General features: G+C 33.8%; 2 protein-coding genes and 2 long non-coding RNA genes across 6 annotated transcripts; all 4 read left to right on the top strand.

Moving 5' to 3' along the window:
- The first annotated feature begins 1,594 nt into the window (after positions 1–1,594).
- Positions 1,595–35,991, top strand: LOC138127672 (ankyrin repeat domain-containing protein 50-like). Of its 3 annotated transcripts, none has more exons than XM_069043726.1 (3): positions 1,595–1,738; positions 1,793–5,604; positions 5,664–9,803. In XM_069043726.1, exons 1-3 carry the CDS (start codon positions 1,724–1,726, stop codon positions 6,445–6,447), a joined length of 4,611 nt encoding a protein of 1,536 aa, XP_068899827.1. In that variant the 5' UTR covers positions 1,595–1,723; the 3' UTR covers positions 6,448–9,803. The 3 variants fall into 3 exon arrangements, with proteins under 3 accessions (XP_068899827.1, XP_068899829.1, XP_068899828.1); XM_069043728.1 differs by lacking the exons at positions 1,793–5,604; positions 5,664–9,803 and adding exons at positions 29,796–33,598; positions 33,656–35,991 and having other exon boundaries at positions 1,607–1,738; XM_069043727.1 differs by lacking the exons at positions 1,595–1,738; positions 1,793–5,604; positions 5,664–9,803 and adding exons at positions 29,604–29,739; positions 29,796–33,598; positions 33,656–35,991.
- A 7,885-nt stretch (positions 35,992–43,876) lies between these two features.
- LOC138128075 (uncharacterized) lies at positions 43,877–44,368 on the top strand. Its single transcript, XR_011158523.1, has 3 exons — positions 43,877–44,059; positions 44,121–44,187; positions 44,240–44,368. It is a non-coding gene; the product is annotated as an uncharacterized lncRNA (long non-coding RNA).
- Positions 44,369–44,496: 128 nt separating this feature from the next.
- LOC138129407 (cytochrome P450 4C1-like) lies at positions 44,497–45,260 on the top strand. Its single transcript, XM_069045699.1, has 3 exons — positions 44,497–44,809; positions 44,860–45,039; positions 45,094–45,260. The coding sequence occupies exons 1-3, from the start codon at positions 44,497–44,499 to the stop codon at positions 45,258–45,260; spliced, it is 660 nt and encodes a 219-aa protein (XP_068901800.1).
- A 2,594-nt stretch (positions 45,261–47,854) lies between these two features.
- LOC138128737 (uncharacterized) lies at positions 47,855–48,581 on the top strand. The gene is made up of 2 exons (XR_011158888.1): positions 47,855–47,929; positions 47,979–48,581. It is a non-coding gene; the product is annotated as an uncharacterized lncRNA (long non-coding RNA).
- Positions 48,582–58,830: the final 10,249 nt, after the last annotated feature.

Here is a 58,830-nt window from a genome sequence, read left to right as displayed (position 1 = left end):
GGCTCGACACGTAACGTAATTTTAACAAGGGATTGAAATAATACTTACTAAAATACTTTCTTTTTCTCTGAGAACGTCGTGTCTCTCTCACGCTCAAATTTTATATTCAACCGCTTTTTAAACTTTTGATATTAAAATTGACACTTACTACAAAACGATCAGACATTCAAGTTGCCCGCTTGCGCTGGTTACTTGGTTACGAATTTTTGTAAAATTTTCCTTGAGTTTTGATATTTTTTTTCACCGTAAAAACAGTGAAAAAAAAAATTAAAACATCCAAGGAAACTTTTTGACAACTATTTTTGATCTATCAAAAAATGACATACTTTGCGACTTGATAATGATGCATAAATGTCGCGTTTTTTTGACGGTTGTAGAAAAAAATATATTTTTCAAGAATCGGAAGATCAATATCAAATGAAATACAGTGCAAATATTTGTTTTTATTTATTTTTAATTTTTAATGTATACATGTTTTTTTTTTTTTGGTTTATTGATAGAATAAGAGAACCACGATGATTATTTTGAACGTAGGCAGACAACTGTCTCAGAAAATTTCTGTTCCCTATAATTTACAAATTAAGAAAATGAGACTTTGAGAGGAAATATAAAATTTCTGATTGGAATTTGTTTTTAATCTCGTACATAAATAACAAAAATCAACAACAAATTAATAAAATCCCCAATATCTTCAATTTTGTTCAATATTTTTTTTGACAGAATTCTTTATGCATGCTGCTGCATATACCTATAAGATTTAATAGTTATTTATGTGATGCGGTTAGTAAATTATTCTTTACGGGCGTGCTGGGACTTGTGGGACGAGTGACGAAAGGAACGAGTCTCCATAAGCTAGTAAGCCCAAAAATAAAATATAAAATCGGGCACTTGTAATTTTCTTCTTTGGTCCTGCATTTTCATTTGGTTGAACAAAACCATTGGAAATAAGCAATTTAAAGAGTAAAATATGAGAAGTGTATCTACGTAACTTAGAACACAAACAATGTTGCCAAATCGCGTATCCTAGTTGTGATTTAAGTCTGCAGTACATATCTTGCTTGTTTCTAGATACAATCCGTCTTTCGACAATTTTAGAATGCATTTATTTCCAATGACGTAAAGGTTAATCTGACAACTTGGAACAAACAGAATTATTTTTGGAATGATAGATGATCATTGTCCATATCGTTGATTGATGTCATTATAATTGTAAAGGGATTATGAACAGCGTTCTCCTGGGAAAAACTGCACGATCATGTAATCTTGTAATTTTCTTTTACTTGTTTAAAAGAGTCTGTCATGAAGAAAATTACATTTTGTTACATTCATGTAAGATGTTGACCGATTTAGAATTTTTTATGTATTTATTGGTTATTAACTACCATATTTAGATTCTGGCAAAGTGTATTCTGCAAAATTCATATCATTTTTCATTCAAATTATATCGAGCTTTCAATAGTTTATTTGTGGAAACTCTCATTACTATCATTACTATCATTTCTTTAAACTTATCTTGATGAATGATTTTTAACTTATTTACCATCAATTATTATCAGATTAGATAATAATGTATATACATATAAATTATAACAGTAGTACTCTCCAGTTACTTCTTTCAAAGTTACTGCCAATATGAAATAGAATTTTGTTTTCATTAAAATGTAAATTGAATCAGTGATTTGATTAAATAGTGACAAAAAGTCTACCCTCACCAGTAGCACAAATGGCTCAAAAAAAGGTATGAATTATTTTTTTAATTTAATATTCATATTGTCATTGTGTTTTCCTCTAGATTACACAGGGTGTCGTTAATTTAGGCTACGAATACGAAAAATTAGTTTCTGCTTATTTCTGTCTTAAACTGCTTCAAGATGTTTCAATTAAAAACTTTGTTCTGAATATTAATCCTAGCGCATATCGAAAATTTGACGATGTGACCGTTAGCATAACCTATAACGACGGTCACAAAGAGCAATTCGCATTGCAACTTAAGCACCGAGAAACGGGTCGAGATATATTGGAAGCAAGATTCGAATTAAACAGAGAAAAGAAGAATTTTTACATTGCCAGTTACTGTGCTGAATTCGAAAAACTACCACCAGATATTCAAGAAAATTACAAATTCATTTTGTTTACCAACGCAACATTTCAAAATTTCGACGCCGTCACAAATTATAAAACTCAATCATGTAGAACGCCATCCAAAAGCAATTTTTTCAACACAGACAAAATTTACCAATTTCAAGAGTACACTAATTGTCACGCAGCGTTTTATAGAAAGTTTTACCTATTGTCTGGACAGAAAAACGTTTCGGAACTACAGGAATCCATTGTTCAAATTTTTCGTGAATATTTTCATTCCGATTCAGATATTGCAACATGTTACATAGATTTTTTCGCAAATCTACGCATGGGAAACTACATAAATACAGAGATTACTAAAGATGAAGTAATTCTGAAATTAACAAGTTTACTTTTATCAAATCATGTAATCAGAACTCCTCTGCGAGAAGAACGAGATGAAAAAATTCAACAAATTGAAGAGGCAATTCAACAGTTTGACGTAACACTGCTCCAAGACATCGATAAAGATTTTGTTAGAGATAATTGGTGTTATCCAAATAGAAAAAGGAATTTGGTAGAAGACTGGGCAAGGGAGAATAAAATGCTACGAAGTAAGGGTGAAGGCGTACTAAATGAACAACAGAAAGAACTCTTATATTATTTTAAGGAAAATTTGTTGTTTGTACCCATTACGCAAAATTGTGCAGAGCTGATCTACCAAATAATCAACTTGTGTAAATCTGCAGAAAATGTCAAAATAAAATTCGTTTTAATAGGTGAAAGAATTGACAACAAAAATTTAGAAAAGTGGAAGATTTTCGGCAATTTGTCAGATCTAAAATCAAATCAAGAGCTTTACAAAAAAATGACAACTTCTTTTAAAATATCTCTTCAAGGACGGAAAGCTGAAACTCTCGAAACACTCAGAAGTAGATTTAACTTAAATTTCGATGACTTTATAACCCCAAATGAACTCTTTCGAATGTTACAAGATGATCTCTTAGTTGGACAAGCAATTGAGAAATTGTCGGGATATTACATACCACGCATATTGTTGAAAGAAGAATTTAGTTACAAATGTTTGCCAGAAGTGTGTGCACAAAAAACTGTAATTGTACAGTGCAATGGAAAATCTAAAACATTCAAGGAATTATTGAAAAGTGAATTTCGAAATTTGAAGTTTTTGGATTTCAATAAGTTCCAACAAAATCATCGAGACTACACGAAATCATTTCTTATCTTAACAGATGAAAAATTGAACCAACAATTAAATTCCATCTTTCATTTACAACTGACTGACAACAATAAACTTGCGTGGGTAGATAACAAAATTAAAGCAGAAGATTTGCTTATTCTCGACAAACAAGTGAGCGTCGTTTGCGGTACACCAGGTATTGGCAAATCAACAATGATGAAAAGTTTGGCGAATGAATGTCCCTTGACCCATTGGGTGATTGTCGTTCCTTTGAAACAACATAGCTGGTTTTTCAAAAAGCCATCATCTACCGCAAAAGTTTTGGGATATTTATTTGACAGCAACAATAAAATTGATCAAGTAATTCTACAATATTTTAAAAATAGTAAACACATTTTATTTCTCTTTGACGGACTAGATGAGTTGGATAGTAATAGCATTTCAAATGCGATCAATATAATGAAGCAATTTAAAAATGAAGGTTACAAAATCTGGATCTTCTGCACAAAATATTTGGAAAAAACTTTAAGACGTGAGTTGCAAATATATTCCATCTACAAAATTGAAGACTTGAAAAGAGAAGATTTAAAAAAATACGTTTGCCAACATTTGCAAGAGAAGGGGGTAAGCGCAGAAAAAGTTGCCACAATAATTCACAAAATGTTTGAAAATAATAATGAAGAAATAGAAAAAGACATACTGAAATATCCTCTCTTTCTGTTCATTGCATCAGAAATTGTCAGCGAATCCGAAAATTGTGATAATTGGGAAGATATTCTAACCGTGCCTCACATGTTCTCGCGTTTTATAGAACGCAGATTTCGCCGCAATTTAGAAAAAATTGGTTACAACCAGCAGGCAGGTTTAGAAGTGATCATTAAAGGATTCAAAAATTATTACTCCAGGGAGTACAAATTTGCTGCTTTAAAAACGTGTTTCGACCCAAACCTCTTAGAAAATATGAAATTAAAAAATGATAAACAATTTGTAAAGCAGATTAACGAACATGGAGATTTCTTAGGACTGATATTAAAAATCAACAGAGACGACACGTTTGTATTTTGCCATCACAGATTTGCAGAATATTTTGCCGCACTCTGGTTAAGCGAAAATTTTGAAGAATTTCCGCTTAACGTAAGAAGATTCATTTTCGACGAAAAGTACCTCTGCATAAGATATTTCTTCAACCTTATACTGGCAGAAGGTTGTCCTCTTCATCAGGCGGTCCTTAGACAGGATGTCTCTGAAGTTGAAAGGCTCATTCCTACCCATTGGAATAAAACAGATCGTGGAGGAAGAACACCGCTTCATTTAGCTTTTTCGTTCGGACAAAAATATCCAATTTTGAAAGATGGCGAACTTAGTAACAATCAGTGCGAGAATTCTACGACACATCAGAAGATTTTGCAATGTATTGTACAAGCAGAAGGAATCGACCCGTTACAGAAGGACGCCATACTTGGATGGAATTGTTTTGAATATGCTGATGCTTCATTGTCTCTACCCTCCTTAGAAGAATTGTCAAAATATAAAACACTGGAACTGGATTATTTAAGAAATTATAAAGATCTGAAGAGTTTATGTCACTACTGTGTGTCCCTTGGTTTCGTAAAACTCTTAACTAATGTAATTCACCTGAAAGGTTTGTCAAATTTAGACAATTTCGACAAACCTCTTATTAATTTAGCTTCGGAATGTGGTCAGAAAGAGGTTGTGAAATTGTTAATAAAAAACGAGGTTGATTTGTCAAGAACTTGTACTGATGGAAGGACAGCTTTACACGAGGCCGCTCTGTGGGGTCATTGTGATCTGGTCAAAATTTTAATAAACGCCAAGCTGGATTTGAATGAAAAAGATTCCAAAGAAAACACACCCCTTCAGTTGGCTGTAAAAATGGGGCATTTCAATATTGTCAAAACATTGGTTGAAGGAGGAGCTGATGTTAATACCACCGATGAAGGGGGAAGAACACCTCTCCACAAAGCATCTTACAGAGCTGACACTGATATTGTGGAATATTTGGTTGAACATGGTGCTGACGTTGACTGTCAGGACATCAATCAGGAATGTTCTTTGCAACACGCCGTTCAAATGGAACATTTTGATGTCGTCAAATGCTTGGTTGAACGAGGAGCCAATATACAGGCTATGGACAAAAGTAAAAGAACAGCATTGCATTGGGCAGCCTATGAGGGTTATCATGTTATGGTGAAGTACTTAGTTGGAAATGGAATCAATATTGTCGCTATGGATGACGATGGTAAAACAGCATTACAAATAGCAGTAGAAAGACAACACGAAAATATTGTAAATTACCTCAAAGATGCCGAACGTGGTATTTTAAGGTAGGCAATTTTAACTTGATTTATTTTGTAAAACAGTTATAATATTTTTTAATCGTCAGGAAACCATCGGAAAACGCCGAAAAGTCGAGATTACAAGAGCTGGCAAAAGTTACTGATTTGGAAAAAATTCAAGAAATATTTGAAAGTGAAGATGTGAACATCACTGACGAAAGCAATCACACCATCTTACACGTTGCGTCTTATCACGGGAATGAACATCTTGTTAAATATTTATTAGATCAAGGTGCCCACACTGACGCTCAGAATAATGACGGTCGAATTCCCTTGCATTTGGCATCGCAATGTGGCCACGTCAATGTGATGAAACTGCTTTTAAACAGGGGAAGCACTAAAATTGAGGATAATTGGGGCTTGACACCTTTACACCGAGCAGCATACAAGGGTCAAAAAGTAGCGGTCCAAGTTCTCTTGGAAGCAGGATTTGACCCAAATTCACTCAACAATCATCACTCTACGCCTCTACATAGCGCTGCTCGCGGAGGACACAACGATGTCATCGATCTCTTGATTGAGAAAAATGCAGACATCGAAGCCGTCAATGTTTACAAGAGAACCTGTTTGCATGAAGCAGCCAAAAAAGGATGCACAGACACTGTTCGTCATTTGGTTAAATTGTGCAATCATATTGTTGACGCTGTTGATTACGAAGGGCGAACAGCTTTGCATTTGTCTGCGGAAAAAAACTATTTTACTATAGTTCAAACACTAGTAGAAGCCAAGGCTGATATAAATTTAACTGATAATTACAGAAAGACTGCTTTGGATGTTGCAACCGAAAATAATCGTAAGGAAATCGTTGAGTATTTGCAGAAACAATCATAGTTTACATTTTATGTGTTTTTGCTTCTACTAGATTTGTTTTCAATAATATTACTACTCAAATTAATAATAATTATACAGGCTGTCCCAGAACTGCCGTACATCCCGTTAACCACGTGCTCCGCTCTTTCTGCTGAGAAAGATTTCACTAGAATTTTTTTGTTTAACCTTATAGTTTTTAAACTACAGCAATTTTAAATTAGCCAATCACAACAGGAAGATTACAGATAAATTTACCGTGAGCTGTTGTTTCCTAGGAAACGCATGGATTGAATTCATATTTGTCTACAATGATTGGTTAAATTAAAATCGTTGTAACTTAAAAACAAAATGGATTTAAACAATTTTTCTTGCAATATCCATTTCAAAATAAATATTTACATTTGCAGTTAACGGGATGTACGCCAGTTCTGGGACACTCTGTATTCAAGTTATTAGCACTATTATTATTCTTATCTATAATCAACATCATTTAAGTAGATAATAAATTAGTTAAGTATTATTTTTAACGAATATGACACATGATGTTAACCGTGCGATCGAAAATAAAAAAAATCGAGAAGGCCGTGTTTAATACGCTTCAGTTGGCAATCCGTAAATATTTACTTCAAATGTCATTACAATGGTCATTGTCATTATTAACTATCGACTATTAAAATTTGCTATTACAATATGTTCACTTTAAAGCAAAAAATGTTCATTGTGCAGTGTTACTTCAGAAATGGAGAAAGACTTGAAAACGACGAATGAGGAGTTTTTGAGGAATTTCAACAAAAGTTTCCGGACTCTCAGGGCACTTAGCAGCAACTTGCCCAGAAAGTCTACAAATGGGTAAATATGTTTTTGGAAACAGATAGTGTTCTGCGCAAAAAGAACAGCTGAAAATATTGAAACAAAGATTTGCAAAGACCCCAAATAAATCCATCCGGAGATCTTCTGGTACAAGTCAGCTTGTCCTAAAGAACGATTTGCACTTTTTTCCTAATCGTGTGTCTGTTGTGCATGAAATTAAACCCCTTGACAATTAGAGCCCCCACAACATAATCTCTCTGAATATTGATCGTTGGATCGATTTATAAACAAGCTGCCTGCTCACCGTTGAATAAAGGCGTGGGAGTTTTAAATCTAATTGTTTCATTGCACTAGATGAGGAATTTTTTTACAACCGACAGGTCACAAATAATTCATACCTTTATGAAAATCAAATTTTCAACATTCTCAAAATCACTAACCTAACTTTTAAGACTGACATCTGATAATTGAAATCTTAACGAATTGCCAACTGAAATTTTGGTCACAGCCAACTCTAATTTTTTTTTTTCGATCTCACGGTACTTGCTTTTAATCAGTCTGTTTATTTTTATTTTTTACAGGACGCTAAACTGACAATTCAATTTACCACTTATGAAACTGTAAGTTTAGCGTCCTATTTATAGTTTTTTAATATTTATCTCTTGTAATTTTAATAATATGCTACTAACAATATTTAATATTCACTAAATCGTTTAATTTACTTAAAAATTAAATAAATTTTTACTCCTTACCACTTACTATTTAAGTAATATTTTTCAGTTTCTAGTTTGTCAGGAACTCTGCATTTTATTTTTTATTTTCCACATAACTTATTTTTTTCTAATTTTGACATATAAAGTGACACTTTTCAAAATTAATTGACGTTTGGAAACGTCTCACTTTTCGTAACTGGTTACGAAAAGTAAAATCTTTCCTAACTGGTTAGGAAAAATGTATTGTATCACCAGTTGACACTGTCATATTTTTTGTTTTTAAGCAAAATAACCGTGCCTACATACCTACTTGATATTTTAACACAATAATAATTAATTATTAATGAAATTCATTACTTCGTTTAACGTTTGAAGAAACTTTTTTTTTCAAAATTAGAAAAAATCTTGTATGTAACACGTTTGGAAATGCAATTTTGTGTAACTCGTGTGATTTTGCTGGATCGCGCTGCGCTCGTCCCGCAAATATTCCACTCGTTACACAAAATAACGCATTTCCTAACTGGTTACATAAATAGCTATTATTTTTGTTTGTTTTTTTTTTTCATTTATACGTAATTGTGTAACATCTATTTAATTTTGTAAATTTCAGAATAACTGTGCACAGTTTTACGGTTTCACAAAAATAGGTATGTCTAAAAAATTTCTTCATCTATGATAGTGCTGCCAACCTTTTATATTATCATGCATTAAACATCCAAAAGCAACTTCGATGAAAATTTTTTTAGACCTACATTATATCTTATAAAATTATAAACTTATATTGTACTGAATAAAATACACTAAAAAAGTAAATTGTCAGTTATGGAAAAGATTATTGATAAGATAGTTTTGTGTAAAATGTACTGAATGTAATGCGTCAGAATAACGAAAACACGATGCACGGCGTTAAATTTTAATATCGCTGAAAATGTAACAGTGTGGCGGTTTATCACATAAATATTTATTTACAATTTGGTAAATACAGGAATTCAAAAGGTAACTATTCAGAGAGACCGGGTGGACCGTTTTGAATGCCGTTCAGTGCTCTACCGAATTGTTCGAGGAAGTGTTGTTGTTTATTGGAAAAAAAGGAAAGGATACATCTTTCATTCCCCCCCGAAGGGGGGCGGGCGGGCTGCTGAGGTTTTCCAGAGCCTTTTCAGCCACATTGACGGGAAGATTCGGGATTGTACGGTGTGGATGGGTGCGGAAGAAAAGTGGTAGGTACTGCAGAGGTTGATACTGACCCAGCATTCGCCTTATCTGTGATTTGAGACATATCATCACGATGTGATGGTGTGGGGAAACCTCTGAAAAAAAACCCACACCTGGTCAGGCGGCACCGGGGTTAAAACCCGGGACCTCCCGAATGTAAAGTGGGGCGCTAGGCGCTTGGCCACAATACTCGGTTTGTTTGTTTATTGCTGAGTACATCTCTTTTATCGGCTGCAGGGGATGATTCGGCTCGAGCGGGAGTCGTTCCAATGGCGCGGAGGTGTTGGTGATGGTAGGGACCACGTGCTTACAAGGTAAATTATTTCTCTAATTTTTTTTTTTTTTTTTTGTTATAGCCTTTCCCCTTTCACCACTACGGGCCTATCAGGTACCTTGCGGTCGGCTTTTTTCTTCTCTTTTTTCCTATGTGGTGCGGCGGGGCTCCGGGGTACTTTCCCCGGCTACCCACGCCCACCCTCTCTTCTCCTTCCTCCTTTTTCTGGACGCCACAACACGAATACAAACACAAACATCCATGGGAGGCCCATCCGGCCTGGGATTCGAACCCTGCTGACCTCGCGGTGGTGTCGGAAGAGTGTCGCTCTTCCTTCCACCACCCTACCGTCAGCCCCTGAAAGACATACACACACATCCATGGCCCGGCGGAGGTTCCTCCCTTGGAAAAAATCCTCCCCCTTCGGTGAGATTCGAACCCACTAGCGCCGGGACCGCGACCTCGGAGCACTGTCTCCGACAGCCCTGCGGCCACCGAGCTACCAATTATTTCTCTAATTCTTGTACATTATTTGTAGTCGCGATTTAATTAGTCAAACAGCGTTTAGTTCTTTATCGTTCTAAAGTAAAGATTATATTATTTTCTTTGAGTATTTGAGTACACAACGTAGGATCCATAAATATTTCTTTTCTCATTATTTTTGTTTTGTATTTTTCCGCAAAAATTTCATCCGAGGGAATGCGGCAACCAAGAATACACCAAATGAGGGAGAAAACATATCATCGAGGAAAAATCAAGGAAGTCGAAATGTTTCAATATCATCTGTTCATTAATTAGTGTTAATTAGAAGATTTCGTTTAAAACATTTTACACTCGTGATGCTATTTTTTACACAATGAGTAATCATAGATAATGCAAAGTTAAGGGTCCTCATCTCGAAATCGTAGCCCTATACTAAACCAATGTAAACGCAATTTACTCCTAAAAACTTCAAATTTGAAGTTGAAAAGTTGCTCGACGGTTCTATCAATTCCTTTTCACTTAATCAAATGAGGAGAAATAATGATTTTTCGATTAAGGCAATAAATTGGTCGTTACGATTAAACAAACAGAATTTCATATTTACTCGTAGCGGTCTCATTTTTAACTTGTTTGAGTTCTAAAGTAGCTCACTGTAATCATGAATGAATAATCTAGTGAGGAGAAACCTTAGTTTTTCTTGAAATCGGTTAAATTCTGACTTAGAGCTCGTGCCAACTCTCATGATCGATGACGCAGAAACCAAAATGCGTACCGAAGCGTGTGTAGTATTCGAACTAAAAACATCGGTACCATTTTGTCACGCTTTACAGATTTGTGAGCTAATTTATGTTGATATTTATTTGGCGAGAAGCCGACAAGTCCTTAGATAATGTCGGACATTCTAATCCAAATCCTTGAACAGTGTAAAATGCAAATTTGCCGCCACTCTGAAAGTTTGAACTAAACGACCAACGTTTTTACGTTTCACTTATCAAAATTGGGCTTCGCCTTCGCGCAGCTTTTGTCAAGGTCATCGATCATGACAGTTGGCACAAGCTCTACGAGGCAAAATAAAAAACGAAACTCATTCCACGAAAGTGTGATGATGGTAACCAACAATATCAGCAGCCCATGATTTACAGCACCCATTAGTTGAGCTGGGACTAGGACCAAGGGGCCGGCCGACTTCTCTCTGCCCCGAGCTAATTTCCATTTTACTACCTGATGGTATTACTTCGAATACAAGTTATACTTTTAGCCAAATACCTCTTTATTCTTTGTTATTTATTCTTTTCCACACCACCACAGAGGTAGAATAAAAGGCGCGTTTTTTTTAACGTGGTTTCCCCGATAGGTATAATCCACAATGCTGTAAAAAAATGTTGAACTTTATACACGACGATAAAATTTAATTGTCAGATGATTTCTAGTAACAAGAATCGGAGCAGTATGTGAACAAATATATACCACCAGAATTTTTATTGAACGCCGCAATGGGCGTCAGTGGAAGGTGTGAAATATGCCTTAGAGAGAATGGAGGTAATTTCGAACATTTTCTATAGTAAAGTTATGGTTACTTGATTTTTGTAAATTCTAATTTTTTTTTATTAAAAACAAATTTTTGATTTTTGATTTTAATGTTTGTGTATTCAGAAGATAAACATCTATCAGAATAAAAATAAAAAAAATGTACCGTGCAACTTAAAAAAACAAAGTTAGCTGCGGTATAAAATATAAAATACTAAAAATTACAGAGGTTTTAGGGCCAGTAACTGAACACGTGAACAGATTCAACCAATCGAAGTCTCGGTTTCATGGGTTAATTGTGAATTAAAATTTAATTCGAATTAAATATTTAATTCTTTTTCTATAAACTGGCCTTTAATTTAATTAATGCTGAATACGCGTAATTTAGTAATACGGTGCGATCAATTAAAAAATAAATCGAGTCGGCGTGTTACCTATGGCAACCCATGCTATAGCATAGGCTCCAAAGCCAACTCGATTTATTTTTTAAATGATCGCTCGGTAGTTGCATGTTATTAATCATTGCTGTTATAGGTCTTTTTTAATATGCATCTAAAACAGCCCTATTTTTGGTACGCCTGGGATCAATTATTATTTCAGGTAACAAAGCGCCCAGATAAAAATTTTCTAATTGTTGTACCATATATTTGTCCAAAAGTCATCATCTTTTTAGACTATCCCATTCTTCAAATCTTTTTGTGTAGACGACAAAATAACACTGCTTCCGCTTTGTAATATGTAACTGGCCTTCCACTTGATACATATAAACATGATTGTGTAGATTTCAATATATGTAATTCTTTTATCACTCTCGCCTGCATATTCAGTGGGATCGATTGTACAAAAGCCTATCTTTTTCGCTTTGATAGCTTCTTCAATTGTTTGATCACTTGCTGGAAACGGATATTTTACTACGATTTTTTGAACATAAAAAACTAAAAATGTCAAGCTTTAGAAGCTCACGTATTCACATAGAAAGAAAACTTTCAAACTGCAAATAACAAGTAAAGGCTTTCTTACATTCATAATGTATTTATATGTACTTGTATTAGAGACCCACTCTGTAGCTATTCGCTCATCCTCAATAATAATCAAGAATTTAGCAGAAATGATCTTACTCATTAGTATTAGGTAGGTATGAAGGATGTAAGTAAATAAAATCGGGTGATAATCCTTTTTGGCGAATAAATTATCGTTTCTGAGAAATAATCCCTAATTACAAATCAAGAAAAAGATTACTATCTAACATGATATTTCAGCCATTTAATTGATTTCTAATCTATTCATTTAACATTATCTGCTTCAAATTTTTGAAATCTATTATTATTATTTAAATTCTTAGCCTGTGATCCGAAAATAATCATTGTCCCATAAGTTTTCATAATTTTACCTGTACCTCTACCACTAGACCACTGTCTAGTACTGAAAAATGCTTTATTTTGCCCTACTGGCTTTCAGATTCCTGATTACAAAACATAAAAAATAACAATTTATTGTTCTCCCTCACTCCTCTCGTTCTCTATTCTTTCTCTCCTCTTGCTTATTCTTTCATCCATCTCCCTGCCGTCTTCGCTCCCTATTAATCCCCATTCCCTTCTCTTTCTCTCTCTCATTTCGCCGCATGTGTTTGATCTTCTCACTATCCTCGCGTCACTTCTTGCACCTTCTCTCTCTCTTCTCCTTCCTTCCCATTCCTGTTCTCTCTCTCCTCGTCCCCACCTCTGCAACCCGCTATCATTTTCCTCTCTGACACATACTCTTTCTCCTCCCTATTGTACTTCGATTCTCTTATTCTCTCTCTTCTCTCTTACTTTTCTGTGTCTTTGTCCCCCTACCTTTTTATTCACCTTCTCCTTGTACATTTTCTCGCCGAGTCGTCTTCTTATTCTCTCCTTCTTTTAGCAAATTTTCTTCAGTTTCTCCTGTCTCTTATCCCATCTAAACCAGTCCCCGTTTATCTGTATTTTCCTGTATCCTATTTTCACCCTTTTTCCTCTATCTCTCTCCTCTCTGGCCAACTCTCTTAACTTCTTTTGTGTTTCCCTTTCTTCTTTTGTCAAATCGTCATCTATATACATCCTCTCACCTTTTTTTTCCTTTAACTTACTCTTACTTAGCATTATGTTCTTCTTCTGCTCCCAACTTTCTATTTTTGCCAGCATCATCTTATCTTTATTTATTTTAAATGCTTCCTTTACATTCACTTTCACTCCTATCTCCCTTTCTAACCATTCTTCCACCCCCTTCTCTATATTTCCACTTATTGCTCCTATTCCAGTTATTATAACATTATTCTTCCTCTCCTTCTTTTCTCTTTGTTCCATCTTTTCCTCTATCATTTCCATCCTTTTCATCCAATCTGCCTTCTCCAACTGCTCTTTTTCGTCTCTTCCTCTCCTCTCCTCTCTCACTTTAGCTAATTCTTTCCTTAGCTCCCCATTCTCCTCTCTCACTGCCGCTAATTCCTTTCTTAGTGTTTTGATCTCCTCTCTCATCTCTCTTATCATGGTAGTTTTCATTTCCTTATCCATTTCCTTGCTTTGATTTTCTTCTTCGCTTCTATTTGGTGATCTTCTCGTTCTGGAACTATTTCTGAGTGGGTTCTTGCCTTCTTTCGACGTTCTACCCTCTTCTCTTTCTCTCTTGCTGCTTTCTTTCCTTACTTCTGACGATTTCAGCATGTCCTCTCTTTCTTGCTCTCCCTCTTTCTCTCTCGCTGCCGCTAATTCCTTTCTTCGCGCTCTGCTCTCCTCTACTATTCCCGCCATATCCTCTTCTATCTCTCTGAGCACTGTTTTTATTTTCTTCTCTATTTCTTTGCTTTGATTTCTTTCTTCGCCTCTACTTGGGGATCTTTCGGTTCTGGAACTCTTTCTGAATGGGTTCAGGCCTTCTTCCGACATCCTACCCTCTTCTCTTTTTCTCTTGCTGCTTTCTTTCCTTGCTTTCGGCGATTTCGGCATGTCCTCTCTTTCTTGCCCGTTGTCTTCTGCTTATCACCTCTCACTCACTCGTCGTTGTTTACGTTTGTTATCTCTGCACTTTTTCCACGTCTGCTCGCTATCGCTGCCAAACCAGGAATCCTGTCTAGTACAAACTATGAGATATCTCCAAAACTAAAGAAATAATATTTCTCGCCAAGAATATTTGCATTTTACAATCAAACTACCTGGAAGACCGCTCTCACCGCACTGCACTTTGTGACCGTAAGGAACTCCCGCTGAGAAGGTTCAGCTGTCATGATAAATTCACCATTTACAAAGTATGCAACCCAAATTCCTCGAAATTCGAGTTTTTACTTTGAGATGAGGACCCTTAAATAAATACATGGAGTTATTTTTTTCGGAATTTTTCTACAAAATCAACTTTGAAGCAATGCTTGACTTTTGGTTGGTTACTAGGCACCTAAACGGAGGTCGATAGCATATTATTTTAAAAAAAAGTATAACAATTAATTTGTAATTAAATAAAAACGCGAAATCATTTTTTTCGGATTTCTTTGTCCTGGAACGTTTTTTCGCGGTAAGTAAACACTCATTTGATAGATAATTGAAATACGAAGGTCGATAACATTTTCTTTTTTCGTTTACTGTCGTAGTTTTTTTGTTATTTATAAAAAATAAATCCGAAAATAGGCAACCAAAAGTACTTAAGACGACGCGTCCTTTGCCGCTCGGACATGGTTTCCAGTGAGAGCGACTTACGCAGGTCCTTATAACGCACTAATACTTTTATGACCGAGGGTTCGGTCAGCCCATTGCTTTGGGCCGTCATTTATTACAGGAGGTCTTTAACGCACTTGTGCTCTGCAATTTTTGCGATATTATAAAAACAGGTTACACTGATCAGAATTGTCATAAATGTCATCTTTGATAATAATCATGATTTAAAAATTTAAAAATTATTCGTCAAAAACCAAATTCACATTAAAATTTTTTGTTTGCTATTCAACCATTTTTAATGAGTGAGTGAAATTTTTTTTATCAATGAACCATAGGGAAACTATTTTATGTAATGAAAAATTTACAATCTAAATTATAAATTTTAAACTAAAGAGGTGGACAAATATTTTAGGAGTAGTATTTTAAATGCTCAAACTGTTTGCCAAAAGCTGCTAAATACGACTACCTAGTAACCTAATCGTTCTAGAAAATGGTAGAATAATAAAATTATTAATAGAATTAATAAATAAAAATAGTCCAATAATATGAACTCCCAAAATTTATGCATATAAATTCATCCATTACCATTCGCCATTCATTATTTTTGCCAATTTTGTTACTTTCATTTAGAGATGATTATGAAAGCATCTAGTGGGACCACGAAGAGGCTGGCAAGTTCCCACCGGGCCAAGGAAGGGACTAGGTTTCAGTTAATTAGGAATGCACAGTTATTTTCAAATTCAAATGACAACCAAAAAGTCACCTATTTGACATAAAAAGCACTAAATTCTACGCAGAGAAAATACTACCTAGCGTAAATTATTTATATATTTACCTTCAAGCAGTGATATTTTTGCCCTGAAATTATGCTCTAATCATCTAATGTATTCTAGTGCATTTTGTAGTGTTGAGTTACAAGTCTACAATTTAAAAATCTCCCAAGCTCTCGCTGGACGGAGTTTACCTCTTTTCACCGTTGTTACTCTACGAGTCTACGGTACCGTTATTTTCGGATAATTGGTCCTAGGTAAGTACCTAGAAGGACTCGGAAAATCCAATAGTCCATTTGTTATCGAAAGAGTCAAAATTCCTGGTACACATTAAAAAATTTCAAGTACTATCAAGCTGGAAACGTTCGGTGCGATCGAAATCACGTATTATTTACGACAATTATGTTGGTTCTTGCTGTTATCAAATAAAAACTTTATTAATTATGATTGGGTGGTTGATTGATCAGAGAATTAACTTTTTTTATAGGTAGGTATAGATAAGTACATGGTTATGTTTTATAATTTATAAGTCTTTTTTTAAGTGATGCTTCTTATAGGTAAATTTCGGCTATTTCTCGAGTCAATTATTTCGGGCAACATTGCATTCATGTAAAATTTTTCTAAAGGATCTATCATTTTACCGTACCAGTATTTACAGTCATCTTTTTCAATAATACAATATTTTAAGTCACATTGTGTATATACAATAAAATAACATTTTTGGCGATTGGTAATATGCAGTTGACCTTGAACCTGGTACATATAATTGTCATTTTCTTTTAATAATATTTTATCATCATCCCTGGGATCAATTTCTAAATATTTAATAATTTTTTTTTCTATTGCCGTTTTGATGTCGGTGTTTCGAGCAGCAAATGGACATTTGATTTCAACAATTGAATCCAAATCAACCAATCCATCTGGTGATGCTCCCAAAAATTTTTTCTCGGTGTCTACAAATAAACCGTTTTTTCTAAATCTGATGGCGCAAACAATAGAAGTTCTAAATTTCATGTAATTAGCTTTCAAAAAATTTCGTATTGTGATGTCAGAACGAGGAGTTTTTGCAATTTCCCGGATTTTATTGCAGAAATTTCCTAATATGTGATTACGACATTCAATTTTATGTACAAAATAACTTTATTTCAAGAATTGCATCCGAATTTATTAATCCATCTCTTTGCTAAAAATGATTTATATTTATCAATAAACATGGCACAACTTTTAACATTCAACCCGATAATGTGCTCCAATTTTTCGCTTTGTTTTGTCGCAGAACTTCAAATGGATGATTTTTCTGAATACAAAATTTCTTTTACCGTATTTCTAGTGTCGGTATTCCGAAATAATGGTTTATGGGATAACGGGAACGGGTTTGTCGGCCGTGGCCTGTGTCGGCATTTCTACCTGACAGAAAATGCATGCATTTTATGACCATAACTTCTGCTCGAAGGACCCCCGGCAAATTGATTGACACCCGTCAAAATTTACAGAGTATACAACCCACTTTCCTCGAAACTGGAATTTTATTTTACTCCACTGGAGCCTTAATTGTGGCATGAAATAAGTTTAAATTTTGTGGTAGTGAATTTAAACCACAGATTTATTAATACCAATTAATTGTAAGTTATTATTAGGCTTTGGTTCTAAAGATATTATGTTATAGTCAATTATAACTATTATATTAAGTATATATTTCTATATTTTCTGGGTTATTATAAAATAAAAAATTTAAAAATTTGTTACACAGTCTAGGACTGGTTTACAAATCTATGAGGGGCATGATGACCAACTCAATAGACCGGGACCAATGGCTTAACGTGACTTCCGAATCACGATATATATATTATTATTATTATTCATTTAAATTGTTGCTGAGGCAAACCTATTTAGCAACTTAATGGTTGTATGATTCCGTATATTGGACAATTGTGTATTATTATGACTGCATTTTGTCATATTGCTTCTTAAAAGCACAGACATTAGCGCTGTTAACGACTGTGTTATCTAATTTGTTCCAGGTTTCAAATGCGCGATTTGTTAGGAAATATTGTCGAGAAGGTGTCTTAAATTTCTCTTTCTTAAGCTTGTATTGGTGTCCTCGTAGTCGGGGGTTAGGCCGTTTTATCTTTTACACTACCTCAAATAAATGCTTCACAAAGTCACAAATGCGATACATTCAATAACTTTCTGTTTTTAAGTGTTGGGCAATTTATGTTGCGGTTGTAATAGTTTAATGCATAATAAATTCTCATGTGGACATACAGTTTTAGAGAATAATCTAAGGGAAAATTCTTCTTTATCGTATTTATTTACAAAACCAACTAAACAGGTTTTAAATTCGTGCGAACCAAAACAGAGACTTGCGCACTGAAACTGGAAACAATTCGAGGTCCGAGTGCACTATCTGTTTATATCAGTAATCTGTGCTTAAACTATGTTCAATATAGGTATTCGGGTCGAAAATTGAAGAATGGTGGGATCGAGATCAACTTTTAGAAAACCAACTGGAACCATTAATATTTGTTGCCAATACTGGTGAATCATCTAGTGAATTTGATTCAGATGACGATTAATTTTTTATTTGTTTACGTATTTTATTATTTATTTCTTACTTACTTTAAAATATACATGTAATGGATACTTTACTAATTACTCTTATTTCTTTATTTAGTACATAATCTTATTTGTTAAATACATTATTTAAAATTAACAAATTTTTTACATTTTTTTGGTCACTGCTCACAAAATGTGTTTGAATTTTTTTTTACTTGTGGATATTTTAACGTCACTCTCTTTTGCTCGTCGATAAGATGGTGAAAGTACGACGTGGTATCAGTTTTATATGAACAGAGGGATTCCTACTTTACGGTACCGATACAATGAAAATTTGCCGCTTTCGTAATTTATGGTGTTTTGAGTTTACAACTTTACCCAACATTTAAAATGAATGCCCTATATTCTCTGCTATTTGCCGTATTTCTGGATAATTCTTCTTTAACTGCAATTTCACTGGCAATGACAATTATTTATATTATTATTTAATCTAGATTAAAATTTAAAATTTAACTTTAAATATCAACTTTGAAATAAAAGTGTCGCCAACTGTCACAAAATTCTCAAAATTGATTTTATTTGTAAAAAGCATGTGTAACGATAGACAATATTTTTGTATTAATGTGTATGTCTGGTTGTCTACACCACTAGAGGGTGGTAGCCCTGCACCAGACCAACCACCCTAGTTTTAAGTTAGAAATCTTCAAGTTGTTGAACCGTTGACATTGCATATTATTCACACCGCCCTCGTGGCTATTTTGTTAACAATTTTAGTTTAGTGAGTAAACAAGTTAATACATCGTCACCGCCTTTTTAATCATTTTACCCGGTAGTCGTCAGAGAATTCGTCCCAAAGGAGAAAACCCACGAAAAAATAATTGTAACGCGTGAAGAGAAACCACCAGCGTTATACATGTATTTAATATGCAAATCTGACTCGTGTCTTAATATTAATTTTTATAAAACTCATGTTTTAATATACTATTTTGCCTTGACATATTCCCATAAAAAGTAATCACAGCGTGTGAGATCTGGTGATCGTGGAGGCCAAGATATTGAGCCTCCTCTTCCAATCCAGCGTTCTCTAAACACCCTATTTAAGTAAGCACATACTGGTCTAGCAAAGTGTGCATAAGAGTCATATCACGCAACAGGTTTAAAGGAAGAAGTTCTGTCAAATTGTCCAACTCATTTTGCAAACATTGCAGGTACATTTCGCCGTTCAAATGACCATCAAAAAAGTGGGCTCCTGCAATATGATCCCCGATCACTGCGCCCCAAACATTAAGAGACCAAACACGCTGGTTATCAATATGCCTAATCCAGTGAGGATTTTCCAAGGCCCAATAATGCATGTTGTGGCGATTCACTACAGCTTTACCACAATATGAGGACCTCCTTTAAAATATTTCTGCAAGAATGGAAAGCTGAAATTCTTGCAACACTCACAAGTAGATTTCACTTACATTTAGATGAATTTATGAGTGAGTTACAAATATACTCTATCTACTAAATTGAAGAGTTGAAAAAAGAAGATTTAAAAAAATTCGTTTGTATTTTGCTTTCACAGTTTTGAAAAATATTTTACCGCATTTTGGCCAAGCGAAATTTTTGAAACTTCAGCAAACGACGTGTCGTTTTATATGTCGTATCCAAGTAGAACGTATAGGCCAATTGTTGTGGACGGTTGAACAATCAATCAAATTGACGATGCTAAACGTGCACCTTTGTACAAAGCAGTAACGAAAAAGCATTTGAAGCTGGTGGAAATGCTCATCGAAAGAGGTGCCCATGTCAATATCGCCGTCAGCAACCACATTCCGCCTTTACGATTACGAAATGACTGATCTACTGTTGAAAAACGACGCTACAGTTGACGTCGAAGACAAATTTCACTACACCCCGTAACACTGGACCGCCATACAAGGAAACCACGAGATTGTCAAGCTCTTGTTGAACAAGAATCCTGGTACTGACGTAGTCGACAGTTTTGGAAGAAAACCAGTTGACTGTGCTATAAAGTGGTAAATTTGCTTGACGGTTCCGCATCCAAATTGCGTCCAGCTGAGAGTATTTCAACATCTCTGAGACATTATGAATCAGTTTTGGAACAGATTAACGACTCGACGAGGCTCAGTCCTTTTCAGAACGCTGTCAACACGGGGAATTCTAGTTTAGTCAAGAAATTTCTGAAACAAGGGAGTGGCAACGACTAGACTGATTGTGCAGGGTACACAGCTGTGTTAAGAGCTGTCGTTAAAAAACACAAACCGATTGTGAAATTGTTCTTGAAGAACAACGCCAAGGTACATGCGTCTGATTATTGCAAGAGATCGCTGCTGCATTTCGCTGCGTTTTGTGGAAACTGTGAAATTGTAAACTTATTGATAAGATATGAAAGTGAGATTAATGTCGTTGACGTTTTTGGGTACGGTCCGGTACATATAGCTGCCATGAGAGGACACTACAAGATGTTGTCTGTGCTCTTAAAAGCAGGTGGTGATCTTAATTTGAATGTTTTGGATCAGTGTGACAACACTGCTTTAGATTGGGCCTGCAAGAATGGTCACATTACGAGCGTGAAGAAGCTTTTGAAAAATAATGCTGTTGCCAATACCATTCAAGAGGATATTTTGGATTTGGCAAGACAACAGCATGCATTTTTGCAGATTTTCAATTGTTAGGCGTTTCCAATGAATATTGTTATTGTTAATAGATAATATGTTTTATTTATCATGGTATCTCCTTTCAACATTGTATGACGTTCTATTTATTGAAAATGTAAAATACTTAAGTTATCTTTCACTCAAAATATTTGTCAAGATTGTAATTAATTATCAGATTATTTACTAAAATAAAATGTTTATATTTTTAACGAAAAACCCCATTCTATCTGTTTCATAAATCTAGATTTTATCAGTTTCTGATTAAGAGTGTACTTTTATAATCGCATAAAAGACGTCAGTATAATGTATCTGTTCATTTATAAGAATTAATACCGGAATTGTTTTTATCACCTGTAGCACTGACTAAAGTAAATTTACAGTATTCTAAGGAAATTAAAAAGTGGTCATAAAATTTCAGTTTGGAAGGCTTGCATACCCTTGTTTGCAATATTTAAGATACAAGAATCCATTTGCTATCACAAATAAATATTACACCGGCACCATAACGTCTACCGACTACCCAAGTGTCAACTGATTGCAACATTTGCATTGTTAGCGAGTGTGGCAAAATCAGAAGAATTCTAAAGTAATTGAGTGATGGTGGTCACCACATTATTTCTAAAACTGTAACTGGTATTGGAATCTAGATGTTATTTTTCGGTCTCCCAACACGTTAAGAAAGTTCGGTATGGGTAGTTGAAGGAGAGAAATTAATTTAAAAAGAAATGAACGCCTGTACAGACATTCTACAGAAACATAGTAAACGATTTAATGCTTCACTATGATGAGGATTCTTGCGGCGAGAATTACATTTCATTTTCTTACATAAAACAACGGTGGACTGATCGAGCATCCATTCTGAAAAAAAATTCATGTAAGCGTGAAAAATTCATAAGTAATACAGCGAGTGGGTACGAAATTGCTGGAAATTTTTGATTTGAGATGTGAGTATTTGTTTCGCTTCGCTCACTCGTGAAAATTGTCTTAAGAAACAAATTCGAGTGATCTGAGAAGAAAATTTCCGGCAATTTCGTACCCACGAGTTTGTATTTGGCATGACAATTCACCGAGCGAAGATTGAAAAATTTTATGAAAGAAATACTTGGATAGTAGTTTGTAATTTAAAAAAGGTTGTAATAGCACTTTCACAAGTGAAAATTTCCGGGGCAATTTTTTTAAAACAAGTGTGATTGGTCCGTACTGACCAATTTCGGAAATCTGATTGGTCGAGTTGAATTGTCACTACAATTATTTTGAACGAACTGTCATAAAATGACAATTTCAGGAAACGCTTGAGAACAGTTCTTTTCCTACGATTCTGCGAGAATTGGCATTGGCGCCAACATACCGGGACATTTTTTTAACATTGAACATAGCCCATACGTATTCCCTATGTTCAGTTTTAAAACACAGGTCAATGCATGTAGGTAATCACGTAATCAAGGTAACGAAAATAAGTACTTGACAGTTATTCTATGCCAATCAGAGCATTAGAAATGTGCGTGACATTTCCAATGCAACACATGATAGACCAATTCCATCATTCGGAACAATTTTTAACATTATTTCAAAATCTCTGGTGTTCGTTATAGTTAGTTGCATAGCAACTCACAATGCATTGATCTGTGTTTTTTAAAATTGAACATAGGGAATAAGTATGGACTATGTTCAGAGTTAAAAAAATGTCCCGGTATGACACTGTCGCAGCGAACGGGCCGTGCCGTTCTATCCCGCCAGAGGTATCATTCGTCTTCGTCTTATACCTAGGTAACGGATTGAAGGTAGGTTATGTACTCAGGGCAACAAATAAATCCGCGCAATATGTGTAAACAAGTAAAGTAATAATAATAAATAAATAAACAACAATTAACAATAATGTGTTTTAAATTACTCTGGAGCAAGTGTTGAAAAAAGTAGCCTTGAGTTTCGACGCACGTTGTAACACGTCTCTTCATGTTCTCAAAAACACGTACCAATGTCAACTCGCTCATATTATTCCTTAATTCTGATTTTCAAATCATGTGGACAGGTTCCTTGAAAACGGCGGTTTTTAAATGAGGAAACAGGTAATAATCAAGCGGCCTAAGATCTGCCGTTCTTTAGACCAGAGATCTCGATTGATCAACCTATCGTCAAAAAATTGCCGCAAATAACGAAAAGTCTCCCATGCTGTATGGACTGTAACCCCATCTTGTGGAAAATACCCATAAATCAATTGTATCCATCATTATGGACTTGATTGTTGAAAACATCCAGAACGTTGTTCCGGTAATTTCAGCTGTTACTGAATCTTCAAGATCCTTTCGGACAATTCTTTGACAAGTTGATACTGATAGCTCATTCTGCTGCCTGACAGCTAAGAGAGTGATAATTGGGGTTCGTTTTCCATTCGACGTTGGACAGTCGTAATATTTTCCTTAGTACGAACCTTAGGTCAACCACATCCAGGCTTCTACTGAACCCTGCCACCTTCTCGAAATCTGTGAACTGTGTACCTCAAGGTCTCGGAAATGTGTTCATAAAGAACAGCAACATTTTTCTGTGAATTCTTGGAAAGCCCCATCTTTATCTTGGTGACCATTGCGAAAATAAGATTCTATCATGAATATCTTTTGTTCAGGAGTGAAAAACATATTCATTTATAAAATTTTGCGAACAAAATTATTATGGTGATTAATGACGTTTGTGACAGTTCAATTATTATGTGACAAGCTGAACCATACGTTTTTAATGCTTTTATTTTTCATAACCTACTGTACCAGAAATTTTTTGAAACATACGGTAATTATAATGTTATCTATATCGATGGAATTTTAATTTTCAAAGTCCAGGCTTTATTCTTGTTAATCTTCCAGATTAATCTGTTCCTTGTCATCGATATCATTCACTTTGGACATCAGGTATTATCTGCACTTCTATTATCTCATATTGCGTTGCAAAATTAGATATTTGTTGATGTATTTTCAATTATTTCCCTAGGTTAATCCTTCTTTTATTGCTCACAGAAGGCGTGGTCCAGTAAACTGTTGATGAAGTAATGATAATTTCTTGACAACAAAGGGGCGTCTAAACTGAAATCTTTGATATTGTAAATTTGAACAAAATCTACAGTCTTCACTATAATTCTTTGAAGTTTGTATTGTTTGTGCTGGTTCAACACAGGCATAATGTAATTTTAACAAGGGATTAAAATTATACCTACTAAAATACTTTCTTTTTCTCTGAGAACGTCGTGTCTCTCTTACCCTCAAATCTTACATTCAATCAAAACTGTGTAAAGGAATATTTAGATAGATTGGTCATATTGTAAGATTTAGAGGCTACATTTTGTGCTCTGCGCCCCATCACAGCTACTTGAGTATGATAGATATAACTATTTTGGAAAATGTCATCTTGGTGAGAACGCGTTTCCCCACTTATGATAGTGTATGAAAAACAGATAAAATGAAACATCTCGAAAGCATTTTTTTTTGTAAACACAAAAATGCAACAACTAGAATAAACACAACGTGAAAGACAGGTCAGGTCTTGTCAATGTAAACAAAGCAACGGTGGTTAAAGTTGCAACAAATTTAATTGTATACCCAGGATTAGCATTTGACGAAAAATTGAAATTAACAGCAAAATTAGATGTGGAGGCTACAGTTTTTTCTGTTCCATTTAAAAATTACATTATCAACATTTTTAAAAACCAAATCGAAACCACAATTAAGCATACCAATCGCGGATTCAAATCCATGGATGACTCGATTACAAAGATTAAAATATGATAAACAAGGTGTATTTTTAAAATGTGCGGAGATTTTACCTACGAGGTTGTGGGACAACGTAGAAGACTAAAAGTAATTAAAAAACATTGTAGCTCAAAAAATAAATGGCATTTTATTTTTTGACATAGAATGTTTTAAATATTTTTTCCGAGTTCTACATGAAGCCAGTAGCTCGTGGTTAAAATTTGGTCACGCATTTCAATAATACCCTGTATAGCATTTGTATCGTACCTATTATTTTATTCTTATAACATTTTTTTTTAAATAATTACTAATCGTGTCAGGTTTTAAAATCTCGGTAGTATGAGCGTTCCTAAAACCGTCCTAATTAGTTTGAAATCTTCATTCACGCTCTCTGATGCTGCCATTGCTTTTTGCTACTGGAGTTTAGAAAACTTTAACATTGTAATACTAATTTGAGTTAGGAAAAGTGAAATATTTCCTACTAAGGGCGGAAATAATATTTCAACACTAAAAGTTCAATTTTGGTCGTTTCCTGGGATACGTAACGTAAAAAGTGGTATTTAATTGAGAGAAAACCTTAAACGCCTTCACAATTTTTCATTACTAAATTGTTCCTCTATGGTAACGAAAGCAGAACAATTTTGATTTCGCTTTTTAATTTAGAAAGAATTAATAGAATATTAAAAATATCCAAATTTTATGTATTTTCCAAACTCCAGTAGAAAAAATCATGTGTGCAATACGTAGGAAATCCATTTTTTTTCCGTACACGGCATGTTTTTGAGCTCGACTAGCGTCTCGATCAAAAATCCCATGCCTAATACGGAAAAAAATTACATTTCCTAACTTATTGCACAAATAGCTATTTTGTGTTTTCCACCAACTTTTTTTCTACTTTATTTTGTTACTTTTCTAACAAGTGTAGGATTTTTGTTGTTTTTGGGAATTTCAATTAAAATAGGGGAAACACTCAAAGCTAGAAACTTGACAAGACACAAGCCTTTACGATTTTGGAAATTTTGTTCTGTAGAACGAAAAGTAATATCAATAGCTGTCAATATACAGTTGTCCCGGAATTGAGTTTATAACAGTATTTTTTTTTTATATACGCAAAAACTTCAGAGGAATAACATTTTTTTCTTCATTTGAAACCCCCATTTCCGTTATTAAAATCTCAGTATTGGTATACTGCATTCTTAAATTAACATTTTCTGCTAAATTTTGGACTAAGAATTAATTTTTATGTTATAAATTCTATTACAATTGGCCTTGTTTTTTGACAAACAACTTATTACTGTTTCAAAATGTTGTCTTTAGAACAAAGAATTTCTTTAACACAATATTGGACCGGTTTTTGTCACATAATTACAAAGTTTAATGAAATATTTCCCATCACTTATGTATCACACATGGGTGTTGAGAAGCTTAAACTTCGATATGGGGTTAAATTATGTACAGAAAACAGCGCAGAGTTAATAGAATAGTTTTATATTTTTTCTGCATTTTCTTTTATTTTAATGTTAAGTCTTCTTCTGTGTTGAAAAATACTTTTTAATAACAGAAATGGGGGTTTCAAACGAAGCAAAAAATGTTATTTCTCTGAAGTTTTTGCGTAAAATCAAAAATAATTTTTTCTCTCTCTTGTGAACTCAATCCGGGGACATACTGTATACAAGAAGTGATGAGCTCGTTATAAGTTTCAAAATATAATCAGGCAATCATGTGATACTTTATCAGTACTTGATGAAAACCGCGATCACAAGGCAGTTATAAAGAAACAAAGATTAAGGAGTTGCCTTTGAACTCTCGACCTAGAATATTTCTCATCCTGCTTCATTCTCACAAGACTCTTTAAGAAAGAGAAGTAAAATAAGCATGTGGTGATCAGAAATGTTCCATGTACTTTTATTAGTTATTACTTTTACATTCAAATTAAAATATTTGATTAGGTAGCGCTTTCAGTTCGTTGTTCCAAATTTTGTTTCAAAAAAAATGAAGAAATCATCTGTTAAGACTTGTATTTCTCTGGGTGTTTTTCGTAATATTAGTTTCAAAATATTGGAGCAATCTTTTTTATTCGTTAAATCAAGTCAAGTGGTTGGAGACATAAACAAAAATTATTTTTCAAGAATAAGAAGATATAAAATGAAAAAGACTGAAAATATTTGTTTTATTTATTTTTAATTTTCAATGTATATACCGGGTGATTCAGTTTGGTATTCGCGGCCCTACATCTTTTTTGTTTTAAGAAAAAAGTATAGCAAACCATATATATTTGTAAATCGCTTGTGAAACTACAATATATTGTGTTGTCAAATCTTCTCTACGATGACATATGTCAAAGTTAAGACAGTCAACTTTTTTTTTTAATAGTACACTATACATTTCTTAGCCTATTCTTGTAAAGCTTTTTTTTCTACATTTGAATGTGTAAAAAAAGTTGATACTTACATCAGAAAAAAATCGAGAAAAATAATAAAATATGATTTAATTTATTCGAAAGCGTTATTTTCTAAAAAGAGCTAGTAAGCCAAACATTTGTAAATTCGCATTATGTTGGTTCCCTGCATGTCACTATTTACAAGACAACCACGTAGACAAAAAATAAAATGATTTGACCTTGTTTGTTTTCAAGCCTCGGGTGCGCCTCGGCCAGAAAACTGAGACTCGGACGAAATACCAAATCCATACTGTATTTACTATGCTAAATTCGCGTTATGTTGGTTCCCTGCATCTCACTGTTTTAAAATTACATAGCCAAAAAATAAAATTATTTGACAGTAATATACCTGATCCATCCTGAATTTACTTTATTCGAATATTAGAATTTACTTTATTCGAATTTTACATAGTCAGCTATTCAAATATTCTAATAATTCGAATACGATTCCCAAGACTCATCATGTCATTTAGGTTTCGAAGCCAGATATGATATCATAGTTATTTATTTAAATGTAGGTACGTTAATAATTGACGCTATTAATGTCAAAATTCAATTGTCTCCATGGCTAACTAACTCTTTTTAGAAAATAACACTTTCGAATAAATTAAATCATATTTTATTTTTTTTCTCGATTTTTTCCTGTTGCAAGTGTCAACTTTTTTTACACATTCAAATGTAGAAAAAAAAGCTTTACAAGAATAGACTAAGAAATGTATAATGTACTATTTAACAAAAAAAGTTGACTGTCTTAACTTTGACATATGTCATCGTAGAGAAGATTTGACAACGTCATCTATTGTAGTTTCATAAGCGATTTACAAATATATATGGTTTGCTATAGTTTTTTCTTAAAATAAAAAAGATATAGGGGCGCGAATACCAATCTGAATCACCCGGTATATATATTTTTTGGTTTATTGAAAGAATAAGTGAGAACCACAATGATTATTTTCAACGTAGGCAGACAACTGTTTCAGAAAATTTCTGTTCTCTGTAATTTACAAATTAAGAAAATGAGAATTTGAGACAAAATATAAAAGTTCTGACTGAAATTTGTTTAGAATCTCGTAGCGTGAAAGTAGCATAAAATAACAAAAATCAACAACAAATTAATAAAATTTCTAGAAGCTTCAATTTTGTTTGATATTTTTTGAAAGAAGTGACAGAGTTCTTTATGGTTGGCATCAATTTAAGCCGCTGCATATACCTACGAGGATAAGATTTAAAATATAAAATCGAGCACTTGTAGTATTCTTCTTTGTTTCCTGTATTTTCAATTGGTTGAACAAAACTATTGGAAATAAGCAATTTTGAGAGTAAAATATGAGAAGTGTATCTACGTAGTTTAGAAGACAAACAATATTGCCAAATCGCGTATCCTAGTTTTGATTTAAGACTGCAGTAAATATCTTGCTTGTTTCTAAAGTCCATTCAAAAATCAAAAAACCATCAACGTCGCATTTTACTCAATGATTACTATCGGCAACGATGTTAAATGTAAAAATTGGTGAGACTTGTAATTTTGGGGTTAAATGTTTATTAAGTGTCTTGTTTTTCTGGGCATGTTTAAGTAAAAATAATAAGAATCAATAAATAAATGAAACGTGCTGCTAATAAAACAATATGAACGAAATTCAAAGCAATTGAATTATATTTTGGATCAAATAAATGTCATAATTTATAGTTACCAACATAGTATGAAAAAATATCTACCTTGGGTTTTTTAAATTTTACCAACCTAAAGCAACAGGTGGTGGTTTTTTGATTTTTGAATGGACTTTAGATACAATCCATCTTTCGACAATTTTAGAATGCATTTATTTCCTTACTGTATCAATGACGTAAAGGTTAATCTGATAACTTGGAACAAACAGAATTATTTTTGAAGTGATAGATGATTATTGTCCATATCGTTGATTGATGCCATTTATAATTGTAAAGGGATTATGAACAGCGTTCTCAACGGAAAAACTGCAGGATCATGTAATCTTGCAATTTTCTTTTACTTGTTTAAAAGAGACTATCATTAAGAAAATGACATTTTGTTACATTCATGTAAGATGTTGACCGATTTAGGATTTTTTATGTAGGTATTTATTAGTTATTAACTGCCATTTAGATTCTGGCAAAATGTATTCTGCAAAATTATTTTCATTTTTGATTCAAATTATCTCGAGCGTTCAAAAGAATTTGCGGAAAGTCTCATTAGTCATTACTATCAAAGGTGATTTCTTTAAACTTATCTTGATGAATGATTCTTAGTTTATCTACCATCAATTATCAGATTAGATAATAGTGTACATATAAATTATAACACCAGCACTCTCAAGTTACTCCTTTCGAAGTTACTGCTAATATGAAATAGAATTCTGTTTTCATTAAAATGTAAATTGAATCAGTAATTTGATTAAATAGTGACAAAAAGTCCACTCACCAGTAGCACAAATGGCTGAAAAGATGGTATGAATTATTTTTATTTTATTTAATATTCATATTGTCATTGCGTTTTCGTCCAGATTACACAGGGTGTCGTTAATTCAGGCTACGAATACGAAAAATTAGTTTCTGCTTATTTCTGTCTTAAACTGCTTCAAGATGTTTCAATTAAAAACTTCGTTCTGAATATTAATCCTAGCGCATATCGAAAATTTGACGATGTGACCGTTAGCATAACCTATAACGATGGTCACAAAGAACAATTCGCAATGCAGCTTAAGCACCGAGAAGCGGGACGAGATATATTGGAAGCAAGATCCGAATTAAACAGAGAAAAGAAGAATTTTTACATTGCCAGTTACTGTGCTGAATTCGAAAAACTGCCATCAGACATTCAAGCCAATTACAAATTCATTTTGTTTACCAACGCAACATTTCAAAATTTCCGCGCCGTCAAAAATTATAAAACCGAATCATGTACAACGCCATCCAAAAGCAATATTTTCAACACAGACAAAATTTACCAATTTCAAGAGTACACTAATTGTCACGCGGCGTTTTATAGAAAGTTTTACCTATTGTCTGGACAGAAAAACGTTTCGGAACTAGAGGAATCCATTGTTCAAATTTTTCGAGAATATTTTCATTCCGATTCAAATATTGCAACATGTTACATAGATTTTTTTGGAAGTCTACGCATGGGGAACTACATAAATGCAAAGATTACTAAAGAGGAAGTAATTTTGAAATTAACAAGTTTACTTTTATCAAATCATGTAATCAGAACTCCTCTGCGAGAAGAACGAGATGAAAAAATTCAACAACTTGAAGAGGCAATTCAACAGTTTGACGTAACACTGCTCCAAGACATCGATAAGGATTTTGTTAGAGATAATTGGTGTTATCCCAATAGACAAAAGCATTTGGTAGAAGACTGGGCAAGAAAGAATAAAATGCTACGAAGTAAGGGTCAAGGCAGACTAAATGAACAGCAGAAAGAACTCTTAATTTATTTTAAGGAAAATTTGTTGTTTGTAACCATTACGAAAAATTGTGCAGAACTGATCTACCAAATAATCAACTTGTGTAAATCTGCAGAAAACGTCAAAATAAAATTCGTTTTAATAGGAGAAAGAATTGATAACAAAAATTTAGAAAAGTGGAAGATTTTCGGCAATTTGTCAGATCTAAAATCAAATCAAGAGCTTTACAAAAAAATGACAACTTCTTTTAAAATATCTCTTCAAGGACGGAAAGCTGAAACTCTTGCAACACTCAGAAGTAGATTTAATTTACATTTCGATGAGTTTATAACCCCAAATGAACTCTTCCGAATGTTACAAGATGACCTCTTAGTTGGACAAGCAATTGAGAAATTGTCGGGATATTACATACCACGCATATTGTTGAAAGAAGAATTTAGTTACAAATGTCTGCCAGAAGTGTGTGAACAAAAAACTGTAATTGTACAGTGCAATGGAAAATCTAAAACCTTCAAGGAATCATTGAAAAGTGAATTTCGAAATTTGAAGTTTTTGGATTTCAGTAATTTCCAACAAAATCCTCGAGACTACACGAAATCATTTCTTATCTTAACAGATGAAAAATTGAACCAACAATTACATTCCATTTTTCATTTACAACTGATTGACAACAATAAACTTGCGTGGATAGATAACAAAATTAAAGCAGAAGATTTGCTTCTTCTCGACAAACAAGTGAGCGTCGTTTGCGGTACACCAGGTATTGGCAAATCGACAATGTTGAAAAGTTTGGCGAATGAATGTCCCTTGGACTATTGGGTGATTATCGTTCCTTTGAAAGAACATAGCTGGTTTTTCAAAAAGCCATCATCTACGACAAATGTTTTGGAATATTTATTTGGCAGCAACAATAAAATTGATAAAGCAATTCGAGAATGTTTTAAAGAAAGTAGACAAATTTTATTTCTCTTTGACGGATTAGATGAGTTGGATAGTGATAGCATTTCAAATGTCATCAATACAATCAAACAACTTAAAAATGAAGGTTACAAAATCTGGATCTTCTGCACAAAATATTTAGAAAAAACTTTAAGACGTGACTTACAAATATATTCCATCTACAAAATTGAAGACTTGAAAAAAGAAGATTTAAAAAAATACGTTTGCCAACATTTGCAAGAGAAGGGGGTAAGTGCAGAAAAAGTTGCCATGATAACTCACAAAATGTTTGAGAATAAAATAGAAAAAGACATACTGAAAGTTCCTCTCTTTCTCTTCATTGCATCAGAAATTGTAAGCGAATCTGAAAATTTTGATAATTTGGAAGATATTCTAACTGTGACTCACATGTTCTCGCGTTTTATTGAACGCAGATTTCGACACAATTTAGAAAAAGCTGGTTACAAACAGCAGGCAAGTTTAAAAGTGGTCATTGAAGGGTTCAGAAATTATTACTTAAGGGAGTGCAAATTTGCTGCGTTAAAATCGTGTTTGGACCCAATTCACTTAGAAAATGTGAAAGTAAAAATTGATGAAGAATTTGTAAAGCTGATTAATGAACACGGAGATTTCTTAGGACTGATATTAAAAATCGACAGAGACGACACGTTTGTATTTTGCCATCACAGTTTTGCAGAATATTTTGCGGCGCTCTGGCTAAGCGAAAATTTTGGAGAATTGCCACTAAACGTAAGAAGTTTCATTTTCGACGAAAAGTACTACCGCATAAGATATTTCTTCAACGTTATACTGGCAGAAGGTTGTCCTCTTCATCAGGCGGTCCTTCGACAGGATGTCTCTGAAGTTGAAAATCTGATTCTTACCGATTGGAATAAAACAGATCGTGGAGGAAGAACACCGCTTCATTTAGCTTCTTCATTCGGACAAAAATATCCAATTTTGAAAGATGTCGATCTTAGTAGCAATCAGTGCGAGAATTTTACGACACATCAGAAGATTTTACAATGTATATTACGAACAGAAAAAATCGACTCGTTGCAGAAGGACACATTATTTGAGTACAATTGTTTTGAATATGCTGATGCTTCATTGTCTCTACGCTCCTTAGAAGAATTGTCAGCATATAATAAACTTGAACCGGATTATTTAAGAAATTATGAAGATCTGAATAGTTTATGTCACTACTGCGTGTCCCTTGGTTTCGTAAATCTCTTAACTAATGTAATTCACCTGAAAGGTTTGTCAAATTTAGAAAATTTCAACAAACCTCTTATTAATTTAGCTTCGGAATGTGGTCAGAAAGAGGTTGTGGAATTGTTAATCAAAAATAACGTTGATTTGTCAAGAACTTGTCGTGATGGACGGACAGCTTTACACGAGACTGCTCTGTGGGGCCACAATGATCTGGTAAAAATTTTATTAGACGCCAAGCTGGATCTGAACAAAAAAGACTCCAAAAAAAACACACCTCTTCAGTTGGCTGTAAAAATGGGGCATTTCAATATCGTCAAAACATTGGTTGAAGGAGGAGCTGATGTTAATACCACCGATGAAGAGGGAAGAACACCTCTCCACAAAGCATCTTACAGAGCTAACACTGATATTGTGGAATATTTGGTTGAACATGGTGCTGACATTGACTGTCAGGACATCAATCAGGAATCTTCTTTGCAACACGCCGTTCAAATGGGACATTTTGATGTAGTCAAATGCTTGGTTAAACGAGAAGCTAATATACAAGCTACGGACAAAAGTAAAAGAACAGCATTGCATTATGCAGCCTATGAAGGTCATCAAATTATGGTGAAGTACTTGGTTCGAAATGGAATCAATGTTGTCGCTGTGGATGACGATGGTAAAACAGCATTACAAATAGCACATGAAAGGCGACACGAAAATATTGAAATATACCTCAAAAATGCCGAACTTGGTATTTTAAGGTAGGTAATTAACTTGATTTATTTTGTAAAACTGTTATGGTTTTTTGTAATCGTCAGGAAACCATCGGAAAGCGCCGAAGAGAGATTACAAGAGTTGGCAAGAGTTACTGATTTGGAACAAATTCAAGAAATGTTTGAAAGTGTAGATGAGAACATCACTGACGAAAGCAACAACACCATCTTACACGTTGCGTCTTATCACGGAAATGAACATCTTGTTAAATATTTATTAGATCAAGGTGCCCACACTGACGCTCAGAATAATGACGGTCGAATTCCCTTGCATTTGGCATCGCAATTTGGCCACGTCAGTGTGATGAAACTGCTTTTAAACAGGGGAAGCACTAAAATTGAGGATAGATGGGGCTTGACACCTTTACACCGAGCAGCATACAAGGGTCAAAAAGAAGCGGTCGAAGTTCTCTTGGACGCAGGATTTGACCCAAATTTACTCAACAATCATCACTCTACGCCTCTACACAGCGCTGCTCGCGGAGGACACAACGATGTCATCGATCTCTTGATTGGGAAAAATGCAAACGTCGAAGCGGTCAACGTTTACAAAAGAACCTGTTTACATGAAGCAGCCAGACATGGATTCACAGACACTGTTCGTCATTTGGTAAAATTGTGCAAAGATATGGTTGACGCTGTCGATAACGAAGGGCGAACAGCTTTGCATTTATCTGCAGAGAAAAATTATTTTACTGTAGTTCAAACACTAGTAGAAGCCAAGGCTAATATAAGTTTAACTGATAATTACCGAAAGACTGCTTTGGATGTTGCAACCGAAAATAAGCGCAAAGAAATCGTTGAGTATTTGCAGAAACACTCACAGTTTACAATTTAGTTGTTCTTGCTTATACTAGGTTTGTGATCACTATAAGTACTCAAATCAATAATTATTATATTCAAGTTACTAGTTTTTATTATTCTTATAATATAATCAACATCATTAATAGTTATTTATGGTATAAGTGGGTTATTTTAGATATTACCCACGAGTGGTATTTGTAACCAACGAGGGCTTGTCCGAGGAGGTTATTACCTCGAGTGAGTTATACTTAATAACCCACGTATGGCATACAACGCTTTATCCAATATTCGTAAATTTTTATATACCCGTAATACCATTATTAATGTTATTTATCTTACAGGTGGAGTTTTTGAGCTACGTTAGACCATTGTTTTCGGTGACAGAAGTCAAATTTTAATCACAAGTGAGATAAAGTACTCACTAGTGAGTAAATTTGACAGCTGCCATTTAACTTGACATAAATTACTCACAAGCGACTAAATTTGACAGCTGTCATTTTACTTGAATGAAACTTCATTTCTTGGATTTTTTGCAATAATTGCACCTGTAAGATGAAACGTCGTATATCACACGTGATCGAAATGCCATTATGAAACTCGTGAGAAGTGTCCCACTCGTGCGCAAGCGCACTCGTCGGTCAAAATTTTCACTCTTGTATAATGATGCATTTCTATCACTTATAATATAATATACTATTGTTTATAAACAGCAAACAGGGCTTGAAATGTACGTGTTCCAATTTGTAATTTTAAGTTTTATTTCCTTCAAATGGAAATATTTGTGCCAGATGATGCACTAGAATGTAGAATCCAGTCGATTAATGAAGGGACATTTGGTGGGGGAAACTTGCGCGGTCCAAATATCCAACCAATAACAACCACTCTTATTTACTATTAAATGGATCTGGTCGAACCACAGAACGGTAGAGCGAAATAGCCTTGCTGGGCATCCCCACCTGATGATGCCCCTTCACTAATCGACTAGATTCTACTACAATGATGTTATACTTGTTTTTAATCAGCGTGTTTACTTATTTTTATAGTATGTGCGCTTCGTTAAAGTGTGATAAATTGATTGAAACAGTCTAGCGCCCTGTTTATATAATTTTTGTTATATTTCTCTTTTGCAATTTTAATAATATGTTATTCTAAACAAAGAATTCAGGTAAATTGGAAAGCATTTAATATTATTTAAATGGTTTTAAATTTATAAAAATTAAATCAATTTTTACTCATTACCATTTACTATTTAAATAATATTTTTCACGATTTCTGGTTTGTCTGGAACTACATTTTTTTGTTTCCTGTTTTATTTTGATTTTTTTTAATTATACGTTATTGTGCAAAATCTATTTAATTTTGTAAATTTCAGAATAAATGTGCACAGTTTTATAGTTTCACAAAAATATGTCTAAAAAATATCTTCATCTATGTTAGCTCTGCCACATTTTATATTCGCGTGCATTATACACGTACATCTAAAGGCAACTTCGATGAGAATTTTTTTAGACCTACATTATCATATCTTATAAACTTGTCTTGTACTGAATAAAATACACGAAAATGGTAAATTGTCAGTTGTGCAAAAGATTTATTGATAAGATAGTCTTGTGTTCTGAATGTAATGCGTCAGAATAACGAAAACATGAAAACATTCTGGAGATGCACGGCGTTAAATTTTAATATCGCCGAAAATGTAACAGAAAATTTCTGTGAAAATGCTTTCTGTTAGCTGAAGCTTTTCCTCTTAATTCTGTACTATCGATTGCAAACATTTTAGCCTGCCATCAATGCACACATAAATGTCACTTCTAAAGTATTTTTAGGTTATTATACTACTTAACTATTTTAATCTAAAACTAAAGTGCTGCTAGGTTAAAACTGACATGCATTACAGCATGTTAGATGACTGCTGGGAATGGAACGAATGGAGAAGGGTCGTTTGACTTCCTGGCATTGAACCTTCTTGTAAGATCAGTCATTTGACTAGATAGTACTCTAACTTCTTTCATCCACATTTTGAATTAAGAGAATGGAAGGAATTCGTTTAAAAATGTTAAAAACCCCGCTTCCTCGGATGATATTAATATTACTACAGAATATAAACATTAAAACCAGAGTCCTTTTTACCAAATTTAGTAAACATCACCCTAAATCTGCTATTGAAAGATTTAATTTACCACGCGAAAACGGTGGTAGGGGTTTTTCAAATTTAGAAATACTGCAACACAATCAAATTGTTTCACTAAAAAATTATTTCCTCAATAGCTCGTGATAACACCTTTTTTAATGCTTTGGTTTCAGCCGATAAAGGATACACACCTTTAAATTTAAGTGATAATATAATTTCAGATATTGTTGAGCCAAATATCCCTGACACTATAGCAAATATAAAACAGAAGTCTTTACATGGGAGATACTTTAAAGAACTGGAACAGCCAGAAATTAATATTCAGGCTTCTCATTAAGAAATCAAATATTCACCCTGAGACGGAGGGTTTTATATTTGCAATACAAGATCGTGTTATAAATACAAGAAATTATAAAAAACACATATGCCGTTTGCAATCGATAAATGTAGGATTTGCGGAACAAAAGGGGAAACAATTGAACACATCATTTCTTCTTGCACCGTTTTGGCTCAAAGCGAATATAAGAAACGTCATGATATATTCGCTAAAATTATACACATGAATTTAGCTGTTTAATTCAATTTATTAAAGAAGACACAACCACATTATAGTTATAAACCAGAAAGTTGTTTGGAAAATGACAATTACAAATTATATTTTGATCGAACAGTTTTAAGTGGCATTCATATTAAGCATAACAGCATATCTTTTAGATATAGTTGTTCCAAATTCACATAATATACTCGTAACACAGACATATAACACAAAAATTAATAAATTTAAAAATGACTTTGACGACCAAGATTTAATGCTCCCGACTGTACTTATTGTGGGAGCGGATGGACAGAAATTCGTGGGACTTCTTCCATAACTTGTCTCACGTTCGCAACTGCTTCCTCTTTCGCTTTGTAGGACGACCACTAATTTTTCTCCGATCAACTGATCCAGTTGCGCTAAAGACTTGAACACATTTCGTAAAATTATGACGAAAAGTGTTATAAGAAGTTAACACGGCATCGGGAACTTGAAAATTGCCACTCACAGTCAGTGTGGTGCGCGTTACAAAAATATGATTTGATTAAGAACATTTTCTGTGGGAAAACCATTTTACATATAGTCCGTTTTTTTTTATAATCAATTGTCAGTGTCAAAATATGGAAAAACACCAACCTGTATATTAAAAATCTTTGACATTTGGTCCAGTTCTATCTCAGTTTCACCCTAGATTTCTTCTAGATCATTATTGAGGTTATATTGCATGTTTGTGAGTTTGAGACACGTGTTTAATATAAATTTTAATTGTCAAATGTGACATTCGGTGACAATTTCAAAAGTCAATGTTCCAAACGTGATTTATAAAATTCAATGTTTTGAATTATCTGCCAACCTGACAACACTTTGACAATTGATTATAAAAAAACGGACTTTATTTGACAAAACTTTCAAATTTCAAATTGATTTCAAACAAATTGACATTAGTGACACTACATTGTGGTGCCTTCACAATCGACTCTTCAACGCCAACTTCGATGCCAAATTTTAAAAAATACCTTTAGTGTGTACCACTAATTATTAATTATTTTTCGTTTAGGTATCAGAAAACATAACAAGTAATTAATTTTGTCTGAACTTTTGAAAGTTAACTAATTATGACCTTCATCTGAAGGAACAAACAACAACAAACTTAAATGGAGATAATAAAGTCAGATGTTTCAATAATAAATACACAAGGTGTTTCACGAGCCCACATTACCCACATTACCCACATTACATTTTCGAAAAAAGCTGGCTACTGAAATTAAAATATCCGGCTTTTTTTGGAAATATATTGTATATTGTGGGTTGCATTTTAAATCCGTCGGGCTCATTATCTCGAGAAATACCTTGTATTTATGATGAAAAAAACTTGTCGCTAGCGTCTACATTTTAGTTAATTAATAACAACAGCAATTTGTAAATAATTCAAATAAAAGTAAATAGTAAAAGCGAAAATAGTTATGTCCAATATTTTTAAACTAATTTTTTGGAATATATAAAAAAATTAAATTACGAATAATAAATCTAAAATTATCGAGTAGAGATTTATTTTTGCAAAAAAAAATCATTTGACATGAAAATGGATTAAAAAATCTGTTGGTAATTTAAAATCATCTCATCAAAGAGATATATGACACAGATATTTATAAAACATCTATCAAATTATAAAAGATACTAGCTGTAGCCACGGCCACGCGTTGCTGTGGGTCAGTCTGGTTAAATTGAAAAGAAAGAAAAGAGAAGTTAATCCCTTAAAGACCCGGAACTCCTCTCGGACATATTAATTTTGTTATCCTTATTAACGCAGGTAAACGGGCTCTTCTCCATTTCTTCAAATCATTGGAGGTCATGTTTGATTTTTAATTGGACCATCACGATCAAAGATTTGGATAAGAGATGTTATTCCATGCCCTGCTCTGCCGAGTATAATGACGCGGTGCACCATCGTGAAGGTACCACATTTCTTCTCGAATTGCTAGAGAAATTTCCTCGAGTAGTTCGAGCAAAACTTGGTTTAAAAAAAGAAAATAATCGATAACCGACACGAATTTTTTCTTCTGAAACTAAAATGCAATCTTCACGTTGGCCAAGAACACACTTATTTCGAAACGCCCGAAATGGCGAAGATGCTGCACAATATCTGCAAAGGATCATTAAATTTCTTCATAAAATATCCAAAAAGGATTCCTTTCGTATTTACCACAATTTACCACAATTATGTTTACTAGTAGGAGGATGTAGGACATAATTATGTAGATAATAAAAAAATTAAATATCCAAGAAACTGGAATAATTATTTAATTTTTAATTTTACTTTAAACTTTTATTTTAGGAATCTTCTCAAATCATTATACCTAGTGGCCCAACGTAAATTATTCACAACAACAGATTTACGTTACAAATGTCGAAATAGATCCATTTTAATATCCTAAGGCACACATGACAGTGACAAACTCAGCAGTGCAACTTCTCCCTTTTGGCAAAGTGGACACTCTCTGGCGAACTATTATAGCGAACAGGTGTTGAATGACATATCATTTTAAAGCGATTTATATTGTCTTTACAACAATACCAAACATTTTGGGATTTACTCACTACATATTATTAGAAGAATTACTCAGGGAACAATGGTAAACTGATACATCATTTTAGAACTACATATTTAAATTGTCTATAAATAAAACAGTACCACAATTTATTTACTGAGGGGGTTATTCACGAAACTCGGTAAGGCTCGATAAGGCGTTGCAAATTCAAAACCATGACAACCGATATTGTTGAAGTATTGTATTTGCCGTTTCGTTAACGATTTGCAAATTTGCAAAGTTTCGTGAATCTCCCCCTGTGTAGGTAACATTATTAAATTTTCAAAATGAAGCATTTGCCTACATACAATAAGAAAATCCTTGTTCAGATGCACATCTAACAATTTGCTGTACTTACAGTAAATATTAGAAAAAGATGAAAACCATTTACATTTCAATCATCAGCATTCTATTCTCTGATGCTACATAAACATCAATAAAATGATGATACTATTGTAAAGAGAATTTAAAATGCTTTAAAATGAAAGAGGATGGTAAGGCTGATGGGAAGATGACATTGCGCCACTGGGTTTGTCACTATTATCTACAGGGTGTTAGGGAATGGTCTCCCAAGAATTTCAGGGTGAATTTGTGCGGAAAAATGTTGTCGAAAACCTTAATACAATTTTTTCCTAACATGAATAGTTTTCTCAAAAATAAAAATTTAAAATGGTGCCCCACTGTTTGGGAGCTTTAACACCATTTTATTGTTGTGATAATTAAATAAATAATTAACGTTTTGTAATGAACGTTAATTGCTTAGCAACCAAAAACAACAATGCCTTTGTCAGATTTTATTGAGTACCTACTGTCACAATGACGTTTCGGTTTTACATATTTCCCTTGGATAATATCTCATCAAAAACTACCAGACTGCATTTTTTATTGCCAAAATCAATACAACATTCAAGATAATTATCTGCATTCACTACAAACTTGAGGTGAGTCTCCTTTTATTGTTGCAAAGAAGTGATATTATTTCTGCAGCTTTATTTGTGGTACCATATCTCCATCAACCTCTAAAGGGATTTGAAATCGAGCACCGACCACCAACTAATAAGATTCATTAATTTCTGTGTAACTTTATTTATTTGTATTGAAAAAATTCATAATAAATGTTCAAAATATCCTCCCTTTGCTCTAATTCAAGCATTAGCATTCCTTAGGACAACAGCATTGGCATTTCCGTTACATTCCTCACACACAAAATGCATATCTGCATACTCCTCGATAGAATATTTTGGCACTGTAAACGACTGTGATTTTTGCAAGCGACCGATAAAAATTAGATCAAGTCAAAGTGTAGATTTTGACAGTAGTCAATTTCGAATCGTTACCACGCAATCATTTTTAAATCTAAACATTTTTCGTGAACAAAGCAATATTTCAGCAGTCCCAAAACAGAAGGGAACAATTCTATTTTCAGAAAACGGTTCAATTTATCCAAAAACGGTATAAAGATTTTCGACCACATTTTCTCTGATAAACTCACCCTGAAATTTTTGGGAGACCGTTCCCTAACACCCTGTATAGTCTTTGCCAAAACCAAATAACCACCAACACTGCATTCTACCCAGAAAATCAACCGGCAACGTTGTGTACTTAAATTTGATTGGTCTAGCATTTTAGTAATATCAAAATTGCCATTATACACTTAGTGTAATTTTGTTTTCACCAACTTAATTCAACAGGTGGTGGTTATTTGGGTTTGGCACAGCCTATATGTGTTCCTATCATCGTCAAAATTAACATATTTCAAAATTTTTCCCCGAAATCTGTAGTTTTCAAAATAAAACAGGTGGATTCCTTTCCTTGGTCCACCCTGTGTATCAATTATTAACGTCTAGAGTAATTTTTATTATTATTATTTCTAATACTTCTCCTTGGCATGTTTACACCGCAAAACTCTCCGAATCAAGGACGCTGTTGTCCTCTAACAAAATACTTGATTCTTGTTCTTTTTACGAATACATAAATTGGGTTTCTTCTCAAAACATATTTCATTTCATAGTGACAGCAGTTGTAAAACAGATTCTGAACTTTGATTTAAATAAATGAATATCGTCATGAAGGAAAATAATTTGAACGTCAGTAGTGTTCTGTTTCATTTATCATCAGTTGTGTTAGTGTTGTTTGTTATAAATTATTGTTGGAAAAGAAGAAAATTGTACTATCATGCTGCAAAGTTGAAGGGACCTTTTGCTTTACCATTTTTGGGAAGCATTCATCATATCGTCAAAGGTCCAGATGGTAAATCAATGTGAGAGTATTAGAAAGTAAATACTTAAGTAACTTTTCTTTTAAGCATTTTATACTAAAACAATGGAATTGGCGGAGAAATGTGGACCAATTGGAAAAGTCTGGCTGGGTCCTTATTTATTCATTGTAGTTTCCGATTTAGACGTTGTAGAATATGCTATGAAGCATTGTCTTGCTAAAGGGTCGTTGTACAATTTACTTGGCCAGTTGTTTGGTAATGGATTACTGACTGCACCAAGTACGTAATTTAAGAGTAACATAATTAGTAGTTACTGTAAAAGAATTTGAAAATGAGTACTTAAATGTAATTTTTTTAGTATCATTTAATTCTTTAATGAAAAATCTAGATGTCACATTAAATGAGTTCGTGCGTAAATTGGGCCTATTTTGACACAAGTTGACCATTTTAAAACGCGAGTGAAACGAGCGTATTAAGGGCCCACGAGTGCCAAAAACGGCCCAATTTACACACGAACGAGTTGAGTACAACGTTTTTTTGTTCGACGAGCCCCTTAAAGGTTCCAAATCGCTTAAAATCTTTAAAATTAGCTTGACGTTTCGTTTTGACAAGTCGTGACATTTATCAAAATCCTTTCACACAGGAGGAAATTCTCAAATTCTGACAGTGTCGAACCAAAATAGTAGTTTATTTGACGAGTTTGTGTGTAAATTGGGCCTTTTTTGGCACGCGTTTTAAAGGCCCACGAGTGCCAAAAAAGTTCTCGTGTAATTATAAGTGAAAAAATTTATGTCAAAATGAAACGTCACATTTATTAGGTCAACTCGGTGGATTGTCAAGTCGAATACAATTTGTGGTCTAATTTTTTCTTCAAAATTTGCCATTTAAGACATGAGTAGCTTTTGCTTTTGGAAAATTACACTCGTCTCCTTCGTCGACTCGTGTAATTTTCGTTGCAAAAGCTACTCATGTCTTAAATGACAAATTTTGTCGGAAAAAATTAGACCACTTATTGTATTATACCGGGAGTATTATGAAAAACCTTTGGTGCTATAACTTCCTTATTTTTTATCCGATTTTAATAAATGATATGTCAAACAAATTCGTTTTAAATGGGCTACAATTTGAATTGATTCAATATTTGTTCTGGAGTTCTGTTTTTGACAAATGATAGTCAACTTTTTTTTTCAAATAGCACTATTAACGATTTTTATTTTCAATATGAAAATGTATAGAAACAAAATCAGTAATAAAAGTGCATTCTAATTTTGCAAAGTGACTAAGACAGCTATGGACATTCAAGACAATGTCTCCGGCCGATAACAGAAATGATTTAGTAAAAAGAATCGTAGCAGTATGTGAACAAATACAAACATTTGCTATAATAAAGTTATGGTCACTTAATTTTTGGAAATTCTATTTTTTTTTTTTTTATTAAAAACAAATTTTTGATTTTAATGTTTGTGTATTCAGAAGATAAACATCTATCAGAATAAAAATAAAACAGTGCAACTTAAAAAAACAAAGTTAGCTGCGGTCTGTCAAAAAATATAATGTGAAAAAAAATTATAGCATGTCGGGCTATAGTGTTTCTAAAACGATTTTGTTTGACGTATCACTTGTTAAAATCGAATAAAAAATAAGGAAGGTATAGCACCAAAGGTTTTTCATAATACACTCGTTATGTGAAAAAAAAACTCAAAAACTGTGTAACTAAGAATTAAATGTTCCGAATTGCCATCCCCCAGCTTGTTGACAGCAAATTCCTCCTGGACAATAATGTCCAGTCATCACTCCAAAATAAATGACTGCTTGGAATTTTATCTGGTACTTTTTAAAAATTAAAATTAATCCGTTCAAAGATTTTTTTGAAAAAAATGTTTAATTTTTAATGAATTTATTTCATACTTTTGGCTCTCATTGTACAGGTATATACCAGTATTATGTATACTTTAATATTTTTGTCAAAATGTTAATTCTGTTTCAGTTTCAACATGGAGAACTCATAGAAAAATAATTAATCAAACATTTAAAAAAACCATTTTGAATTCATATTTTGACATCTTTGTGGGACGTTCAAATGAATTAATTGTTAACCTGAAAAAGAACTACATTAATTGTGAAACAAACATTTTTCAACGATATTACGAATCTACATTTAAAATTGTTTGTGGTTAGTTAGCATTGTGCAATTATATTAGAAGAGAATTTGATCTAAAGTGTTATTATTGTAGACACATGTATGGGGGTAGATTCGGCCGATCTCAATCATCAAAACGAATATTTGTCGTGGATTACTGAGTAAACAAAATTAACCATAATTGTCCACAGAGTTTTAACTTAATTATTTTAGAGTCATGTCTCACGCAGCGAACCGTTGCTTTAATCCAATATTACAAATTAATCTTGTGTGGAGGTTGTTTGGATATGAGAAAAGATCGAAGCAGCTTTGTGGAATGATTTATGCTTACGTCAGAAAGGCAAGTACAAAAGACGTTTTAATAATTTATTTGTTCAATGAATTACTTTTAGATTCTTGAAAGAAAAAAAATGTCTAATAACAATATAGTTGCCGATAGTTGCAATAATAATAATTATTTAAGTAACTTAATGAAAGTTACTGAAAAAGAGGGTAAATGGACCGACGAAGAAATGATGGAAGAAATACAAACGATGATTTTTGGAGGAAGCGACACATCAGCTATCATATTAAGTTTTGCCACTGTAATGTTAGCCATGCACCAAGGTATTCAAGAAAAACTTTTCAAAGAGATGTGCGACATCTTTGGAAATACCGACAGAGATCCTACATTGGATGATTTAACTCGAATGGACTATTTGGAACGTGTTATTAAAGAAACCATGAGATTATTTCCAATAGCTCCTGTTCTCGTGAGACAGGTTCACGAAGATATTAAAATACGTAAGTTTTTCAACGCTTTCAATTACTGAACTGTAATGAATATGTTGTAGGTGACATTGTCATCCCCCAAGGTAGCGAATTATTAATTCCTGTACATTTTATACATAGGAATCCAAAACATTGGCCAGATCCACTAAAATTTGATCCTGACAGATTTCTGCCAGAGGAAATTGAAAAAAGACCTCGTTATTGTTATATGCCCTTTAGCATTCCTCCGAGAAATTGTATTGGTAAAACATTTTCCATTAAAATTTTTCATGTTTTACATTTTTTCATTTTTTCAGGGCTGTCATTTGCCATGATGTCAATGAAAGTTTCTTTATCAAACATTATAAGAAATTTCCGAATTATTTCAACTCAGCACAAATCTGTTGAAAGTATTAAACTTCGTATCAACATAGTAATTGCTAGTAAGGATGGCTACGGAGTAACTCTTAAACCTAGAAAATAATAATTTGAAAATGTTTTTATTAACAATATTTTTAAGTTAAAAATCATATTATCGATTGTAAATTTTCACTTATAATATCCCTAGTGCATTGATTATTCTCATGCATTTCCAAAACGTAATTAGCCCTCGTGTTCCACTCGGGCTAATTAATACGTTTTAGAAATGCATTCAAAAAAATTTCCGGATATTAATCAATGCACGAGGGCATATTCGGTAAGAAAATCGTAACGACACAAATCCTAAAAAAAAGTAATCTGAATCACGTGTTGTTCTTAATTCTAATACAACTTCAAGTAGTTCTGATGTATTTTCCAGAGGGAATGTTCATTACAATAATTGTATATTTAATTTTAAGTGATTTGTTTTAATTTTTTTATCTGTATGTTGAATAATAATTGTATAATTTAATAAACATCTTTGACAGCAAAAAATTTCCACTTATTAATCACAGTTAGGTTGGTCTACCTACAAAAAATTTCCAAGAATTTTTTTTGTTGTCATGGTTATGGCTCGTGAACTAATTTTTCTATTGGTCATTAATGAGTGTCGTACGATTTTCTCTTTAATTTTATATAATAATTAAATGGATGATTTTCATACACCTTTTGCATTATTAGTATTTCATTTTATAAATTCTATAATTCTAAGAGGCGAAGCCATTTTAAAACTCACCAGTTTACTTTTATCTAATCATATAATCAGGGCTCCTCTGTGAGAAGAACGAGATGAATAAATTCAACATCTTGAAAAGACAATTCAACAGTTTGACGTAACACTGCTCCAAGATATCGATCAAGATTTTGTTAGAGATAAATGGTGTTATTCAAACAGACAGAGAAATTTGGTTGAAGACTGGGCCAGAAAGAATAAACTGCTGCAAAGTAGGAGTCAAGACATAAGATGAACAACAGAAAGAACTGTTATGCTATCTCAAGGAAAATTTGTTGTTTGTAGCTATTACCAAAAATTGTGCCGAGATGATCTACCGCATAATTAACTTATGTAAATCTGCAGAAAATGTCAAATTAAAATTCGTCTTTATAGGAGAAAGAATTGTTAACAAAAATTTAGAATAGTGGAGTAGTTTTGGCAATTTGATCTAAAATCAAGTCAACAGCTTTACCACAATATGATGACCTCCTGTAAAATATCTCTTCAAGGACGAAAAGCTGAAACTCTTGCAACACTCGGAAATAGATTTGTCATACATTTAGATGAATTTATAACCCCAAATTAACTGTTTCGAATGTTACAAGATGATCTCTCAGTTGGACAAGCAACTGAAAAAATATCAGGATATTACATACCTACCACGCATATTGTTGAAAGAAGAATTTAGTAACAAATGTCTGCCAGAAATGTATGAACAAAAATTGTACTTGTACAATGCAATGGAAAATCTAAAATATTCAAGAAAACATTGAAAAGTGAATTTCCAAATTTGAAGATTTTAGATTTCCAACAAAATCCTCGAGACTACACCAAATCATTTGTTATTTTATTCGATAAAAAATTTAACAAACAATGAAATTCCATCTTTCATTTAAAACTGACTGACAACAATAAACTTGCGTGGATGGATAATAAAATTATAGCAGAAGAGTTGCTTATTCTCGACAAACAAGTCGCTAGTTTTTCAAAAAGTCGTCATCTACTACAATGTTTTGGAGTATTTATTTGGCTGCAACAACAAAATCGATCAAGCAATTCTACAATATTTTGCAAAAAGTAGAGAAATTTTATTTCTCTTTGACGGATTAGATGAGTTGAATAGTGTGATCAATACAATGAAGGAACTTAAAGATGAAGGTTATAAAATCTGGATATTCTGCACAAAATATTTGGAAAAGACTTGACGTGAGTTACAAATACAGGGTGGTCCCGATATAACCTGCCAGAAGAAATCCAGTAATAGATGATGATGAATAGAACTCATACACTAAAAATGTTTCTAATAAAAGTCTTTTCGTTTTCGAGATAAAAATTATTGAAAATTTGATCAAAATTTGCTGTACGCTAATAAGTTAATCGGTTTTAAAAAGGTAATTCTGGTTGCTTGGCTGCAACTTCTTTAGCAACGGTACCTGTAACACCTATGACATTTGTCAATTTTAATTTTAAATTTGCGAATCCTTCAAAAAGTTATGAAATTCACAAAACAAGAATACGCCAATTTGCATTTACTCTATGGCAAAGCACGTGGTAATTCAAGAGCCGCAAGGCGACTATATGGCGAGCGTTATCCTGAAGGAGTCCTTCCGTCCCGTTGTACTTTTGTGGAGCTACATCTCTAATTATGTGAGGCTGGTACTGACTGATTCCAATACGATGGTGTTCCCGATCCTCCATTTAACCCCTCTGGATTTTAATTTTTGGAGCCACACGAACGATTTGGAATATTGTCACTATTTTTTTTTCTATCGTTTGGTTTTTGCAACATTGTCACTATTTTTTTTTTATCGTTTGGTTTTTGCACATCAAGAAATCCATGGTTAGCAACGGACCTTTCTTTTTTTTAATTTGTTATTCTAAAAAAAATCTTGCCTGTCAGAAAACAGAGACGCTAACCTGTGCCGTATCTGAAGTGGTTATTTACCGTCTGTTTAGAATTACCGCGCCTTGTACCCTGCAGCTCCATTTGGAGGATCTTACGGATATAGGCATTAGAGGTATGTGTCTCTCGCATAAAATCACCGCGCCCTCACGATACTCTTTTAGGCATTGACCATCATCAGCAGTCTTGGGCACAATAGAGCGAATATTCTGGTTTTCCAGTCGATAACTATCCGTTGGGTATTTTCTCTGCCAAGAGGTATATGCGGATGATGTTAGATATCGCCTCTTTACAGCAGATTTTTTTATTTTGTAGAATATCCCAACAACCTCAGCCCTAACAACCTCAGTCCAACAAATCTCGACTATCCCGACTATCTCGACAATTCCAACAAATTCCAACAATCTCAATAATCTCGATCATCTTGCCGACTTACGAATCTCGCCACGACTTGCAGCAATCGCTATAACCGAGGAGCTAAGTTCACCTGCACTAGGAGGAACGGCAAGCAAATGACCAAACAATTCCCATAATTTCAACTTTGTCACTACCCTTTTTCCAACCGCTCCTTCAGAGCAACCTTACCGTAGCCTTTCATATTTTACTGACTAATCATTTCGTTATACATACTAATAATTCTGTAAGAGCCTTGATAGCTATCAACCTCCGCGTTTAATCTATAATCATTAATTGTGCATATCAGTAATTTAACGCTTAGTAACAACTAATTCACTAATAAATCCAAGTTCGAGGACCCCCCTCTCCAACTACGTTGTTTATATTTTAACTTTATAGTAATTAACATCATCTGGCCTAGTTTGAGTCCCTACCTGCGGAGGTACCTCATCGAACCCAGCTCTACCGCGGGTGGCGCCCTAACCACCACCAAACGAGCTAGCCAAATTATGCCCTTTTGGCCAGATTGTACCGTGGCAATATGAAGTTGAAATAAATAACGGGTGACTATTAAAATTTTCACTTAGGGTTGGCTATGGATCATTCTTTGTTTTCCGTTGCACCTTAGACACTGACAAGTTTGACATTTCAATAAATATTTCTTCTCTTAATTTGGTTATGTTTCAATTGTACTGACTGACATTTGTCGTTCGTTCTTGCGTGTGTCTAAAGTAACAGAAAAATAAAAACTCGTTCAAAGCCAACTCCAAGTGAAAATTTTAATAGTCACCCGTTACAAAACGCCAACTCCAGAAACGCGTAACAGACGCCGCGAGCCAGATTTGTAAAAACCCAGAAATGCTGAATTCTGTTTATGAAAATTGGTATCGGCACGGCGTACTCAAATGTGCATAAATGCCAACAGAAGGCATACACAGAACATTTGTTATAAAATAATTTTTCTAGTCTTGTTTCCAGTTACCTTTCAATAGTTAGTAGATATTCTCAGTTAGAGTTGAAAGTACGAATATGTAAAATGTTAATAAATGTATTCAATACATTATTTTGGCTGTTTAACCACAATTAAGACGATACTCTTATTACACAGTTCTTCCACAATTTTGTACAGATTTGTCAGATTTGAGATTTGTCATAAACGATTCAAGTACCTATGTTCAGGGATGGGCGGTGTCGACAATTTGTGTCGACTATGTCATTGTCGACGCGTCGACAATTAGCTAGATGTCGACAAATTAGGAGCTGTCAACAATGTCGACAATGTCAACAATGTCGAGATTCCGATAATTAAAGTTTTAATTGCATTCAGAAAACATCCTTACTCTCGAAATAAAAATTTAAGAAAAGTGACGGTTTTAAATGCACTCTATGTAAATTAAAAAAAAAAATCCAAAACAATCAAATCGAACATGGTCCGCATTAACAATTTGGTTAATTTGGAAATAATGCTAAAGCTGAGTACGGTTGGTCAATAAGGAGGATTGTGCCAAATTTATACAATTACCTATCATTTAAGAAACCAAATACGAAAGTCATTTTTACCGTTATGTTTTAAAATTATATTCTTAGAAAAGTTTTCGCTACGGGACTGCGGCCGGTCGGGTTCGAGTTAGGTAGAAAATTTCAAGGCAAAACCGAACACCTGGCAGCTTCAAAAAATTGCACCCTTTAAGGCTCCAAATTGTTGTAAACAACACCGACCCAAACAAAGCCGAGTATGACACTTTTATCCAATGTTTAGCAGTGCAGCAGTTGTGCTGCACACTTTCAAGATATAGGATATTTAGCTGACTCTGAAGGCCGATCTAATAAAACTATAATATTCACCACATACAGGGAGAGGCATTGTGTAGGTGTATTTCCCAAAGTATTACAATTAAATCTGAATTTACTAAGAACGATCCCTGTAATTGAGGAAAGGACTGTGAGTTCGGAGTTTCTACCTGATTTGACAAGAATTATGAATGAGACAAAAATGACCCTTATGGCAAAACATTTTTAAGGTAAAATTACAATGAAACAGTCGGTACCAACATCTTCATCTGGTGTCCCATCGGTTTATTAGTCTGGCCTTCAGTCACATAAATATCCTTAAAAATGCAACACCGAGAAAACAATTTGCAGACCCTTTGACGGCTTTCAATTAGTTGTTCTCCGATGCCACCCGGCACCCGCACAAAGCTTCCGTATTTACATAGTTGCCTGTCTACGTATGACACTTATCACAGCTAATATGAAGTACGAGTAGGAGCAATTGTATTAAAAAAATAGCTGTTCACGATTGATTTAAACACGCAGTAGGCCAAGATATTTTTTTGTTAGTTTGGCGTCAGGTCTCGTCATATGACCTTTCGTTATTAAATATTCGTCTTGTTGTCAATTCCGTAATTGATTTTTTCTACTTTGCGTTCGTACTGATGATACTGTGTTGCGTATCGTAATAGGAAAAGGCGTGATATAATAATAATACTAAAAATAGTGAAATTTATTTTTTTAATTTTGACGGATACTGTGGTGTCGCGGCAGACCGCAGACGTGACCTTGGGTGGAATCCTTCAACTTTAAGGGTTTTAAATTTTAAATTATTTTTTTCATTGAAAAAGTGGCAAAGTAGAAAAAATATTGTATGACATCTAGTTTATAAGGCATTTTATCGCACTTACTCCTTTAGGGCACTCCTCGCAAGCTCGTCGTGCTCTAAAACCGTGCGTGCGATAAAATGCTTCTTATAAGACTCGTGTCATAATATACTATAGTACAATTCAATTATAACCTAAAATAAATTTATTATGCTAAATCACAATATTGATTATTGATTGCCAACTTAAATGTCAGATTTTCATAGACATTTCGAATTTGAAATAATTGTGAATGTTGTATAATAAATTGTTGGCATATATACGACAGTGCATGTGAGATTTAAGTCATACATAACCTCACATTACATATTACAATTTCCGACATTGTCGATATTGTTGACGCAGTGTCGACGTTTTATCGACATTGTCGACATTGTCGACATTGATGATATTGATGACGTATTGTCGACGTGTCGATGTCGACAAATAAAGTCGACGCGTGGACGCCCATCCCTGCCTATGTTGCTTAGATACTGTCATCCTTACAAACACCAACAATTAATTCCTGAGTAGGTACGTATTTTTGTGGTCAGCAGCGTCGAATGGGTGTGGATAGGGGTTAATTTATCCCCATTATTTTGGACCTAATGAAAAGGGGTTTTTCAGACTTGTTAGATCCTTCTGATGACCCAGAATTTTTTTGGCAGATTATATCGGGACCACCTGTATATTCCGTTGAAAACACGTTTGCCAACATTTGCAAGAGAAAGGCGTAAATGCAGAAAAAGTTGATACGATAACTGATAAAATGTTTGAAAATAATGATGAAGAAATAGAAAAAGATATTCTGATACTTCCTCTCTTTCTCTTAATTGCATCAGAAATCGTCAGCGAATACGAAAATTTTGATGATTGTGAAGATACTCTAACCGTGACTGGCATGTTCTCGGGATTTATTGAACGCAGATTTCAACACAATTTAGAAACATCTGGTTACGACAAGCAGGCAGGTTTAAAAGTGATCATTAAAAGGTTCAAAAATTATTGCTTAAGGCAGTACAAATTTTCTGCTTTAAAATCGTGTTTTAACCCGATTCACTTAGAAAATGTAGTAATAGTTTATTTGACGAGTTCTTGTGTGAATTGAGGTTTTTTGGTACGAGTGGGCCAGTTTAAAACGCGAGTGAAATGAGGGTTTTAAAGGCCCACGAGTGCCAAAAAAGCCCAGTTGACACAGGAATGAGTTGAATACAATGTTTTTTTGTTCGATGAACCCCTTCAAGGCTCCAAATCGCTTAAAATCTTTAAAATTAGCTTGACGTTTCGTTTTGACAAGTAGTGACATTTATCAAAATCCGTTCACATAGGAGAAAATTCTCAAATTCTGAGTATTGAACAAAAAAGTAAAAAACGATAAAAAAAATTGTAAAGTAGATTAAAAATACGGAGATTTCTTAGGACTGATATTAAACATCGACAGAAACGACACGTTTGTATTTTGCCATCACAGTTTTGCAGAATATTTTGCAGCACTCTGGTTAAGCGAAAAATGCACTATCGCATAAGATATTTCTTCAATGTTATACTGGCAGAAGTTTGTCTTCTTCATCAGGCAGGCAGACTTATTGCGATACAATAGATCGGGGAAGAAGAAGACCGCTTCATTTAACTTCGTCTTTCAGTCAAAAATATCCAGTTTTGAAAAATGTCGAGCTTAGTAACAATCAGTGCGAGAATTCAACGACGCATCGGAAGATTTTACAATGTATATTAATATTACGAACAGAAAAATCTACTCGTTACAGAAGAACACTGTATTTGGATGGAATTGCTTTGAATATATTGATGCTTCATTGTCTTTACGCTCTTTAGACGAATGTAATAAACTGGAGCTAGATTATTTAGGAAATTCTAAAGATCTGAAAAGTTTATATCAGTACTGTGTGTCCCTTGGATTTGTAAATTTCTTAACCATGTTAATTAAAATGAAAGACAAAGCTATTACTAACTTAGCTTCGGAAAGAGTTTAAAAAGAGGTTGTGAAATTGTTAATCGCAAATGACGTTGATTTGTCAAGAACTTGTCTTGATGGATGGACAGCTTTACACAAGGCCGCTTTGTGGGGCCACAATGATCTGGTCAAAATTTTATTAGACGCCAAGCTGGATCTGAACAAAAAAGATTCCAAAGAAAACACACCCCTTCAGTTGGCTGTAGAAATGCGACATTTCTATATCGTCAACATTATTTGTCGATTTGATTACAACCATACTTTGTCTAGTCGTTCTTCCACCAAGGACGTCGGTATTTGGTTTGACTCCAGGTTGGTTTTTGATGTGCATATTAGCTCTGTTGTTGCTGCATCGTTGAAACTTCTCGGATTTATATTTAGATCCTGCAATGAGTTTCGTTCCGCCAAATGCTTAACTACGTTGTATTTCTCGGTTGTAGGATCTCGTTTCGAATATGGTTCTATAATATGGTCTCCGTATTATGCGACATAATTATATTAACTCTATCGAATCTGTGCAACGTAACTTTTTAAAGTATCTTTCTTTCAAGGAAGACGGAATTTATCCGCCGATTGGTGTTGATTATTATTTCTTGTGTTCCAGGTTTAATTTCACCCACCTCAAAGTTAGACGGGTAGGTACTTGATACGGTGACCTTTCTCTTTAAATTATTCCACAATAAAGTAGACTGCTCCAGTCTTTTGAATGGTCTGTTTATCAGTGTCCCTCAGATTTTGTCAAGATCGCGTAGATATTTCCATGTTCCTAGAGCTAATACAAATGTTCTTAATAATTATCCTTCGTTCAGGATGTGTTCCATGTTTAACTTAATGATATTTGTGATCTTCATACTCTGCCACTTCCGACCATTTCCGAGTATACCGTTTATTATAAAGTGTAATTTGGATCGATTGCATCGGCTTGCTTAATATACATTAGACATGGTTTTTATTCAGTGTTATCTCCAGACATGGAACAGCAGTAATAACTGTAGCTGACTGTTGCTGAATTCTGTTCATGTTTTTTCTTTCTGTTTTAGTCAACTTTTATTTGGACAGTAGTGTGTTAGTTGACTTATTCAATAATAATAATAATAATTTTTTTTTTCAGCAACGGGAATAGTATAGCAATCTCTTTTTTAAAAATTTTGGATTTAGGGAACACATTGATAGTTCTCATGTCATATCGCGAGGAAGTTCCTTAACATTGACACAGAACATAATATAAAAACACAAGAAAGTCAAAATGTGGAGGCGAGACGCCGGTAATTATGTTGATTAGCACTGCACTATTACTTGATAGTAATATCCGTAATAGTGTGTATGTACTCCAGCAAAATTGCCGTGCCGCCGCACAGTGGAGCGAATGGCCTATTTCGCTGGCCGAAACCCGAAAAGTGAGTGTATCGCTCTGAAAATATGTACTGTAAGATTTTCGGGGTCTCTGATTACGAATTTGATATCAGATTTATCAAATTCAAAATGGCGGACCCAAAATGGCGGAAATATTTTGAAGAAAATTAAGTTATTGTCCTGAAAGTATGTACTATAAGCTTTTCGGGGTCGCTGAACCATGAGGTTTACCGAGACTCATGGCGGTAATCGTAGAGCTGACGGAGCGCGCCAACGTTTGGCGCGCAAGACCTTAACGGCTGTAACTTTTAGATAGGCAACTTTAGGCAATGCGCACTTTAATATTAAAAAAATATACACTTTAATGAACATGTGCATGTAAAAATCACGGCGGTTGCTCGTGGATGTAAAAAGTATACTCTACTTGTATCCCGGCAGGAAACAAATAAATGTGAATTGCAGTCCTACAGTTAGCGTTAATTTTACAAAAGAAGGAAAACATTTTTTGTCAATTAAAGTACATATAATAATTCTAATATCTTGCTGATCGATTTTCATTTTATAAAATCAAAATCGTCCACGTTGTTTTTACACTATGATCACTTGAATTTTATGTTAGAAACACGGCAGCGGAGCGTCGCACGTGCTAACTCGAGAGGGCTAAATTTCGACTGCCCCAGGGAAGCAGGCATACAACATTTTGATTTTGGATTTAGATGCCCCAAAGCCTCTTCTATAAGACTGTACACAAAAAACATCGAAATTTCCACCTTCAACTTTTGAGTTTTAGCCAGCGAAACAGGCCATTCGCCCCCCACTGTGCGCCGGGAGGTGGGGGGAAATTGAATAAAACATTGTTTGAAGCTGAGGAGCTGAGATTAATACTACTGATGAAGAGAGAAGAACACCTCTCCACAAAGCATTTTACAGAGCTGACACTGATATTGTGGAATATTTGGTGACGTTAACTATAAAAACATCAATCAGGAATTTTCCTTGCAACACGCCGTTCAAATGAGACATTTTGGTGTCGTCACATGTTTGATTAAACGAGAAGCCAATATACAGTGTGAACATAAAGTTTGGAACAAAATTCATAATAACGTTATGTAATGTTTTTAAGAAAATCACTCGAACAGGTCGATTTTATTTCGAAAAATACCATTCTGTGACCCATAATTTGTCTAAGTAACGTCATCAGTTTTTGTGCAATGACGTCATCACCAACTTTTTTAAATGACAACCCCCACTTTTTTCTTAAATTTTTGATAGACCTTCCTACTACCTAAACGATGGATGAAAAAAATTGGTACCTTACATTATAATTTTTTTGAGAAAATATCAAATTTTATTTTAAAAATTTAATTTAATTTTTAATGTAAAAATTTTAATTAACCTCAAACAAATACAAACAACCATCTAAGGTTAACAATAAAGTTTAACGGAAATGTTGAAATTATTCCCAGCCAACTATTTGGCACTTACCGACACTTTGTACACAGCGTTCCATTTCAAAGCGAATTCGCTGCCGTAAATCTTCTAAATTGTTTGGTCTATTAAAATAAACCTTCTGTTTTAAATAAACCCATACAAAAAAAAAAATTACAATAAAAACTTAATTTAATTTCTGAAATAAAAATTGCCATTTTCTCAAAAAAATTGTACTGTAAGGTACCAATTTTTTTCATTCATCGTTTAAAACATCACATAACGTTATTATGAATTTTGTTCCAAACTTTATGTTCACTCTGTAGAAGCAACTGAAAAAAGTAAAAGAATAGCATTGCAGCATTGGGCACTCTATGAAGATTATCATGAAATGGTGAACTTCTTTGTCTGAAATGGAATCAATGTTGTCGCTGTTGCAAATGAAAAACAAAAGGAAAATATTGTAGAATACCTCCAATATGACGAACATGGTATTTTAAAGTAGGCAATTGATTTGGTTTATTTTTTAAAGCATTTATATAAGTTTTTATTTATCGTAAGGACATCCGAAAGCACCGAAGGGTCGAGTTTACAGCAAATGTTTGAAATGTGAACGAATACAACGACACAGTCTTGCACGAAGCATCTTATCATGGAACTGAATGTTTTGTTAAATATTTATTAGAGCGAGGTCGAGGCAACAATTAATTAATCGACAGTTCAACATGCTAATGCAACTGTTATAATATTTTGGAAATTGCGTGAAAATGGAACAAATGTGGAAAGTTCGTTAGGACCGTTGAAGACCGTTTGTCGTAAAATTGTGGCAAACGTAAGATTTGCAAGAATCGGACCAACAGTCGATGCATTAGGATTATGCACGGTCTAATAAATTGTATGAGTAAGACAACGGTTAAATTGGAAATCGGTTAAAAATGATGTAATGAAAGTAACTCCTGATTGGAGCTCCAGCTTGGTCGTTGTGAAGAATGAATCCTGAATGGATGAAAGAATGGTAGAGGGATGTTTGAATTTTAGTAAAAGGTGTGGATGTAAGTTCGATAGAGGAGTCCCAACTTAGAGTTCTAAGTGTTATCAAAATAAATCATAAGAGTCCTACCGATTGTTCATTATTAAAATATTGTGTGTTGTAGTGTTTTAAATGTTATTCAATATAATCATCATTATTTTAATTTAATTCAGTGTTTGTAATTTTATCTAATCCCGTGGGTTAAATGACACTTATCCCACTCATTTGAGTGGAATAAGGAACTTCATTACCGGACGCATTTCATTACTCCACTCAGTGGGATAAGTGAGCTTCATTACCCCACTCAGTGGGATAAGTAAGTTATTATTCCACTGAGTGGTGTAATGAAACTGGCGGAAATAAATAAGATTTACCTTTTTTTTTTAATTCGGGACGGTCTTAGATAAAATTTTATACATAACACGTGGGCTAAAGCATATTACAGGAAACTCGTGTGATTACAGATGAACTCGGGCTAACGCCCTCGTCATCTGCAATCTTCACACTCGAATCCTGTAATATTGCTTTTATCCCACTTATTGTGTAAATAACTATTATTAATCTCCTGACAAGAGCAAATAAGAAAATATTGCAACACAACTAAAGGCAGTTGAGTATTATACTCGTATAACAAACGAAAAAATAAACATTAATGAAATGAGGAAATAACGTTTATAATAAATAATCAAAATGTACTCCATCAATTTTAGGCCATTTGCGTACTCTTCGAACAATTGTGGTGTTGACATTCGCCAACATTTAAGGATTATTTATTATTGAATTTATCAATTTTCACAACAATTGCCTTACGCAATTCGTCTAAGTTATTTAACCGATGCTGGAAAATCGAGTTCTTTAAATAGGGTGTAACGGTCCGAATAGGTTCGATAAATTAACAATTTTAATTTTAAAAATAATTTCAAGGAAATATTTTAAATACCGTCCATTTGCGACGGAAATGCTGGTCAGTTGTAAATTTTATTGTTGCTTTGTTCACAAGAGTGGCACCACACTCCTCAAGTGAAATCTGCCAACCTTTCTTTGAAAATGCAGGTACGCGTCCGGGGCAAAACATAGCCCTAGGGGAACAAGTGTTCAGGGGAAAGGAAGCGTTACAATAAATTTATTGTAATTACATGTTCGACAATTTGGGTGGTCCAGTTAAAATCAGGGGATAATTGAATTAATGAATTTGATGTTAGCAGGTTTCAAATTGAGAGAACCACAAAATTAATGTTCATTAGGTTAATTTACTTTTTTTAGCATTCTCAAATTTGTGGCATATTTGTAATTAAAGGGCGAGAATTGCAAATTAAAAACAGAGCGCTTTATCGTAGCAAAGAACTAGAATTGTTTGCACTTTTAGTTAGAAAAGTAACAAAGCAAAGTAGAAAGGGAGTCGGTAGAAAACACAGAGGACCGGGAAACGGTAAAGCCAGGTAGTCGTAGAAATCAGAGTTGTGAGTGAGAGAGAGAGAATGAAATTTACGAAGTAATTATTAATTAGAACGGTTTTGGGGAATCAAACCAATGTAGAACAATTTTTAGAAGTAGCAGAACAACGGAACTTAGTTGTATGAAATGGCACTTGCGTAACAGCGTTTCAAGCCCAATTTAGGTTTCAAAATAAGGTTAATTTGTTCCATTTTAATTATGTTTGTTTCATTTTAATTATGTTTGTTTCATTTTAATTATGTTTGTTTCATTTTAATTATGTTTGTTGCATTTTAATTATGTTTGTTTCATTTTAATTATGTTTGTTTCATTTTAATTATGTTTGTTGCATTTTAATTATGTTTGTTTCATTTAAATTCTGTTTAATTCTTGGTGCTGATTTTTATTATTGTATAGAGTCGGTAATTCAGTGTTCCTGTTTAATTCTATTTGTTCCATTTTTAATTATGTTTGTTTCTTGATGTTGAGGTTTATTATTGTATAGAGTCAGTAATTTAGTGTTCTTTTCAGAGTTCTAATTCAACAACAAATTATGTACATTCGGTCTGGTCCTAACAAAAGTCCAAATTTAAACATTTAAATTAATGGTGGAAAACGAAAACTGTAATTTCAAAAGCTCTAGAGATATCGAAAGGGTGTCGCGGTCGGCGTAAAGTAGAACCGAGCTGATTGGTCACTTTGGTTAAGTAGGGGTTGTGAAAGTGGGGTGCGCCAGAAATGATAAAACGGATTGCGGGACGGGAAAC

The sequence above is a fragment of the Tenebrio molitor genome, chromosome 4 (genome assembly GCF_963966145.1).
Source record: "Tenebrio molitor chromosome 4, icTenMoli1.1, whole genome shotgun sequence".
Classification (NCBI taxonomy): Eukaryota; Metazoa; Arthropoda; class Insecta; order Coleoptera; family Tenebrionidae; genus Tenebrio; species Tenebrio molitor.
This window is presented reverse-complemented; position numbering and strand designations above follow the sequence as displayed.

What these genes read in the sequence shown, in the direction of transcription:
- LOC138127672 (XM_069043728.1), top strand. An exon ending in GCCGAACTTGGTATTTTAAG is followed by an intron (nt 33,599 to 33,655) that starts GTAGGTAATTAA and finishes TGTAATCGTCAG; the next exon opens with GAAACCATCGGAAAGCGCCG.
- LOC138129407 (XM_069045699.1), top strand. Translation starts at nt 44,497, where the DNA reads ATGAAAGTTACTGAAAAAGAGGGTAAATGGACCGACGAAGAAATGATG. An exon ending in TCACGAAGATATTAAAATAC is followed by an intron (nt 44,810 to 44,859) that starts GTAAGTTTTTCA and finishes AATATGTTGTAG; the next exon opens with GTGACATTGTCATCCCCCAA. An exon ending in TCCTCCGAGAAATTGTATTG is followed by an intron (nt 45,040 to 45,093) that starts GTAAAACATTTT and finishes TCATTTTTTCAG; the next exon opens with GGCTGTCATTTGCCATGATG.